At 39.2% G+C, this 72089-nt stretch overlaps 2 protein-coding genes across 2 annotated transcripts; one reads left to right on the forward strand and one right to left on the reverse strand.

Annotated features, from left to right (window-relative positions):
* Positions 1–2915: 2915 nt before the first annotated feature.
* LOC139743908 (beclin-1-like) lies at positions 2916–15738 on the reverse strand. The gene is made up of 11 exons (XM_071654374.1): positions 15579–15738; positions 14929–15055; positions 14229–14316; positions 13363–13425; positions 12510–12659; positions 11246–11370; positions 8371–8517; positions 7590–7739; positions 6420–6530; positions 5152–5298; positions 2916–3067 (listed from the first exon to the last, which is right to left on the reverse strand). The coding sequence occupies exons 1-11, from the start codon at positions 15724–15726 to the stop codon at positions 2965–2967; spliced, it is 1359 nt and encodes a 452-aa protein (XP_071510475.1). The 5' UTR covers positions 15727–15738; the 3' UTR covers positions 2916–2964.
* A 1762-nt stretch (positions 15739–17500) lies between these two features.
* LOC139743909 (uncharacterized) lies at positions 17501–35044 on the forward strand. The gene is made up of 11 exons (XM_071654375.1): positions 17501–17683; positions 18734–19175; positions 19887–20070; positions 20782–20901; positions 21578–21737; positions 22676–22874; positions 26541–26613; positions 28622–28666; positions 30214–30383; positions 32225–32336; positions 34740–35044. The coding sequence occupies exons 2-11, from the start codon at positions 18763–18765 to the stop codon at positions 34995–34997; spliced, it is 1734 nt and encodes a 577-aa protein (XP_071510476.1). The 5' UTR covers positions 17501–17683; positions 18734–18762; the 3' UTR covers positions 34998–35044.
* The last annotated feature ends 37045 nt before the right edge of the window (positions 35045–72089 follow it).

A 72089-nucleotide genomic window follows, 5' to 3' on the forward strand; every position in this document is an offset into this window, starting at 1 on the left:
CTATTGTATACCCGCGTTAGCAGGCCTGAAGCCAGGATTTTAAGGAAGGGGGGATTGCGTTAATTAACAAAACGGTCCTTTGATACTGTCCCGGGAGGGGTAGCGACAATTAAAAGGTGGACACCATGCTCATACATGGACTTTCAAAATGGCCCCTAAACGAGTAATGATCATATGATTTTTTTCGGGCCTTAAAAACAAGTATTCCTTAAATGTTTCCTGCACCCTAAAGAAGTACTTCATCATGATTGAACAATATACCATTTTCCCAAATTTCGGCCTTTTTGATACCCTTTGATTATATACGCTCGTACATCACACTTTCCATCTAATCCGTGAGAAAAAACGACCCCTATTACGCGTTTTCTTTAGCGAGTATGGTCACGGTGTCCACCTTTCAGTTGGAGTTTTCCATCCCATTGGATGCTGTTTGGAAGATAAAACATTCACTTTACTATACGGTATATCAGCCGTTGATATGCGAGTTTGTCAAAAACGAAAATAAATAAGAAAATTTTTAAAACAAAATGAATTGTAAATGTGAACCATTTATATTTTGCCTCCTTGTGGTAGGATATTTCCAGCATTTCCGAACTTTCAAATAATCATTTTAGATTTAATAATATTAAAGGTAGTAGATCCGATTCGCAAACATCTCCAATATCAGTCAAATGTCATATTAACCATCATAAGAAGGTTTTCTTTGTGAAATTTGGAGGTCAGTGAAATTCAAAATTAAACATCCGTTAGCCATTGGAAGAAGTTGAGTGCAAATTCAGACCTCAGGCTTAGTGCTCAGATGTTTTCCTATTTGATTTGATCTGTCTTACTGTGCACACAAGATACATACTGGAATGGTTATTTCTTATTTATTAAATTATAGTAGCATATCATTCCTTTACAACATTATTTCGGTTGATTACCTGTGTACAACACGTGTATATAAGCGCCCGATTGCAGACAGCAGGTGGCAAGGTGACCGTTGCAACTACTTACATTATTACCACCTCCGAAGGAAATGCACCAGTCCGACTACAGCCATCATCGAAAAATGAGATGGAATGTGGAATGTATTTGGTCGTTTTTGCTCCCAAACTTAACAGTTATGTTGTCAATAAGGCTGCTACGTATCTAGATAATGTCTCACATACAACTGTATCTGGATATTGCGTTGAAAATGATATTTGGCGAGAAACAAAAGCTTGAAATCACAGGAATTCACACTGCTGACAACGGCAGACAGTGAAGGTCAACGGCTCAAATTTTCGTTGGTAGTCTCGTCACGTGATAGTTCTGTATGGATTGTACACGTTCCCTATGACAGCAATTGTGAATGGGTAGTCTAGCTTTACTGCAAATTTGCGTCAGGACTGCTCAACCAATGGACAAGATTCTTATGTCACAAAAATGGGCAGAACCTCTACTTTCTGAAACCGTGCGCCCCAAGTTTGTGCGATCTTCCGTTCTCGAGATATCCCGTCTGGAAGAATTGCAAGACGGCAAAATATGCTCAAATTCTTCAAATTTGGACTGTTCGCCATAGACAATTCTACTCATGAGGTACTTTTCTGATCTAATTTGCGTCACTGCTACAAATGTTACAATAAAGATATATACACATAAATAATCCCTAAAGTGTCCACTTTCAGAATCCGGGCGCCCCAAGTTTGCTTCTTATGGCAGATTTTGTGGAAAAATGCGTCCATTTTTGACCCGTTTTACGTGTTGTTATAGCGTTCGCGCGGAAGCGCGGCTTCGCAGATGACCGAAAGTTTTCAATATGTAATAGCTCGCACAAATTGATACATAACATTTGTGTTTGTGTGCATGGGGACGATCCGATGGTTCATACAACAAAAGGGTTTCGTACAATTATTTTTAACATTGTTAAACGTACTCTTCCACATTTACGTAGCATATAATGTGTCTTTATATTTATTTGGATCGTTATCTTGAGAATTGCTAAAAACCGTTATTATGAAAAAGTGGACCTTTCAGAATTTGGGGGGGGGGGTGCGTACGCACCCGACGCACCCCCCCTGGCTACGGGCCTGCTTTGAGAGAGCAGAATTTTCAGTGATGATAATTTTTGCAGTATCACCACCAAGAACATGGCACACACAGTGCAGATTTTGTGGCTGATGTGTGCAGAGCATGCCCACTTCGTTATGTGCTACAAAATGTACTTTCTCAAATAATAATTCAATATGCAACATAAATCTTTGGACTTTCAGTTTGCAGAATTGTAAAAGAGTATAACAATCTTATCCATTAACAGCACCAAAAAAACAACAGCAACCAAACAAACAAGAAACACATATCATTTCCCACGTATACTATTTGTTTACATGAAAATATTTTCCCCTTGAAATAAAAATGAATGTTTTCTCAAAGCAAACCTATGTTGCAGTCTCAGAATGATGTGGCACACAGGGGGTTCACACCATGGCACATAAAGAGTTAATAATGACAGTACACCATATTACAGATACTCATAGCTGACTGGCTGCTACAACTGTGGGTGCAATATCAGGTGACAAAACCTGGTATTGTCGTCTACTTGTGCTGTTGTGAACGTGATTGAACATGTCTCTCAATATGCAAGAGAATTCACCATGCCGAGGATGCTACAACTTGATTTCTACTATCACATCATCAGCACTTTGTTGCTGCGAAGGAACAACAGAGTCTACCACTGCACCACAACACCTGCAACTTTGTGACATCCATCACAGAGTGGATGAGAACAGTCAGAGATTTGCAAGTGAACGTTATCCCGTCGAGCGTGTGAGGCCTGATTTCACTCGACACGAGCAAAATTCTACTTGGCAAATAGGAAGATCTCGTTGTGTAACAGAATCATGGACAGTTGCTGGTCAACAGCATTCCACTTGCAGTTTGGTTTTGTGGGCAGCTTCACTCTTTGGAAGCTTGGAACACCTGCTCTGAAGCTGAAGAGCGCCCTCATTTGTTGAACTGGGAGGAGACCCAGGCCAGCGCCCACTTCAGGTTGGTCAGCATGAATTTGAGCGCCTTCGTCCACTGCTCCTCGGAGTTGAACTGGATTCTGGGGTACAGAAAACATGAGTGATTTTTATATTACATGATCAAAAGATTAACGCGTGTTACAGTGACAGACAGATGAATACAGACAGAGATATATAAACGAGAAGATAAAGACAGTAAAGACAGAGATACAGAAAGTGAACAAAGACAGGAAAGACACTTAGGAATTCACTCTAGGATCTCGGTCAATATTCTATACTCAACTGACAACAACTAAATAAGTAAATTTCTAACATAGGTTTGACAATTTTCTGAATGAAATCTATTTTTCTTGGAGTTAACATATAACAACAAAATGAATATTTCATGACCTCATATGATTTCATGTTTGACATGTGATACACACATCAATTAACATGGCATTGCAGTAAATGATGTCCACCTTCAAACTGGGGGAAAATGTGGTGTTGGAATGGTCCAACAGGTGTCTAATGTTTGAAGATGGCAGGGTAATTTGGCCCCAAAATACAACATCTTATACTGGTTTCATAAACCAAACCTCTGACGACTTCATTACAGCCTATTCATCTGCCTTTCAAAGAATGCTTTGAAATTCAAAAATCTTCTGTCTTTATGAAGCATGTTACGATTGTGTTCTGAAGTACACATAATGTAAAGCAGAAGTGACTACATGTTGCATCTAAAAATTCGCAACATATTTTCTGAAAACAATTTTTGTCTATCTAGTGATGACTGGGTTTCTGTTACCATTGCACTCACTGCTGCCAATTACAATCACACTCAATGACACCACATTGTTACCATCACACTCAATAATACCACACCACTACCATCACTTTCAATAATACCACACTGCCATTGCACCATCACACTCAATGACACCACACTGCCACCATCACATTCAATGATACCACACTGTTGCCATCACTCAATGATACCATACTGTTACCATCACACTCAACAATACCACACTGTTACCATCACACTCAATGACACCACACTGTTACCATCACACTCAATGATACCACACTGTTGCCATCACATTCAATGATACCACACCATTGCTACCACACTCAATTATACCACACAGCTACCATCACTTTCAATGATACCACACTGCCACCATCACACTCAATGATACCACACTGTTGCCATCACACTCAATGACACCACACCATTGCTACCACACTCAATAATACCACACCGCTACCGTCACTTTCAATACCACACTGCCACCATCACGTTCAATTATACCACACCGCTACCATCACACTCAACGATACCATACTGTTACCATCACACTTCACAGTACCACACTGTTACCATCACACTCAATGATACCACAATGTTACCATCATACTCAATGATACCACACTGTTGCCATCACACTCAATGACACCACACCATTGCTACCACACTCAATAATACCACATCGCTACCGTCACTTTCAATGATACCACACTGCCACCATCACGTTCAATTATACCACACTGTTGCCATCACACTCAACGATACCACACTGTTGCCATCACACTCAATGACACCACACCATTGCTATCACACTCAATAATACCACACCGCTACCATCACTTTCAATGATACCACACTGCCACCATCACCCAATGATACCCCACTGTTGCCATCACACTCAATGACACCACACTCAATAATACCACACCGCTACCATCACTTTCAATGATACCACATTGCCACCATCACATTCAATTATACCACACTGTTGCCATCACACTCAACGATACCATACTGTTACCATCACACTCAATGATACAATGTTACCATCACACTCAATGATGCCACACTGTCACCATCACACTCAATGACACCACACCATTGCTATCACACTCAATGATACGACACCGTTAGTATCACTTTCAATGATACCACACTGTCACCATCACACTCGATGATACCACACTGATACCATTACACTCCAACCACTACACTCAACGACACCACATTGTTGCCATCACACTCAATGATGCCACACTGTCCTTACCACACTCAACAATACCCCACTGTCACCACTACACTGAATGATATCACACTGTAACCTACAATCTTTCACCACCAGCATATTGTACATGTACAAAGTGCCGTACGTACTTGATGGAATAGGTCTGGCCTGTGCTGGTGTCTTCAAGCTTGCCGTTGGCCATCTTGTATGGCAGGCAAAAGCTGGAGTCCCCCCTCTCCACCTCCTCTTCTAGCTGCTGAAGGCAATCCAGGAACGCTACCATTGCATGATCAAACCTGTCAGCATTCATCAGAGGGTCAAACGTCAAAAAATGCAGGTAAACTTAGCAGTGCATAAAAATTTTCGGGGATTTCAAGCGAGATCATACTGCTTCTAGGGTTAAGTAATAAATCTTGCTTCTTTTTTTGTTGTTGTCTTATTTGTGTTTGTTTGAATGTATACACTGAAACTAGAGGTTAATCATTTCTTCCCCTCACGAAGCTTTTCTTTTTCCTAAGAGATTACTAAGATTTATAGGACAGATAATTCTGATTGCAGAAAAGAGAGAAATCTTAACACAAGACTGTTATCAGTGAGGTTCCATCACTCTAAACTCACAATGAATAAGTACAAGCACAAAATGAGATAAACAGGGACATCACAATACACACTAATTATACATACTTTAGTAGTGTGTACAGTCAACCATGTATATCTGAATCTGAGAACCAACAGAATTACTCTCCGACTCCAACAACAACCAACAATCAACCAAATATTGCTACACAACGTATATAAAGTCGGGATCTTTCTGATACTTCCTGACTATATATGCTGCAAAGCATTCCATTTTCCGAAGGGCGACTTTTGGGCAGTTTATCTAACAGTATACAAATGACGCACAGGTCTGAGTGCGTCAGTCGAAATTGTGTGCATAAGGTAACTATGGAATGCTTAACCCACGAGGCGAAGCCGAGTGGGTTTAGGCTAAATTCCATAGTTACCGCATGCACACTATATTCCGACTGACGCACGAAAAGACATGTGCGTCATCTGATTTAAAGAATGGGTAATTTTCTTGTCAAAAACCCATTTTTCTATCGTGTTACCCGATAACAAAATGACTGGATGCATTTCCTTTTGGCTTGCCGTAAACGAGCATGCAGCAGTTTTTACTGGACGCACGGCCAGCCGTGCATTAGTTTTTACTGGACGCATGGCCAACCTGAGTGCGCGAACACTTGCTTAGTGCGCGAACCTCTGTTACAAGTACGCATACTCTTGCTACAAGTGCGCGATAACATGTTTACCACTGTGACTCAGCGTGCGGCCAGTAAAAATCAACACATAGCTCTCGACTAATCAGATCGCAGGATTCTCGCTACCCATTCTACGAAAGATTTCGTGGTTGACTCACTTTGTGTCCCAGAAGAATCGGAATCCGCCGGATCCGTGGAGGGGAAGCTGCTTGGATTTGTCTGTCAAAGACTCAAGATGGGAATGATTGCCATACGGGACCAGACGGAACCTGTCCAGAGGAGAAAACAGAAGTATCTTTATTTTGATCACATTATCTATCCAAATCATCCCCCTTCTTTTTTTATTCCCAATGGTAGAAAAATCCTATGAGCTGAGAATACCGTGACCTGGCATACACAAGCAACATATTCGTGTCACATACCAACAACAACAGCAAATTTATGGACGAAACTAGAAATGTCGCTATGGCGACTGGTATGCCTCCGCAATAATGCATGGTTCTCCTGCGGAAATAGTGACATTTTGAGGAGTTGACCTTGACCTTTGACCTATGACCCCTAAATTCCCTTGATAATCCCTGCCAGTCAGCACATGTATATGTACCAAGTTCCATGAAGATACCTTGAACCATTTGCAAGATATGGAGAAAAAAAGTGAAATTTTAAAATTTTCACCTGGCACTGACCTTTTGACCTTTGACCTCAAGACCTGAAACTCTCTCTTGAGAATCTTGATTTGGTAGTACATGTATGAACTAAGTTTCAAGAAAATACCTTCAGGAATTGCATAGCTATGGGGAAAATAGTGAAATGTTGAGCATTTGACCTTGACCTTTTGACCTTGACCTCATGCTAATTTCATTCAAAAACTACTTACTTAATTGCCCCATCAAATGTCATCCTTGGACCAAGTTTGGTGAAATTTGCTTCATCCAGTCTTGAATTATTGCATAAACAGATACATTTTAGGATTTGACCTGACTTTTGACCTTTGAACTCTGGCCGATTTCACTAAAAAACTAATCAAGTAATTGCACCATCACATGTCATCCTTGCATAGAGTTTGGTGAAATTTGCTTCATCTAGTCTTGAGTTATTGCATAAATGGGTACAATTGCATGATTTGACCTTGACCTTTGACCTCAGCTGATTTCACCCAAAATCTATTCAAGTAATTGCCCCATCATACTTTACACCTGGTCCAAGTTTGGTAAGATTCCACTCAATATTACTCAAGTTATCGCGTAAACAAATGCGGACAGACGGACTGACAACCTGAAAACATAATGCCTCCGCCACCCTTCGGGCAGAGGCATAAAAACACTCACCTCTGGAATGTAAAGTTCATCTTTTGGGCAAGAGAATGGAGCAGGAGTACAGTCTGACCCCAGGCGGCATTTATCTCACTCCATTCCACAGGTACACTGGGGAGGCGCCCGAGGCGGAATCCGTTGATGGTTCCAAAGTGGCCATTGTGCCTACATGGGAAATGAGAGATTGTTGATACAGGAAATGTGACGATTAAGAGTGATAAAAATTCGGTCACAAGCACAGTTGGATTTAAGGTTGTTATTCCATTTGCAAGTTTGTTTGTTCGTTTGTTTTTTTGTTTTTTGGCAAAGATTGCAATATACAAGTACACCAGTCTTCTTGCAGAATTATTATCATTATTATCATTATTGATTCTTTGGCAATCTGCAAGTCTGCCAGGGAAGGAAAAGTCAATTTAGTCTTGCCATCTGAGTATGTAAGCTCATTTTCATGTGTTTGATCATTTCACCAATATTTCTCCCGACTCTTTACGAGACATGTGAAGTGAGTTGTTTTACATGCATATGCCACAACGCTCCTGCGCATGGGATCAATGGCTGAAAGTCTCCTCCGAAAGACTTGGCACTGCTGTTAGACTGGAACTCGAACCTCATGCACGCATGGAAGCCCTCGATCATATTTGCGTTTTCTTGATCGCTCAGCCAAGAGAGCTCCAGATGTAAGAGGCTTATGATTATTTCTCTTTAGATAGGGTGCACAGAATCCTTTGTGCGTCTTACGTGGAAGGGACAAAAAAAAATCTGCTTGAGACATGGTGTAAACTAGCCCATCACCTACCATATGTGGAAGGTTGCATTGAAGACGTTGGTTTTCTTCAGCCTCTCCAGTTGAGTCTGCGTGTATCTCAGCTGGTTGTCCACGCTCCTCTGGTCTTCTTGCAGCTCCAGAAGCTGGCGCTTGTACTCGTTGTATTCCTGCCAGTAGCTGATGGACAAATTGTGTGTAAAGTGATACATGAATAACAGAAAGTGTGTCTGGTGTCACCAAAGACCTGGTGAATGGATTTCAACTAGAGGTACATTGTATGTGAATATTGAGATGGCTGTATCTCTATAAAGACCAGATGTATAGATGGAATATCTAATATTTTTAAAGCATTGCATAATAGCCATCATTAAAGATCTGCAAGACAGATGAAAAACAAAACAGAATTGCATCCACATAAGAGCATCTATTTTTAGCACAGGCAGACCTTGAAGATTTGAAATAACGATGAGAATAAAAGAATGGTTACAGATAGTTCAGAATTTTAAAGACCTGAATCAGTGACGCAAAATAAAGATATGTGATTGATAAAATGGAAAATGACAAATACATCACAGATGCTTGCTGGCATCACGCAATGGAAAAGTCTGATGAAAAATTAGGCCAGGGCTTGCTTCATGATCTATTAGTTACCTATAATAATGACTAGGAGAAAAAGAAAGTCAACGAACAGGCAAGACCGCAAGGACATTTAAAACTGACTAGACTCCAATTCTCCCATTTTCGGCAAGAGGTCTCTCGCTTTGAGGTCACTTTTGAAAAATCTCACGCTCTCACGCTTGAGTTTGAATATCTCCTGCTCTAGCTTCGTGTCTCCCACTGAAGATGTAATTCTCCCGCTTAGAATTCAGCATTCTCCCACTGAATTATAATTTGTCATAAATGTTGAAAAAGGGGCTAAGATTGAGAGATCTCATGCCGTCAATCCCTCGTTTGAGGCGAGACCCCACTTTCTACGAAGCTGATGGGGTGCTATACCCCCCTAACGATTTGTCGTTTGAGAAGTGGTAGTAGATGTGTTAGCCCACTGCAAAATAGCTTTCTACTCAGGCGTGGCAAACCTGGAGCCCAAGCCAGGGTTTAATGACTGCAACAGCTGTCATATTACGTAAGAGCATGATAAGGATATCTGCCTGTGGCAGACCATTCAAAGTGCACTCAATTTTCTCTATTCTTTCTAAAGTTTTAGATTTTATATTCTATTGAGAAATTCTTTAGTCATCCGTTTTGAATTTCGAACAAAAAAATTTGACCCATGAATAACGAAAATACAGGAATAAGAAGGAGAGCATTGTAGAAGTTTGTCGACACACACACGAACCATGGAGCTACATAGCCCATGCCAAAACCAAAACAATATCCTCCTCTCGCAGGTGCCCCCCCCCCCCCCCCCTCCCCCCCTCCCCTGTGGCGGTGACTGATGCTTAGATTAGGCCAGGGTCAAGAAACAGGTGTTTTATATCTTTGGTTTTTAAGTCCTTGATTGCCAAGATATACACTGGCATTGTCTACAGGGGTGTAGCTTCTTCAAACAAGAGATTTGCCTCATGTATCTTCCTGGGCCCTATCAGGCACTGGACCCCAGCCCACAAAGGATGCTGTGCTTCATGCTTCTAATGTGTGTTACAAGCACATATTAATATTGTGTGTGCATTCGGTCTCCAGTTTGCTAAGAGTGCAGGCAGTAGAAGCTCCCATTTAAAGCCACAGTTTACCATTTGGAGCAGTGACTTGAAAATGTTCGAGTTATCATGTTTGATACATATTTGTATTAAAGTCAGTTGTATCACAAAACATCCTACCACATAAAAATTTTGCAAAAAAACCCCCTAAAATATAGGGAGATATTACTATTTTTTCAATAAACAACTGTAGATGGTTTATTCTAGAAAAAAAATAATAACACTTTTGTTTGCATTTTGTATATTTTACAGTACTTAACATTGATGCTACTGATTAACAATTTTACATTGGTTGTTTCTATCCCTAACTTACATTTTGGAACTATTTTGAAGCATTAAAGCTGGGTTTTTGCTTCATCTGCAAATGGTAAATAGTGCCTTTAACCCTAAAAAGGCGGGGGGGGGGGGGGGGGGGGGTTGAATTAACCCCCCCTCGACATTTTTCGCGACTATTCCGCCGTGCGAAATTTTTTGACCGCGCCGTTCGCTGACTTTTTACTTTCAAGTCTCGCGCATCTTTTGACACCAATTTTGCGAAAATCGCGCATACCGTTACGACGCTGCACAACCTTTTATACATGCCTGTCAGATCGAAAATGGCTAAAAAACGTGATTTTGTGTGTAAAGTCTATGCAAATGGAGTTTTTTCATGTTATTGAAAAAGGCTGTCATAAATTTTACGAAAAAAAAATTGATAAAACAAAAGGTCAAAAAACACGGAAATACATAAGAAATTCCCAAAACAATAAAATACATAAGAAATTAAGTTTGATACCAGATTTTTTTTTTCGAGTACATTGTTAGGAATGCTACAAAGAATGTTATCACCAAAAATTAGGATTCTAGGAGCTTCACTCTCTGATTTAGAGCAAAATGTATGATTTTATGCATATATTAGCATAATTAATCAATATAATGAAAATTCCCGTTTCTTTTTGTATAATGTGGTAGATTACGCCACAGGTAATGCATGTCACGTGCCAATTTTCATGGCAATTGCGCGATCGATGGCCGAGATCTCGGAAGGGGGGGGGGGGGGGGTTGTATCAACCCCCCTCGGCCACAGAACACCCCAAAAAGCCTGGCCTGGTTAGGGTTAAGAGATGCTTGATGTTGGAGTCTCTGCACTACTACCACCCCAGCCCGCAGAGCCGTGATTAGTCTAGTAATGAGAGGGTTAATGATGGGGATGATGTGTTTCTCACTTCTCCTCCTCCTCTTTGAGCTCCTCCAGCTCCTTAAGCTGCATCCTCTTCTCCTCCTGCGTCTCCTTCCTCTCTCTCTCGATCAGCTCCAGCTGCTGAACCATGGCCGCCTCTTCCTCCTTGAGCTGTGGGTGCAGAGGGACAAATTACTGCATCTTTGTAGTGCCGTAAACATCATAATATATTTTGCAGGGTTTTTATTTTTGTGAATTTTGCGAACCGGGTGCCGTTTGCGAATTGAACAACACATGAAAGATATTTACTCAGACCTCGATATGAGTGCAATATGCACACTTTCATTTTTCCATCTTTTGCTGTACTCCACAATCGGGAATCTAACCACCCGCAAAATTGCTGGGAAAAATTAAACTTGCTAAATATATGGCATAATGTACAGTTGCTTCCATCTACCAAGATCTTCATGATACACACCCAGAAATCTACACCAAAACTTTCTGAAGGAGATGTGTTTGAGAAGTTTAAACCAAAGTCTAGCCATGAGGGTGTGGAAGTACAGTGTAATATACATGTACATTTAAACAAAAATTAATGCCACAGTTGTTTGTCAATGATCTTATATACTGGCACAATGGCATTAATAAAATGACATTACATAATCATAGGACATCGACTTGTGCATTGAATAATCACTCAGCATACAATGGTAAGGAATTGTATATTTGCAGATAGCCAACTGTAATTATACTTGAACCACATCAATCTCCACTGTCTAATCTATAAAAAAAAAAAAAAAACGGTGATTTGAGAGCAGTTGAGATCAAGCTCTACGACCTAACATAACTGCATGAAACTTCAGGGCTTTGATTATGCAAATCTCACATGCAAAGCAGCTTTCCAGTCAATTGCAATAATGCAAACACACACAATTTTGAATGACATAATATCCTTGAGGTGACAAGATCACATATCTTAACCAAAAAAAAAAAAAAAATCATGAATAATCAGGACAGCGAAAAAAAATTATCATTTTTGCATTATCTCTCCAAAAAGAAATCATGGTTGATATCAAATAATGCACAAACATTGTTTTGGCTTATATTAATGAAAATAATGTTTTAACATTAAAATCACTATTTTTTGATACTCAAAACTAAGTTATGAAGTGTTTGAATATATACCAACTGAGGTAGAGAGGTGTTGTCACGTCAGCGATAATTTACAAGTGACGGCATACATGTATGTACACAAACTAAAGGACACAGCGACAGCAAAGAGCACACAAAGAGATGGTGTGAATGCAAACCTTGAGAAGTTCCCTCTCCACGTCCTCGCTGCCCTCCCCGCTTTCCTCGGCCTCCGTCAGTCTCTCCAGAGACTCCCGGTAGTGCTTGCACTCGTCCTCCGTGATCTTCAGCTGCTGGTCTAATTGGTCCAGAAGTGAGTCTGTGCACTCCTACATGGCAAACCAGTATAAAAGATACATTGTAAGTCTTTTTATCTCACAGCATTGCAAACCAGTTCAACAAGGACGCCCTTTATACCCGTTAAGGATGAGTCCCAGTCCCGAGTATACTCAGGCAAGCGTCTATGGGAAATGTGTGTTGGAGCAAAATCAAACTGTCCTCAACGGATTAATCTCACTGCAGGACACCCATTATGACGAGCTCGCTTACGAGTTACCACTTCTAGCAAGGAGAACTCGGCGATCCCCATTTTCTGTTACTGTATTTTGATGATATGTATACAACCAGGTACCTGTTACAAAGAGGTAAAAAATTGGCAGTCCCAGCTATATCCTTATAACAGGGTTTCCCTTATCACCATCACTCATGGATACTTACTAATTTTGCATTTCTTTAGAAAATGTCTCTTCACAATGACAATCAGAACGATGATAAAAAAGGGATACTGTTTTGTATCAAACCTTTCCACTTGGTAATTGCACTCAAGAGTGCTTCACAATCTACAATCACTCCACACATTCAAAGTTACTGTTCACACTTCTACCAACTGAGCAGGAAAAGATCCCTAATGTTGCCTTTGCATCTGCTCTTGTTCACATCATACCATGAAACGTGCACACTCAATTCTGACTTGATATCAAATGTATATATACAGAAAATCTACACTCAAACAATTTATCTCAGGCCACTTACTTCACAGAGGGGGTGATCAATGTCAGACTGGCCCGACATGATGTCAAACAGGTGACTAGAAACCTGCAAAAATGAAACAGAATCGAAATCAAAGGACACAACACTGTAAGTATGTTCACATGAGACACTGGCGCCTTTCTCAATGTGCATACATGGTACGGTTCACAAGGTCACAAATCAATAAATTTATGATGTTCATTCACACACCCAACATTTATGAAATTTCCGCCTGACATAATTTGCCACCACAACAAGAACTGGACATCTTGTACTGTGCTGAAATGACAATGTTGAACCATTAATGGACATAATAATTATTCCCTTGATAGCCCTCTATTTTCAGCAGATTTGCATTAATGTTTCTTTTAATATCTAGTCATATCTCAAATTTGATTAACGTGAAAAGTGCATAAATTCAAAACCATTTTTCACTTTCGGAGAGGGCCAGACTTCTTCCTGTCATCTTATCTCAAAATGCTGAATTACTCTCAAAAAAGAAACTAAATTTTATCATTGAATCACTGTGCTACAATCATCACATGAGCAAAGGGCAAACAAAGCATATAACTCTCCATTCAACTCTCTTTCCTTATCCCCAGAGATATAACAATTCTTCTCAACTTGATGGACACAACCGACACATGATATTCCATTTGCAAGAATGATATGTCATGCCCTTTCCAGCACCACCAGCATTGTCATTGAACCCAACCTCAAGATTTTCCATACAGCCATAACCCAACCTCAAGATTTTCCATACAGCCACTGGCAAAATTTACCAGGAGATTATCACATCAAATCTGGTTGTTTAAAAGATCCAATATTCACTTTAGGACAAAGGCTAGAGCTGAAAGTGAACCCCCTACCTTTAGTCTGTGGCTCAGACTCTCCATTCTACTACTGGCTGTCTCTCCCAGGAGAGTAAAGTCTTGACCGCTGTCATGGGAAGAGAGCCTTTGTAATATGACACACAAAGAGGAAAAAACAATAACAAAAATATATTGTATGTGCTACAAGAAGAAAAAAATATAACAACAACAAAGGGGCGTACATTTGATGTCATCAAGTTAGAATGAGATTATCCTGAATCTTCACTATAATTATGGAATCAAAATTGATTACAAGTTACCAAGTTGATAAGGACATTGTTAATCACTGAGATATGACTGATTTACTGCAACCATACAATTACACTTTTACAGCCACTCATTCATCTCCATGCATTAACCTTGTCTGAATCCACCCCTCATAATCACAGATGACTTCAATTCCTGTAAGGTACAAATGTTCATGTTTGTGCATAATAGCCAGACAGTTCTGGTATCCTTTTTTGAAAAACTTTAAAGAGTGATGTGAGATGATATTGAGTAATTTTCTTTTCTTTTTCTTTTTTTACACAAGGCTTCATGTGTAATTGTAGGGGCAGTAAAAAAAAAGTCAATTGGAATGCTTCTGACAAAATTTTAGGAACTTGATGGCTATTACATGAATTCAACGAATGATTTTGAAGGAAAGAAACTACTACACTCACGACTTATAAATTATATACAAGATTCTTGGTTGTACCTCGCTGGTGCTATAACTTTACGGGACACTCCATCATCTTTGTTGACGTCGAATGGCTCGCTACTGTCTGTGCTCTGTAAAAGAGGCGTCGCTTTACCTGAACTACCTGTTCCAGCAACCAGGGGAGCTAATAAGAAAGAAAGTGAAATGAATACTATGCATTATGAGCACACAAGGAAAAAAACTTGCCGACACTACAGAGGCTGAACAATTTTAGTTTACTCAGATTGCAAAAGAAAATAAAGGATGTGGGGGGGGGGGGGGGGGGGCTAAAAGGGAACTTAGGGAAGGGAATCCTATTAAACAGACTTTGCCTAACATGAGAAATAATCTAACACTGTATATAACTCATAAAGGTAATAAATTTCTTTGTACCTAACATGTGTTTAACCAGACTATCTTTGTTACACCTACTGTATATGAAATACACACAGCTTCATTGATTTAATATTTCATTTTCATCTATCATTTTCTCAAAGATGTCCTAGCTATCAACGTCTTCCTCATTCGGCAGCGCCCCCCTCCCCATAAAGAGGGTAGTGTTTGTTTTTTCAGCTTCTTCTATTTCCATTTGGAAACAAAAAATAAAACAAAATTGATTTTGCTCATGACCAATTATCATGGATGCTATAATTATGGCCACCACATACCTGTGAGGTCAGTGAGTGTCTGGCTGTCCAGTGAGCTGAAGGACTGGTCAAGCTTGAGTGGCTGACAACACCTCTGGCAAACAAAGCTGACCTGGGTTGTGGCCACTCCTGACCGCTGAGAGTCGCTACTGTGACTGCTGCTGGTCATTGTGGTGTCATCTAAGCACTTCACAAATGTGAAGGATAAAAATAAAACAAAACACAGGAAAAGTTATTGACCAAACACAATACAAACATTCAGAACTAAGCTGCATGATATTTATGTGATAAGCATACTGCATGTGTATGCACACATTAATGATACTCCTACCATTTCTGTGTCTAATATTTCTATCAATGAATACCCTGAAATATTATATCATAATAAGATTCTATAGAAGGTCTATTAAACATCTGTAAATTGTAAAATATATTTCATAAAATTTTATGACATATAATTATAATAATAAAACTATTGATACAATTCACAAAGTTTATCAATAACTTTAAGCATGGAAACTGCTCATTTAATCCCCTTTCCTGGAAAATCCCTCAAATGTGTTAGAGTTAAGATACGTAAAGTTAAACTTAGAATAATAGATCAATCTAGTCTCTACAGCTTTACCTAAACCTAGTTGTGATGTCTGTGTTGCATTTGATATGACATAAAAGGCCTAAATTTTATTCATAGGAATTGTAGAGGCGCAGAGAGGTCTATCTGTTCTTCTACTAGATGACTAGAACCTAGCTAAATCTACTAGATCTCGTCCTTCATCGTAGACAGGTGTAGGCAGCTGGTAAGAAAGTTTACAAACATGACAAAATGCACTTGTCTTCGCAAGTAAATTATTGAATAAAGTACTGGAGCTTAATTTGATTAAATTAGCGTCAGTACTAATTCCCCTAGAGATATGGATGACCTAGCTAGGAGTCTATGTCTTTCCACTATGACAAACACGATCAGAATAGCGGGTTTGGCTTGGTGTCTAACAATACGGTCTAACTTCGTTAGTACTTGTTACTGTAAAAGTGGATATTTTCGCGTGACTAATTTTTCGCACTTGGCCGGGTCAGAAGAGTTTCGCGTGTTTTTAATTCCGTGGAATCAAGACATCACACACAAGAACGTGTAAGTATGGTAAGCAAAAATATTCGCTTGCTTTTATTTTCGCGCTAGTTTCTGGTTGCGCGAAATGCGCGAAAATTTCAACACCGCAAAAATTTACATTTTTACAGTACTTAGTACAATGGGGGGTTGTGTTTCCGGACACTAAGTTCGCGCGTGAAAACTTACCTACGCGTAGCTACGTACGTACGTCACTCAATACGTGTATTTTACATGCACCCTTCTTTACCTCAAAGACTTGATATAGACTCCTCATCCCTACTAGACAACATACTCTGAAAACGGCGTGAGAATTAACCTGCTAAATCGTTGGATTTTTCCTCTAGAGACTAGACTCTAACGTTACACAGACTTATCAATCGCATCGCATGCATGTCTACGTAACTGATTATGATGCACAAACACAACAAAATTGTGGTTGTACGGGACTACGCATGGATCAATCCTAGGAGCTATTGCATTGACTTGTTGTTGATGTTGCGTCCTCATAACTGAAGACCGAATCAGTTGCCCTCAGACAGTCCTCTTCAAAACTTCGTATGGCCCCGGATAAACATCACTTACAAAGATATGATTGCATAAATACGGTCTCGAACCAAAATGCGATAACTTACATCATATGTGACTTCGTAGACTTCAGCGCCCACTCATTCATCTGAGAGGCGTCGATAAATAAATTTAATCGAAGCGACCGGGGTAAGACTAACTGTTCAGGGATCGGATGGGGATGTTGATGATGAGGACACGCCTTCTTTGATCTCCGGGTTGGGTTATACACGCTGCATGCTGTGCTGCAAGCTGCACGCGTGTAGTCTCTGGCAAACTACTCCGTCACAACAGGTGGTGATGAACAAATAATAAAGTTATCACTGTACTACTCTTTGCACTACAGGCACAAGGGGAAACGGGAAATAAACGATGTGCGTATTGCTATATTGAAGTGAATCCAGGGTTTATCCAATCGAGGGTACCTGCTGAGCTGAGATTCATATTTTAAAAGGCAATTAAAGTAGCCTAGCCGGTATAGAAAATAGTGTAGCCACTGCACTGTAGGCATGGTAAGGTAGGTAGCACTATTAAACGCATTTGAACGAGTAACATTACCGGTATAGGCGGTAAGGCGGTAGAGACTAGAGTATTTGTATTTATAATAATCATGAACTTTATCGTATGAATAATGTAACCAAAATTTACCATCCATTATAATCTTCCTGTACTGCGCTACCTCTTCAAATTCGCGAGATTGCGCCAAAATCCCAAAATAATATTATTTCCAGTCACTCGTTCTCACTTAGAAGAATCTAGGTTGACTTAAATTTGATTCTTGAACAGTTGAACCCTATCAGTCACCTAGAACCTGGAAGCATTGATTTGATATCGATGACGATGATGACTTTCATGTTATCACTCAGAACAGCTCACTCTTAACTAGACCTAGTCTTGGCAAGCGATTGCAGCAAATATGCTGCCTGCACAATCTGAAACTGAAGTTAGCTGTCTATTAAATTGTAATTTTATGCAACAAATCTTTCAGGTATTCTGACTGACCCCATATACCCAGGGCACTGTAACAAGTAAAGATCTGTCTGTCCGGAGGAGTCTTTTATTTTTTTGATGTTATCGCTCAGCTCTCCTCTGAGGGGATCTGTGAAGCCAGACGCAGTCTCCGCGGAACATATCCCCGACGACCAGATACAGGACGATCTTTCGGTCAATGTAACCAGCTGACATGAACATGTTAGTGCTAAGGTCGCTGTTACCCGGGGGAGCACTTCATGTTTGGGCTGGTTGCAGTTAGGGTCGCTAGTGCAGTTTCTGGGAGCAAAGCATCAATAGTGTACATGTATTTATTATCATCTTCATGATCAATATGGCCAAATGAAATACATTACAACAATGTACATTGTTTGAATGAAGTCCAGATGAGCTTTATAGTATACATTACAATGTACATTGTTTGAATGAAGTCCAGATGAGCTTTTAATGCAATTCGCTATGTCATATGAGATGTTTATTATTTTGAAATTTCTATACCTATGTACACTTTCAGAAACTGGTGATTAGAGTTGACAAAGCAGAATGGTGAAGTTTATTGCGCTATGTGGCAGCCTCTTTGTGTTGGCTGCAGTGCTGGTGATAAAGTCCACTGGCCAAGATGCACCAGCTCAAGCTGTTGAAGCCACCAGTTCTGAGGATGAGGAGGTGGAGGAGGAGGTAGACTTTAGCATTCCTGAGTTGGATCCGAGGAACCCCTTCTACACGGGCCGACCCCGCAATGTTCTGGGGACCTACAGGGAACCGACAGTGCATGTGGAGGAGATCGGCCGGGACGCAGAATTCCCCAGCCCCACAGAGTTTTACGAGAGATTCATTCGGCAGTACAGGCCCGTCGTTCTGCGAGGAACAGCCAAACACTCTCCGGCATACCAGCTGTGGACGGAAGACTACCTCAGGCAAGAGTATGGAGAAGTGACAGTGCGACTGCAAGCAAGGTGTGTGTAAGATCAGCACCCTTTTCCTGGGTGTTCACAGCACTATAGGCCTTACAGGGCCGGCAGCGTATTTTTAAAAGTGGGGATTGGGAGTGAGGAGGGGGCCAGTTTATATTTCTTGTGCCACTTCCGGTGAAGGGAAGGTATCACTCTCAGGCAGATGTGCTACCCACCTGCATCCAACACCTCAGAAATGGACCCTAAACAGTGCATCACTGCACATCAAATTTACACCTGTAAATGCCGTCACACATATTGCCCTATAAGGAGTCACCAGGGATATGTTGATCACTTCACGTATTTCGTTATGGTACTGAGTATAATACCCTAAATGGTGCCTAAGTAAGTAAATAATTCATACACTATTTGGAAAAAAAAATGCTGAATTATAATCTAGCATTTAGTTTTAAAGAGGCTGTGTAGTATTGGTTGAGGTGTGGTTTCAGACTTTTAACTTTTTTGCAAGATACTAGAAAACCTCTTTGTGAAATGTTAAAGAGCATACAATTCTTAAAAAAAAAAAACAGGTGTGCACTCTCTGAGTGCTTTTCTAGTTTAGTGTTAGTTTGGTAGAGTCATTTCAAGTCCTCCCATTTTCATGACTTTAAAAAAAAAAATCCATTGACAAAAATATACCTTGTGAATTTTAAATATCGGTAATGACCATTTCATCATGTTTATTTTTTACCTCTGTTCAACATACCCTGATAGAAGTGAAGATAGCCCAAAGATTCCAAGCGGCATTGGAGGCCTCGGACGAGACACGTTAGGGAACTACCTGGACCGGTACCAGACAATGGATGGCTACATAGTATCCCAGCTGCCCGTCGCCATGGAAAAAGACATCGCATTTCCTCCATTTCTGACATGCGGATCCCTGGCCAGTGCAGTCCAGGTGTGTGTAAATGTACTTAATAATAAAATCAAGAGTTAGTGGTGGGGTTAGTTTCATATTTTTGTTCAAAATTTCAAAATTGATTGTCCTCAAAATGTCTCCTTTTTATTAGCTCTCCTTCGCCAGAGTCAAACTGATACTATTTCTTTTTCAAGTGTCAAGTTTTTCACATCTTCGTCTTGAAGGAGTAGAGGCAAATTTCATCCAGCCTTGCCTGGAAGTATGCATTCTTTAGGATAAAGTAAACTAAATTGCTCAAATCTACTACTGTAGAAGTTGTTGTAATTACAATTACTACTGTATAAGTTGTTGCCATGGTGCATGGAAACATTTTTGCACGTGGTTAGATTTGCAGGTCCGAAGTGATTTACCAAATTTATGAAAATTAACCCCCCGCAATAGTAACAGCTTATAAAGTAGTACATGATGTCCCCCCCCCCCCCCCCCCCCCCCCCCTGTCGCTGGAGAGGGGGAAATAAGTTACACACAACAACACCAAAAATGAATAACATTTTCAGAATTATTCTTCCCCATGCATAGCCAGAAGTAATGTAGCCAACTGCTCCTGTACCTGTTTGAACACATGCTTATTTATACCCGAAATATTTCTTTGATACTTGTTTTACCATTGCACAGAATATCAAAAGTACATTTGTTTGTTTGTTTGTTTGTTTGTTGGTTTCATTCAAACAATGATGATGAAAATTCCAGGAAGTCCGTCTCCTTCTGAGTGCAACGGGAGGAAAGACCCTTCTTCACCATGATGCCTACAGCTCAGTGCACTGTGTCTTCAACGGAACCCAGCAATGGCTAGTGATGGACCCAGGCCAGGTAGGGGTCGTGACCTCATTTGGCTCTCTCTCTGATTTTATACCTCCTCTCCAAAGGGTAAGAAAGGTACAGACAAAACCTGTCTATAGCAGCCACCCTTGGGAGACAAATAAAAAGTGGCTGTTATAGACAGGTGGCTGCTACAGACAGGTTCGTTAATGATTTTTCTCTCAGAGGGAAGTGTTTTTAGTTGTCGTATATTTCAGGCGGCTGCTATAGACAGGTGATCGCTAAGACAGGTTTGACTGTATTATCATTTTTAGGCTGCCTATCCATCCCCTCTGTCCATGATTGTGTTGTCAAATAATTAGTTGAAAATGTCACTTCCAGCCTCTACTGTAGCTGGAAATGTTCAGTGGTGATGTAAGTATGTTCACAAGATAGAAATCGATAGACAATGTAATAGACATGATAGTGCTGAGAGGTCATACAGCATTTAGATTAAAGAGTCCCTTAATTATCTTTTTTTTTTTTCTCAGCCATTGCTTCAGCGTAAATGTCCATGCCATAGGTGATAACATATTGTGAGGAGGTGAAATGTCTGGCATTTTGTGTGTAAAAACGTTAGAAATAATTTTAGAAATATTTCCTTTGTGCAGAGTGTGCATGTGTCTGCTCACATATGAAACAGATTGATTCTCATTCTTCTCCTCTACATGATCAAAATCATCAACAGGAAGAAAAACTTTACATGTCTGAGAGTTCCCACCACAAATTTGGAGGATACTGTGATGTCAACGTTGACAACGTCGACTTCAATCAGCACCCGCTCGTCAAAGAGCTGGAGTTTGCCAAAGTTATCCTCCGGAAGGGGGACTGCATTTACATGCCTAGTGGTGAGAACTATGGCACTTTTTCTTTTTTTGTTTTTCTTTATTAGTAGATTTAGTAGATTTTATTCGACTCTTCCGACCCCATTCCGGGGTATGAGAGTACAACACATAAATACAAGATATGGTTATAACAATATCAAAGAATACATGTTTGTGATATATTACAATGATGTATGATGTATGATGTATTGTCAAACAATGCATGTATGAGCTTGTGATGGAAGGTGAGGTTGGGGGAGGGGGTAGCACTGTTGCACTGCACCATCAATTTGAATGTCCAAGGTTTGAAGCCCTGCACAGTGCTCTTGAACAACATACTTTATTGATGTTGCCTTTCTCCAGTAGGGTGTAAAAATGGGCACTTGATGGTAAGAAGCTCAACATTGCTGTGGTTGGATTTTGGTATTTGTGGAGCAAAAAGTGGCGGTGTGGCAATGCTTGCCACACATTGGATGCAGGTACACTCAAGCTTTTTAAGTTTGCTTCTTAACATCTGGACAAATGTTATGTTGTGAAGGACTTGAAACAATGTGCTGTGAGAGTAAGTCAGTGTACTAAAGCTTTTAAAGATGAAATTGATGTCACTGTAATCTGCAAATCCTCTTTGTGACATAAAAAGGAGTCAACATCTCAAATCTTTTAGGAAGGATGGAACACTGACCAAAATATATGTTGTGTCCTCTCAGGTTGCACCCAGCATTGCATGTATTTCTTTTCAGCCTGATGTGCACTGTTGATTTTTTAATGATAGGTAATGTGGATTCCAGCGCAAGTAGAACCCTTGTCATAAAACTGAAACATATTCATGTTTTAGTAAGATAATTTTAGTAGACTCTTCCTTGGTTTATTGAGTAAATCAGCACAGTGACTTTTAAGTTTACAATTGTCCGAGCTTTTACTGCTCATTAAACCAATAAATATGTATTTTGTATTCCTTGCAGGTTATGCCCACCAAATCAGAATGAGAGGGTACATGAACAGTGCCATCTCCATCCGTTTCTCACACTACCTGGACTTTGACCTGGCCAGCTGTGAAGGGTCAAGCAACCTGTTCACTCCCATGAGTCAGGCGTCGGTGATTTGGCGCTATCCAGGCCATGGGGACATTCCCCAGGGTCATTTGGATGTTCACATCTTGCGGTGAGTCCTTGACATTGTAGGATATATGTCTTAAAGGGATGGTACAGTTTTGGCCTAGATTTCCAACTTTTGGGGGTGTTTGTAGGTGAGATAATGACAAACCTTCTGTGAAATATGAAAGAAATTGTAGTTCTTAGAGGAATTTACAGTTTATTTGATGAAAATTAGTCTTGAAATGACTGAGATATAAAAAAAATATCCTAATAGAATGCGACAGGCCTCAACTTTTATTAGGACCTCTTAGTTTTACCTTGTTTTTGCATATCTCAGTCATTTCAAAACCAATTTTTATCAAATAAACTTCATATTCCCCTTAGAATTGTATGGTCCTTAACATTTCAAAGAGTGGTTTTCTAAATATCTTGCAAAATGTTAAAAGCTGAATCCTCACCTCAACCATTATTATAGAATGGGTAGCGAGAATCCTGCGATCTGATTGGTCGAGAGCTATGTGTTCATTTTTACTGGCCGCACGCTGAGTCACAGTGGTAAACATGTTATCGCGCACTTAGCAAGAGTACGCGTACTTGTAACAAAGGTTCGCGCACTACAGCAAGCGTTCGCGCACTCAGCTTGGCCATGCATCCAGTAAAAACTTATGCATGGCTGGCCATGCATCCAGTAAAAACCGTAAGTACGGGTATGCATGCCCTTTACGGAAAGCCAAAAGGAAATGCATCCAGTAATTTTGTCATCGGGTAACACGATAGAAAACTGGGTTTTTGACAAGAAAATTACCCATTCTATAAATCAAATGACGCACATGTCTTTTCGTGCGTCAGTCGGAATATAGTGTGCATGCGGTAACTATGGAATTTAGCCTAAACCCACTCGGCTTCGCCTCGTGGGTTAAGCATTCCATAGTTACCTTATGCACACAATTCCGACTGACGCACTCAGACCTGTGCGTCATTTGTATACTATACTATCTCTTTAACCCATTGAGGATGGGCTGATTTTGCTACAACACGCATTTCCCATAGACACCTGCCCGAGTATAGGGACTCGTCCTCAACGGGTTAATGGAAGTAGTCCTTATCATCAGTCATTCTATGGTAGAAAACTCAGTGTCACATCAATACATATGGTATCCTAACCCACCCCCCTTTCCCATGTAGGAAAGAGAAAAATCTGCACTGAATAATGAAAAAAAGTGGTTAATTAAAGGACAAGTTCACCTTCATAGACATGTGGGTTGAGTGAATGCAGCAATATTAGTAGAACACATCAGTGAAAGTTTGGGGAAAATCCAACAATCTGTTCAAAAGTTATTAATTTCAAAGTGTCTGCGCAATTACTGCTGGATGAGAAGACTACTACAGCGTATGATGTCAGATGCGTACAACGATATAAGGAAAATAAAAAGAGAATTTCACAAAACTTTACTTTTTGAAGAAAGTGCACATTTCTTCAACTTGTTACTGATGTATATTAAGGGTAATATAATATTACCCCGGCCTTCTAAAAGAGAGAAGTCAAGTGACCTTTTGTTATGCGAGAAAAGTGCAAATATGTTGAATTTTCTTTATACTTTCTTTATATCGTTGTACACATGTGACATCACAAGCTATGGTAGTCTTCTCATCCAGCCGTGACTGAGCAGAAACTTAAAAAAATTGTAACATTTGAACGGATTGTCCGGTTTTCTTCAAACTCTCACTGATGTGTTCTACTAATATTGCTGCATTCACTCAACCCTCATGTCTATGAAGGTGAACTTGTCCTTTAATTACAACTCCTCTGGTGAATATGTTTGCTTGTTTTCATTTTCCATCCATATACAATAGGATGGCTGGATGGACCATAGTCAGCTGCACAAGCTGGTCTTCCATGAGGTCCAGTTTTATGTACTTGGGGCACACCATTTTACCAAGTTATTCACCCTGCTCTTTGCAATGAATGAATGAATGCAGCGGGATCTTTTATACACGTTGGTTGTAACTCACGCACATCGGGCATTCACTCTAGGTCCTATCCAAGGGATAACATGTAACATTCAGTTGATGATAAGCAAGCAGTGGCCATATGACAGCTTATTAACTGACAGACAGAGGTATCAAATGTGTTAATATATCAAATACACTGGTAGATTCAGTTTGTGAAGTCTTACGGAAAATTTGACTTTATTGCCCTTTTCCAGATCAGAAAAAGCTAAAAATGAAAGTGGGAGTCTGATTTTAATCTCATACTACCTATGTATGCCAAATATTTTGTGAGGTATTTATTTTCCTGAATATTGCGAGTCAGGTGCTGTTTGCGAATCTAAAGCAGGCAAAAATTTTAACTCTGATCCAGACATAAATGTGACATGCATGCATACATTTTTTCCTCGCAACTGATTGACAAATTGCCCTACATCAACGTAAATAAGCACTGAATTGAGCAGTGTTTTAGTAGAGTACGTATGCCCATGATTTTTTATCATGGCTACTACTAAAACACTGATCAATTTAGTGCTTATTTACGTCGATGTAGGGCAATTTGTCAGTCAGTTGCAATGAAGAAACATCTCAAAGAAAGAATTTCATGAATTTGAATACATTTTTTTCATTTAAAACTGTACTCTACAATCACAAATTTAAAGGACAAGTTCACCTTCATAGACATGTGGGTTGAATGAATGCAGCAATATTCATAGAACACATCAGCAAGAGTTTGAGAAAAATTGGACAATCCGTTTAAAATTTATGAATTTTTTAAGTTTCTGCTCAGTCACTGCTGGATGAGAAGACTACTACAGCTTGTGATGTCACATGTGTACAACGATATAAAGAAAATTCACCATATTTTCACTTTTCTCGCATAAGAAAGAACACTTGACTTCCTTCCTTCAGAAGGCAAGGGGGAATAATATTACCCTTAACATACATCAGCGATGAGTCGAGGAAATGTGCACTTTTTTCAAAAAGTAACATCTTGTAAAATTCTCTTTATATTTACCTTCTAGCGTTGTACGCATGTGACATCATTCAAGGTAGTAGTCTTCTCACCCAGCAGTGACTGTGCAGATACTTTGAAAATTCATAACTTTTAAACAGATTGTCGGATTCCCCCAAACTTTCACTGATGTGTTCTACTGATATTGCCTCATTCACTCAATCCACATGTATATGAAGGTGGACTTGTCCTTTAAGTACTCGGAAACTTGTTTGGAAGTCCCGATTTGCGAAAAATTAGACTCTATAAATATATGACGTATACAGTGTACCAACATATACGCTCTTCTGTCACTGATATTGCCTCATTCACTCAATCCACATGTATATGAAGGTATCCTTTAAGTACTCGGAAACTTGTTTGGAAGTCCCGATTTGCGAAAAATTAGACTCTATAAATATATGACGTATACAGTGTACCAACATATACGCTCTTCACAAGCCTTTTGCATTATATGCAAATGAAAATGTGTCACTGCTATCACAAGTTTTTTGAAGCAAAGTAGTAGTCAATCAAGAGACATTGTTTGATTTACTTATTTTCATCAGCAACATTGTTGTATCTTCTCTCTATTTAGTTTCTGTGCCTTATCTGTTATGTAGTGTTCACCAGAGAATCTCTATTCATTGCAAAATATGTAGCATTAGATGACATCTTCTTCAGTTGACTTCCAAGATACTTAAACTCTTTAATACACATTTATCTCCACTGGCTATTTGCGTGATACAGGGCTGTCATGAAGACGACAGCTGATGAAGCCGGTGAAATATCGTTGCATGAATTCACAGAAAACTTAATTCAGGTAAGCATGCCCTGAGCCATGGAGCGCATAGAGTAGGACCTGGTAGTGAATGATGGTTTTACCATTTGTAGATATATCTAAGCATTCCGACAGACACCTCTTTAGTTCATTTAAAGTTACTACTGAATAATGTATAAGAATTTATCCATACCTCTAGGACAACATTCCTGACAAGCAGAGAGCTTTAAAAGATAATTGTAGACTGGTTGAAAGTTAGTCTGAAAAGGAAGAGTAAAATCTTACTAGCACAACAATAGTAAAAATTAGGAAAGTTTTGAAATTGTGTAGTTTTGCTAATTTTCACCCAACAGTTCTTTAAGTCAATATAAATACACATTGTATGCAAATTATGAATGAGTTGCTAATGTCATCGCCTCACAACATACCATTTAGTTTGTACTGCAAATTTCCATTAATTTTTCCCAATGCAATTATGCCTTTAGTAGTCTCAAATCCGAATATTTCATACTGATTATTATTCTGGAATTGCTCAGTCAGGAATATAACATTTTATTCTACACTTTTGTGTACATCATCAACGCACTTATTATTTGTCTCAACTCTTCATCAAGTGTTTTGATGAAATTACTGACTACTCAAAATTCCCATTACTCCCATATTTCTTATCCTATTTTTGATCAAACTTTCACTGTTGCTCTGGTAAAATATCACTCTTTCCAGCCTTCACCAAATATTTGCTCAGTGTGGCTCAAATCATCTGCTTGAGAAATGTCACCCTAACATACATTTCAAGTTATTCTCCATGTTCTCTGATATTTTACATCAGACATTCTGTATTGCAGGAGTTTCGCTTGCACCATTTTCTGATCCTAGACATCAATTTGCTTCTCAGTTTCCTATTGACCGAATCGGGTTCGTTGAGGGCAGCAGACAATTTGTGGCACTGGGCGCAGCCATGAGGTGTCTTAGCCGACCCCCCCCCCCCCCTCCTCTCCCCCACCCCCGGGCAACATGTTTATCGCGCACTTGTAACAAAGGTTCGCGCACTAAGCAAGCATTCGCGCACTCAGGATGACACGCCCATTGGCTAAAACAACCATGCATCAGTTTTTCATTCTGTGCACGGAAGGGGGTGGGGGAGAGGGGAGGGGGGTCGGCTAAGACACCGCGTAATGGCGCTGTCCATGCCAAAAATACAAATAGCGCGTCACAGAATCGGTCAATATCTATTCCCCCTTTATTGATACCTTTGATTTGAGCATGTAAGTCATGTATTTTTAGCATGCTGGAACATTTTGTGCAGAGGGACTTATGTGAAAAATTTTCATAAATGGTTGACTTTTCAATGGGTAGCCACAGCAGCGGAATGAGAAATTGGCATACCGTGAGCTCCATTAAAGTATCAAATTTACTGTATATGTCAAAATATGTATTTAGCGATTCTAAATTTTCGTGAATCGGGACTGCCCGACAATTTCTCGTGTGGTAAAATTTGCGATTGTGGAGTACAGTACTGAACAGAGAAATTCAATCGTGCATGTCACATTCATGTTTAAATCAGACTTAATATTTTTGTGTGTTTTTAAATTCATGAATAGCACCTGATTTATGAAATTTGTGATAATAAAAACCTCACGAAATATTCAGTGTATACAGTAGCCATATCCCACTGTGAAGACGGTATATGTTGCATGTGTGTCTGTTATACATAGGGAGAATTTCTGATTTTGTTGTGGCATGTGTTTTTGCAAGGTCGAAGTGTATCCTTTACACTGTTTACTATGTCATTAGCTTTGATATATAATCTGACTTAAGAGCACTGTAACTTCCTGGCGGCCATACCGGGGGGGCTTCCAAAGAAGATCAAAAGTATTTTCAGTGGTTTATGTAATGAGCTAGGTGCATTGCTACATGTATGTCAGTGCATAAATTGTATGCTTGAAGTCCCCAGTTAGAAATTACCATTAAAAATAAAACAGTACCCAAACCGAATTGGTCTGTTGGTACACTCATTTGATTGGACTTTATACTTTATTTCTTTATTCAGGGGGAAGTGACAGATGAAGATGTCCTGATCAATCAAAGACTGCAGGTGAGACTAATCAAAGTGCCATGAAAATTGTTATGTATGAACACGTGTGCTTTTGTGAACAATTTGTTCTCTTATGTTTTGAGACACTGATAACGAATAGTATACAGTATATACTTTGCCTTGAGAGTTTCTTGTTAAAACTATGGGCAGATGTGACTCCAAAAGAACTGTTCAGTGAGGGGCGCATTTTAGAGGCACCGAGGTCTATAGTTCGAACAAGAAACTCGAAATTAGGCAAAGTATTATATAAATAGCGCATGCTCTATGATGCACTATACTGGATTAGAGAACGACAAATACTAAATTATCCGGAGTGCTGTTTTGTTTCACCGAGGCCGCAGGCCGAGGTGAATAGAACTGCACAAGGGATAATTTAGTATTTGGAGTTCTATAGTCCAGTTCTGGTGCATCAATAGAACATGCACTAATTATTATAGTAAATAGGTCCCTCAATCTACATGTATTTCCGTAGGTCTGGGCCCTAATTTAGATCTAACAAGACTCACCGTACCACCGTCACTGCACTTGTTGCACGCAGAGTTAACCGTAACCGCCGCGCCGAACCTACCGTAGTTTACGTACAAACTGAACACAGCATGCGACGCTAGTACGTACAGCCGTGTATGCGTATTGCACATCACAGTGCGCGGCAGACTCGCTTATAAACTCCTACATTCTGCGTCCATGATCCAGAGCTCTACACGCGCATGACGTTGAAATGCTTGGCCTTGTCTTACACTACGTCCATCGGCTGCCCTCCCTAGGACTTGCGCGAATCTCTTCGTACATAAAGCGTAGGCACGCACTGTAAGCGTTAAAGTGGCACGGTCGTGCCACTATGAAAAAATTTTTGCAGGATCACGTGATACTATCCAACCAATCACAATGCAAATTTCACTCTACCTATTTACTATATATGTTTTATATTTTGGGTCAAAAATTCAAACAAAAGAAAGGGAAATGGGGGAAATGCAAAGCAAGAAGTCGTGTGGTGGATGCGATGTAGTAAAGGGATGGAAAAGTTCAGAACTGCTTTGAGATGTTTGTTAAAGATGTTACATTTTGACAAGCGTGAGGCATGGTGCGAAGCAATTTGCGCAATGTAATAATTGTTTTTATGACATCACAATCGTTTTGTTAGAAATTGATACATTTTTACTGGGTGACAGTATGAGCAGTGAGCAATGTCAGAATTGCTTTGTGATGTCACAATTGTTTGTTAAAAAATGTTTCATTACACAGAGTGACGGGTGCAAAGCTTCACACAATTTCAGAATTGCTTTGTGACATCATTTTGCAAATAGTATATTATTTGCAAAATGTCGCCATAGAAGTGACGTCATTGTGCAAATAGTACTTTATGGAGTGTCAACTTTTTGACATAGCTGAAAATACCTATAATCACTTGAAGCTCTTTCAACCAATCACCAGAGGATAAATTTTTGATCCAAAACATAACAGAAACTATTATAGAAAATGCAGCACACCAAACCTCAGAAAATATGTGTTTAGAAGTTGACAGGTCATATTTTCTCTCACCTGTGCAGTTTATGGAGCTGCTTGTGCCGTACGTCTCCCGGCCAGGAGTAATAACGGTGGAGGAGCTGGATGGACTTTCCATCGACACCCTCAAGAAGCTTATTGAACTCTTAGACCCCGTGGATGCTTCCAACACTGCAGACTTTGAGTACAGCCACATTCAGCCTGATGGAATCTGGTAGGTAGCAGTTGATCTGTTATATCAGTGGACAACTCCCAGTCCTCATTTTTTACTTCACTATTATTATTATTATCATTATCATTATTATTATCATTATTATTATATCATCATTATTATTATTATTATTATTATTATTATTATTATCGTTATTATTATTGTTATTAATATTATTATTATTGTTATTATTATTATTGTTATTATTATTGTTATTAATGTTATTATTATTGTTGTTATTATTATTATTATTACTATTATTATTATTATCATTATTATTATCATTATTATTATTGTTATTATTATTATCATTATTATTATTATCATTATTATCATTATTATTATTATCATTATTATCATTATTATTATTATCATTATCATTATTATTATCATTATCATTATCATTATCATTATCATTATCATTATTATTATTATCATTATTATTGTTATCATTATTATTATCATTATCATTATCATTATTATTATCATTATCATTATCATTATCATTATCATTATCATTATTATTATTATTATTATTATTATTATTATTATTATTATTTATATTTATCATTTGTCCTCCAGGGGAGGAAAAGCTGTTATTCTTGGAAGCATTTAATTTTCACAAATTTCGTACATCACTCTTAACAACATGCAAAAATACATTGTAAAGCCACCCGATGCACTCCTTACAGTCGTATACTAAGTACATGCACAGTTGAGTGGAGGAGTGTATGGACAGACATTAGTGTACTTACGATAGCCCGGTGTCAATCATAATGACAACATCTCGCGAAAATGTCTGTGACCTCATTCGTAAAAATATCTGTGTGTGAAAATGAGAGCTTTTACGGTAACTTCTTTGGGTAGGGGCCAAAGCAATGATTGTTCCAATTTTATTGGGCAGCCATAGCAAGTGACTGCTCACCACAAATGCAAGAAGAGAGAAATGAGGGCTGCAGCAGCCACTCGAAGATGCCGAAAGTGAAGAATGCTTTGCAAATTTTGTTTGTGTACTCTTTTTTTGGTTTTGGAAGATTGGTAGTCTGCTTAAAAGAGATGTTGAAAGGGAAAATGGAACATGTTTATCATCTTCAAAATGATACCATAGATCAAATTTTTTTTTGGTCAAAAGATCATTCCAGACAAGGGGTCGATACTCACAGTTGTTACAATACTAACTGATTCCTGTGGTGGCTAAGTAACTGCACAACAGAAGTGACGCTAGTGTGCTATTCAAGTAAACAAGGTCTAGGTACAGTCACCTTGCCCAAGCTGACCTCTGAACAGTCAAAACATTGGCTTAATTGGAGAAAAATTTAGTCCTGAATTGATATAAATGTGTTAATTTTTTCGTGAGAGTTGAAATTAAATTCAAGTTGAAGGATTTCCTGCAGTTTGTCTGGATTCAACTTAGGCGAGGTTGATTGTATCTTTACACTGAAAATGATACAGTTTTACTCTTTCTGTTTTGAAGAGAGAGAGAGAGCTGTAGCCTTTGTGGGAGTCATGTGTAATATTTTCACAAGTTTGGATTTATGACATGCTCTGGAAGCTGAGAGAAGCATCAGACAGCCATGCCTGCTCTGCACCGCCCCCAGTCATAAAATAATAAATGCTTCTTGTATCTTTGTTCTAATTTTCTTTATTTCTTGTATACCTCTGTGCTTCCATCACCCTTTGAGAAGTGATGTAGATAACTCTTTGTACACAAGAACTGGATTTGCCAAATGTTTTAATACCTCTATGGAATTACAATATTTTGCAGTCAAACAGTTTAAGTCTTTCTGGGTTTTGGAGAATCCTTGGGGGTGGAGCTTACCTTGCATTGACTCTTCCTCTTTCAGGAGTGCAATATCAATGCTCAGGGGTGCAAACCCCACCCAGTTTTTTTCGAGAAGGGACTTTATCAAGATCTACACCATCTATCTCGGAGGAACAGAGACGGTTGCTAGCGAGGTAAGTCGGGGGTGTTGCATGTTCTCTTCTGAATATTTCACAAGGTTTTTATTACCTCCGCCAAGGGAGGAGGTTATGTTTTCTTTACCGTTGGTTTGTTTGTTAGTTAGTTGGTTGGTTGGTTGGTTGGTTGGTTGGTTGGTTTGTTGGTACGTTCGTTTGTCCGTGTGCAAAATAACACAAAAAGTAGTTAACGGATTGAGATGAAACTTGGAGGAAAGGTTTAGAATGACACAAGTAACAAATGATTAACTTTTGGCAGTGATCCGAGCTTTTTGGGCGGAATTTATGAAGGAATTTTGATATTTTGGCAGTTAGGGTCAATGAACTTGGGAGTTAAGGCTGCGTGTATTTGAGGTTTGCATGCGCGCACTAAAGTGCGTGCTCTAGTTTCTGCCAGGGCGAGGCGCGCGGTGCAGCTGAGGGTTGATGTAACAAAGGCTGCTATTTTGGGAAATTGGGCGGCTTTCAGCACACAATGCAGTACGTATGGATGGAAATCAAAGACGCTTGCTACTATCTTTGGTGGAAATCACTGATCTCTGTGGAAGAACAAGATCAGTGCGGGTGGAAATGGGCTGCATGCTTGGCGGAGGTCTGCGCTTTCAGAGTGCTTCTCTATAGTTTTTTTTTTTTTTTTTTGCAGATTTAATGAGCCAGGTGCTATTTGCGATTTTTAAAAACACACAAAAAAATATTTACTCTGATCCTGACATGTATGTGATGTGTACATATACATTTCTCTGTTTAGTACGGTACAGGTATGCTGTGGTGGGCAGCAGCCAGAAAGGAAGTTACCCTTATTCGTGACTGACCGAAAAAATGTTCATTTAATTTTGAATACTTCATGAGGTTAAACACACAAAAAAGTTAGAACAGAACATGACAAAGACAATCAAAACACACAATGACAAAAAACAACAACAACAGAATGTAGGATGTCTGATAACATAAGACACATTTAAAGGAATGATACCGTTGATATCAAGGCAGTTATAAGTGCTTGGGTATAATAATTGAAAATTGTTTAATATCAGACTTAAGTCAAAGATGAATTACATATTACATGGGGTGGAGAATATCATAAGTTATGTTATGAACAATATATTGTTGATAAAATGAAGTGCGAGATAGGGGTATGTGAAAATTATCCATGGATTGTGTGCTATATTTGTGAATTTGATTATTAAAGTCTAACAATTCCAAAGGTCTTTGGTAATAATAGATTTTGAAGATACATAGAAATTCCAGTTTGGTATTTATACTGATCATTCAGCCATATCTTTGGAGATGAAAAAAAAGGGGTAGGGTGTGGACAAGAAGAGTCGGAAAGCATTTATACTGCACATTTTTTGAGCAATAAAAGTCTTTGAATATGAAATTCATGAGCATTGTGCCAGATGGTGATTCCATAGTACAAGTGGGGTAAAATTCTTGCATTATGAATTGATTTCATATCAAACTTCTAGAGACAATTCAGTTTGGACATTAAAGGTAGGGGATACCTTTTACAGACCTCCCAAAATGCAGCAAAACATTAAATATGAACCTCAGGGGACTTGTTTAGGCCACTGCTGAGAAATTTGGAAGTCAATAGTTATCTACAATTTGAATAATGCACAAAACTCAACTACTCAGTAGTTCTGTGTGTCAGCCACACTTAAGCCTTTTTGTTGCAGTCTTCTGTATTTTTTATCTATAAACACAAATCTAAAAGTATAAGAGCTGATGTAATAACATATAGAGTGTGTGGCAAGAATGTATATAGAAATGTTTGTAAGTTTTGATGAACTTTCTTCGCAAAATATACATGATGGACACACATGCAGTGCATGGGTCTGCAAAGGTAGCCTAGTAATGTACTGGAATTTACGGTGAGCCCCGAAAAAAATTCAATTCAAAATCTAACGGTCAATAAAAGTGTACTAAATGTTACCCTCCACTTTCAATACTTTGTGGGAGTTTCTAAAATAATACTCTCTTCAACATACCACTGTATTTATACAACTCTTCATTTAAGGCATGCAAATGGGATTCCCTACCTTTAAGCCAATCTTTTTTGATAATTTGATACAAACAAAACTGATATGATTTTGCAAATTTGATTCATTGTGTACATTTACTCCTAGATATTTGAGAGAGGAGACCTCTGTTTGATTTTGGAATTATACATATCAATAGATGCGGCATCAGTGTTGCATTAGTTGTCTAATTTAATTCAATCACATCACAGGATATTGGCTCTGTGTAATTACCCAATGTTATTGCGGTCATAAAGCAGACGATTAGTCGCCTCATGTGTTTTGTTCAATACATCTTCACTGTTGTTTCTGCGCACTAGAGTACATACATCATGTAGAAAAGGGCTTTGTGTATTTCATACCCTCTGCTTTTGTGGACCAGATTCTATCAGTACTCGACCCAGACGGCACGGACCAGATTACGGGACGGATGGTGATGACGAACGGCGACAGGGCCTTTGCCAAGTTCGGCCAGCGTGCCCCGTGTGACTCGACAATCGAACGCCTCTGGTACAAGCAGTTTGCGTCCAACGACCTCTTCAGGAAATACAGTGTCCCCCACTCTGTGGAGGAAGCGATAGAAGAGCCGAGTTTTACGGAGGAAAATACAAGCTTTGAAGACAGACATGACGAATTATGAAGTTGGATAATATTATGCAGTGCCTTGTCGCAGATCTTTGGAGTACTACAGTGTATTGCCAAACTATGATTGTTACTCTGTATTCTAAAAATCATGTTTCTTAGAAGTGAGAGATTATCAAAAAGCAGAGAGGTGAAAATGTGCTGTGACTTTTACCAGTTGTCTCCCTCTGTACAAATGCATTTGGAAGATCACGCATGCTGATCTACATTTTAACAAACATGTCGGAAAAAAAGGAACCAGTGGGAATTGAACTGGTCATCTCCTTCAGAGCCTGGGTATTTGTTCTAAGTTCATCATGTCACCATGTCACTGCCGGCAACCAGGGACAGCCTGGTGATTAGTGTCGCCGCCCAGAAAGCAGCAGATAATGGGTTCATTTCCCACTGGTTCCTGTTTCCGTCATGTTTGTTAAAATGTACATCAGCAGTAGCAATCTTACAAATACATTTGTACAGAGGGAGACAAATTAATAAAGGCCATAGCACATCATATTTCTTGCTAGAATGCCGTAACTATAGAAGCCATTTTGTGTAAATGTAGTATTTCATCAATTCATCACTGCCTGGGTTTACGGGTAGAGTAGTCCTCCTTTTGTCTTTCTATTCTTTCCTGAAGGGTTCAGGGTTGTTTGTAGAGCTGTACTGTTGTTTGTGAAACAACAGTATTGAGATATTTTGTACAGTCGTGGATGCAATTCTGATGTCTATTCTGAGAATTTGACAATGTCACATGCTGCCGAGAGTATTACTCCCTAATGATACGGTCAAAAATTTTTATATCAAAAAAAAAAAAAAAAAATGAGAATCACGAGAAGGCCCCAACTCAAATCTTCCAAGAGTCTTCACCCCAGTGAATGCTGATTCATGATTAAAGTAAGAGCTCTATATTATATATGAAGCATTTTATCGCAAAACAAGGTAACTCCATTCTTGCTAAGGTGAGATTTTTGTGATTTAAAGGCTGCTAAAAGACAGAGAACATAAGAAAATATGGGGTAATATTTTTAATCACTGAGGTATCAATGGGAAGGTTTTATTTTGCTCTGTCTTGTGATGGACTTCAAAATGTTTAAAAATAGCATTTAGCCCAAATTGTGCTGAAATGCGCCATAAATGATATCAATTTTTCTGTCTAGTTACATGGCCCAAATATTCCATATACCTTGTTAACCAATGCACAGTGCATTGTGATTTGCAGCGCATTATGTTCACACTATGCAGATAACTCTAAGTCTTTCACAAATTCATTTTATTAGTAGAAAGATGAGCGAAGAAAATGGGATTCATTGGGATTCCAAACCAAGACCTCCAGATGCTAGCCCGGTGCTCTACCGACTTAGCTATAGAAAGCCCTAGTTCAGTGTTCGTCCCAGAAACCATTAATTCTCAATGCTCGAATGGTCAGAAGCTATAGCAGTGTGTTTAACAGTGTGTGTGACACACACACTCAAACCTGGCATAAACCAGAAGGATAAATGTGAGGGATCACTGAAGTGATGCATCACTTCTGTGATCCCTCGAGGTTTCTGGGACGAACACTGAACTAGGCCTTTCTATAGGTCAGTCGGTAGAGCACCGGGCTAGCATCCGGAGGTCTCGGGTTCAACTCCCGATGGAATCCCATTTTCTTTGCTCATTTTTCCACAAATAAATTGTATTCATTTCTGGTCGGTTTCCAGGTTTACAAATTTAAACTGACGCCGAGACCTCGGCATGAGCTGCAAGATTTTATACACGAGCAAAGCCTTTCACATCTGTCAATGGCAGACATCACTACAGGGCACGGTTTGGACTCATGTGGAGCTAGATATTTTTTTGTTTATTTGTTTGTTTTGTTATTGTTTGATAAAACGGGGATGACTGAAATTGTGTTTGATGCGAGCCATGTTTGATGCGTGCCTGTAAGTGCTATTAAGATTTTGTGCAGAAAGAAAGCATTCCATGGTAATAGTTCCAGGGGCGGATCCAGGGAGGACCGCAACCGGCGCACGGCCCCCCCCCCCCTTTATTTTTTGTTGAAACAAAAGAAATAAAAAGAAAAAAATGGGGGGAGGGGTGCGTGCGCCCCCCCCCCCTTTAATTTTGTAAACGCGCCCCCTCTTTAGGAAATTCCTGGATCTGCCCCTGTAGTTCCTTGTTAACAAATGATATTTGTTTGTCTTCCACGTTTGTCAATAGCAGATATTAACTGTAGGCCATGGTTTTGACTCTTGTGGAGCAAGATGTTTTTATTTTGTTTGTTAGGGATTGATATAATGGGGATTACAGAAATGAAAAGTGATGTGAGGCTATTTCAGGGTCATCGTTTTCAGAGAAGTTTTAATGCATGCCTCGTATGAGGCATTCAGATTCTGTGCAGAAAAAAAAATTCATTCCATGGTAGCTGTTCCTTGTTAACAAATTGCGTATTTCTATGCTTCTTTTACCATATATCAAATTCTGCGATGCTCCTATGATTTATTCTATAGATTTTCGCCTGTGCTGTTTTGGTTAGCCCCCCCCCCCCCCCCCCCCCCCGTGAATTTACTACCAAAGTTTGTTCATTTGCCTTTACTTGATGGTAAACATCTATGGTACCTAGTTATTATTTCATTCTTTATTTTTATTTATTTTCATACCTCCGCCTCGAAGTGTTGCCGGAGGCATTATGTTTTCGGGTTGTCTGTCCGTCCTTCCGTCTTTCCATCCGTAATCAATTTTGTGGACAGCGTAACTAAAAAAAAAGTTTTATCCTAATGAAACTTGGCATGTATATGTATGAGTGGACGAAGTTGTGCCTATCAACTTTAGAGTGTACATACTCGGGGTCAAAGGTCAAGTGTCAAATGCTTAAAATTTCACTATTGCCCTCATATCTACAATGCCTGAAGGTATTTTCTTAAAACTTATTGTAAACATGTATTACCTGTCTAATACAGTGGAAACTCGATATAACGAGATGGTCGGGACCGAGTCATTTTCCTCGTTATAGCCGATATCTCGTTATATCAGTAGGCATAAAAGAAGGCATAAAATAATGACATTAATTTGCACATGTGGGACTACCCATCATATTTCAATCAATACTGAAAACTTGATATTGTGTGTGAGGGAATTACTCACCTTTATGGGTAAGAAGATGTTTTTGCCAAGGAAATCCAATATCAAGAATGTGTTTCTTATTAATTGTAGATGTTTGTAAATTTATATAGCTTGCGATTGTATCAAGATCGTCTGTGGATTGATTGGTATGTGCATGGTTATCGTATGGGTGTGTGTTGTGTGGAAAGCTTGAATATGATCTGCACAATGCTGTGTGTGTATGTGACACATTCTGTATGTACATTATGACTGCGTGTGTGTGAAGACGGGGAATTCCCTAAGTAGAAGGCCAATCACAGCATCAGATTGCCTCACACCTGCCAAACATCATGATGATGTCATGTATACATATGGCCGTCCCACCACATTTTCTGCATGTATCAGTGTGCGTGCACACACACACTTCACACGTACAACATGCAGTGCTAGCTGGAGTGCATTGAAGAAAATGATTATGAGTGTACAAGACAGTTTTTGGCGCATCAAGCTTTACAATCTCGGAAGATGATAGCACAGGCGAAGTAAAGCTTTACCGAAGGCATTTTGCTTTACCTCGCTATAGCAGGTTTGATTTACTATCTTTTTCTTTGTTTGGAAGTCACAAAATTTATCTCGCTATAGCAGTTATTTCGTTATAGCCGATCTCGCTATAAGAGTAGCACTTTACATAGACTTGTGTGGAAGGAAATTTGGGACCGAGAAAATTTCCTCGTTATAACCGATTTCTCGTTATAGCAGTGTTCGTTATACCGAGTTTCCCCTGTATTGTCTAGAGAAAGTTTCGCGCCATAAGGTCAAAGGTCAAGGGTCAAGTGAAAATGCCAACATTTCATTTTTTTTCTCCATATCTCGGAAATGGTTCAATGTATCTTCATGGAAATATGCATGTATTGCCTGACAGTAAATCTTTTTGGGGGGTCATGAGGTCAAAGGTGAGGGGTCAAAGGTCAAGGTCAACTCCTCGAAATGTCACTATGTCGCTCATATCTATGCAATGCCTAAAGATATTTTCTTGAAACTTAATGTATATATGAAATTACCAAGTAGAGATTCTCTCGGAACATTTTTGGCCAGAAGGCCAAAGGTCAAAAGGTAAAAGGTCAAATGAAAATGATAAATTTCATTTCCTCAGACATACCTTTCAGAAGTCGCCAAAGCAACATTTCTAGTTTATTTTTTGGATGGGGGAAATGTTTTTTTTTTTTTTTTTTGTAGTGTTTGGATGTTTATCAAAGGGAACCGTGTGATGTGATGAACTTTCACTTTTTTTCTCCATGTCTCAGAGCTGGCTCAAGGTATCTTCATAAAATTTTGTAAATGATGTATGTACTGTCTGACAATGATTCTCCTGGGAATCCATGGGGTCACAGGGCAAGGGTCAAAGGTTAAGCAAAAATGCTCAAATTCCCAGTTTAAAATACTTGCTCTCCTAACCAGTTCAGCCGTCCATTTAAATGAGACCTATAGCTCAAGGAAAGTAAACACCAACACATATGCGACAAGCATGTCATTTCATATTTTTGCCAATTATGTGAAACTGTTGTCTCACATTGTCAAAACGTACTCATGCTATTAGGAGAACCGTGTTGTATGGCATAGGCATCACCAGTTGCCATAGCGACATTTCCAGTCTACCATTGTCTATGAATCAAAAGGTAATGCTGAAAAATATAAAAACAAGTCCATAAAAAAAAATAGACCAAATAAGTACCTATCAATCACAGAAGTGATGTTAAGCAGCCCTCTAACAATCTATAATTTTATTAACGATTATAGTAATGATGAAATTATAGCATAATTAGAACACAGGGGTCTACTGGTCAGGAAACCAGACTTCTGTGTATGGAACAGTACTATTGCTATTTTGCTAAGATATGTACTCTATATTTTGAAAACTTGATATTGTACTTTCCGCTTTTCTAATAAACACTCGTCGGGGTACTGTGGCCGCCGTCAGTGACAACCTGCGTTCATTTTGTGATATCCAGGACTTCGCATTGTTTAATGTGAAAGAGAAATGTGATGATTATTGAATACATGTATGCATTCTCGAAATTACTAAAGATTTTATGTCGAAAACAGATTCAATCAAAACATCGTAGGCCTATATACATATCCCCCCCCCCCCCACACACACGCACACGGCGCGCGCGAGCGCACACACGCAAACACTTTTAGATAATCTGACTTTTCCACATTCAAACATGAAAATAAAAATTCTCTCCTGTTTCGTGGTGCTGACTACAAACACTTGTAATATAGGCCTGCATATATTTTGATCTTCGTGAAATGAATACAAATTGAAGTTAATGTAGTGCAAAATTGTGAGGAATATGGAGGGAAATTTAAAAAAAAAAAAAAAACCTCAAAGCCGTATAAACCATATTTTCTGTTTGTTTGCTTGTTTTTTTTTTTTTTTTTTTTTTTGATGTGCAACTGCGCGCCATGCTCAAGTCAGCTGTGAAAACAAGGGCTGAAAAAAACTAAACTAAACAAAACAAAAACCTGAGATTCAATAGTTATGAAATTTTAGTACATATTCACGTTTTCTCTAAACGGTTGTATTGATTAAACAACAAATTATACACGCGCGTACCACGCACAAACACACACAAACACACACACACACACACACATAATTATATATATTATGTGTGTACAACTTTATGATGACTTGACGTGAAAAGTCACGTAATCATGTTTGACACGGTGTTGTTCTGACATTTATTATGGTGTTGAATGCCTTTTTCTAAAATGGTAAGTGCGAGACATATGTATTTTGATTGCCTTTCGATAAGAATTACATATTGTACATTTGTTTTTGTGTATTGAATTGGGTATCTATCGTTTATCCTAGTAGGAATAAGTTCCGATATCGGGGATAAAGAGTACCTGATATGATTCGCGTCGAGATCGTTTTAACTCTTTTATGTGCCACGTTCGCACGTCCCACTCAGTCGACGGCGTGCCAACTTCGCATATTCCGCTCAAACGCACTAATCCGCTAAAACGGTTCGATAAATCGCCTAATCCCGCGGTACAATGAAAGCTTTTCTCGCGCTTTTGTTCCTTTTACATACAGCTTGCATTCTATGTGGTGATTGACTATCAGGCGGTGTTCCCAACTAAATTTGCGAGTAAATTCTAAGTTTCTCTCACGGTTTCATGTACAAAAGTCATGCCTTTACAGTAATGTAGCAACTGGTCATTAAAAAATAAATAGAAATAGATTTGTCACACAATTTATATCAAAGCAAAGCTTGGCATTCCTCTTCAACTTTGCTCACCTTTATATCCAGCTTAACATAAATTTGTAGAAGTTATATAGATTGGAAATACAAAATTCTTTCTCAAAGCATGACTACCTTCGTGTCCATGGGCGTCACCAGGGGGGGTGCGTTGGGTGCGAACGCACCCCCCTTCAGATCTCTAAAAAAAAAAAAAAAAAAAAAAAAAAATCAGTCTGCGAGCGACCTCAACGCCGGACGCTAAATAATTACTCTTTTCTAATTTGTTTTTATATTTTGCACCAGGGACACACACACACACACACACACACACACACACACACACACACACACACACAAATAATAATAATAAATCGCACCCCTGGTCACCTGGCAGCACTGATTTTGTACATATCTATTAGTATTCTACAGTGTTTACTATTTATCGACCGTACTGTACATCCGTACGATACGGAGCACTTATACACGTTTGCCCCATCCCACATAATCATAATTCCCGCAATGAAAAGATTTTCTTGCTTTTTTGTTAGAATTCAAGAAATCTGTCCAATTAGTTCACCCAAAAGCAGTGGCGTAACTACGGAGGGGGGTGCGCCCCCCTCCCAATCCGCTGGCAAAAAAAAAAAAAAAAGACTTACCGAAATAGTGATTCAAGTGTTAGTAAACTGCTTTTGAATGAAAGGGTGATCAAGAAATAAGATATTTTTCTATGATTCCTTTTAACCATAATTAGATAGGTATATAGTGTGAAACATTGTTCAAAAAGCCCGGACCCGACAAAAGATTGTGATTCAGCGTGATTCCTGGTTGGCATTCTGCATAATCATAAGCAGGATGTGCGCAGTGTACTCAGTACATCCGAACGAAGAGTCGCTACAATGTTGCGCAATGTGATGTAGAATGTATACTTTTGTACCTTACTCTTCGTTATATCAAAGCTAGATCATTGATTTTGCAGTGTTGCTTTATACATACTAGTCTATGTAAAAATGTCTTGCATTGCCAATAAAAAGACTTGCCCTGGGCTAATTCCTAACTTTTCCTTGTACATATAAGACACACACACAAACAAACACGCACAATTAGTTTATGGGATGCTCTAAAGTGCAGATTTTTGACATCCTTTCCCCGCTTGGTCACTTCGACGCCACCTCGCTGGTCATACCTCCCCCAGTCATGAACATAAACCCACACCCTTGACTACCAGTGGCGGATCCAGGGAGAGGGGCGCACCGGGCTCACCGGGCGTCCCCCCCCCCCCCTTTAATTTCCAAAGCGAAAAAAAAAATGATATAGCTTCAAACGGCAGTTTTTGGACAGTAAAATGTCAAAATTTTCAAGCTCGCTCGTTCCTCTCGCTCGCATTAGTCGTAATGCCATTCTCCTGAAGTTGCTGCCAGTAATTGCCGGCAGTTGCGCCTGGTGCGCCCCCCCCCCCCTCCCCTTAATTTCCAAAGCAAAAAAATATAGCTACAAACGGCAATTTGGGGACTGTAAAATGTCAAAATTTTCAAGATCGCTCGCTCCGTTCGCTCGCATTTAATCTTTATGCCATTCTTCTGATGTTGCTGCCAGTAATTGCCTGCAGGTGCGCCCGGTGCGCCCCCCCCCCCCTAACTTCCAAAATGAAAAAAATATGGCTAAGAACGGCAGTTTTGGGACTGTAAAATGTAAAATTTTCAAGCTCGCTCTCTTTGCACGCTCGCATTTAATTGTTATGCAATTCACCTGGATGTTGCTGCCAGTAATTGCCAGCAGTTGCGCCCGGTGCCCCTCCCCCCTTAATTTCCAAAGCGAAAAAATATGGCTAAGAAAAGACCGGCAGTTTTTGGACTGTAAAATGTAATATTTTCAAGCTCGCTCGTTCCGCTCGCTCGAATGTAATCAATATGCTCTCCTGATATTGATTCCAGTATTTGCCAGCACTTGCGCCCGATGCGCCCCCTTAAATTCTAAAGCGAAGAAATATAGCTACAAACGGCAGTTTGTTTGTTTGTTTGTTTTTTACTGTAAAATATCAAAATCTTCAAGCTCGCTCGCTCGCTCGCATTTTATTGTTATACGCAATTCTCCTGATGTTGCTGCCAGTAATTGCCGGCAGTTGCGCCCGGTGCGCCCCCCCCCCCCACCTCCTTTATTTCCAAAGCGAAAAAATATGGCTCCAAATGGAAGTTTTGGGACTGTAAAATGTCAAAACTTTCAAGCTCGCATTTAATCTTTATGCCATTCTTCTGATGTTGCTGCCAGTAATTGCCTGCAGGTGCGTCCGGTGCGCCCCCCCCCCTTAACTTCCAAAATGAAAAAATATGGCTAAGAACGGCAGTTTTTGGACTGTAAAATGTAAAATTTTCAAGCTCGCTCTCTTCGCTCGCTCGCATTTAATTGTTATGCCATTCACCTGATGTTGCTGCCAGTAATTGCCAGCAGTAAGATGCGCCCGGTGCGCCCCCCCCCCCTTAATTTCCAAAGCAAAAAAAAGATACGGCTACAAAATGCAGTTTTGGGACTGTAAAATGTCAAAATTTTCAAGCTCACTCGCTCGCATTTATTGTTATGCAATTCTCCCGATGTTGCTGCCACTAATTACCGGCAGTTGCGCACGTTGCGCCCCCACCCTTCCTTTATCTCCGAAGCGAAAAAATATGGATCCAAATGGCAGTTTTTGGACTGTAAAATGTCAACATTTCCAAGCTCGCTCTCTTCGCTCGCTCGCATTTAATTGTTATGCCATTCCCCTGATGTTGCTGCCAGTAATTGCCAGCAGTTTCGCCCGGTGCGACCCCCACCCCCTTAATTTCCAAAGCAAAAAAAATATGGCTACAAACGGCAGTTTTTGGACTGTAAAATGTCAAAATTTTCAAGCTCGCTCGCTCGCTCGCATTTAATTGTTATGCAATTCTCCTGATGTTGCTGCCAGTAATTACCGTCAGTTTCGCACGTTGCGCCCCCACCCCTATTTTATTTCCAAAGCGAAAAAAGATGGCTCCAAATGGCAGTTTTTGGACCGTAAAATGTCAAAATTTCCAAGCTCGCTCTCTTTGCTCGCTCGCATCTAATTATTATGCCATTCACCTGATGTTGCTGCCAGTAATTACCGTCAGTTTCGCACGTTGCGCCCCCACCCTTATTTTATTTCCAAAGCGAAAAAAGATGGCTCCAAATGGCAGTTTTTGGACCGTAAAATGTCAAAATTTCCAAGCTCGCTCTCTTTGCTCGCTCGCATCTAATTATTATGCCATTCACCTGATGTTGCTGCCAGTAATTGCCAGCAGTTGCGCCCAGTAATTGCCAGCAGTTGCGCCCGTTGCGCCCCCCCCCCCTTAATTTACAAAGCAAAAAAAAATATGGCTACAAACGGCAGTTTTGGGACTGTAAAATGTCAAAATTTTCAAGCTCGCTCGCATTTAATTGTTATGCAATTCTCCTGATGTTGCTGCCAATAATTACCGGCAGTTGCGCCCGTTGCGCCCCCCACCCCTCCTTTATTTCCAAAGCGAAAAAAATATGGCTCCAAATGGCAGTTTTTGGACTGTAAAATGTCAAAATTTCCAAGCTCGCTCTCTTTGCTCGCTCGCATTTAATTATTATGCCATTCACCTGATGTTGCTGCCAGTAATTGCCAGCAGTTGCGCCCGGTGCGCCCCCCTTAATTTACAAAGCAAAAAATATGGCTACAAACGGCAGTTTTGGAACTGTTTAATGTCAAATTTTTCAAGCTCGCTCGCTCCGCTCGCTCGCATGTAGTCGTGATGCCATTCTCCTGATATCGCTGCCAGTAATTTGTCGTTTCACACCGTCATTCCATAATCCATTTATAAGGGGTACAACCCTCTCCGGCACTTCCACACCCTCCCCCCACCCTTGCTCGCTCCCTCGCATACTAACCCCTCCCCCCCCCCCCCCCCCCCCCCTAAGATGAAATCCTAGCTACCGGCGCGCCGGTGCCCTTTCCCCGCTTGGTTTCCCTCAAAAAACAGTAAAAGTCTAGGGATTGAGAGCTTCCTATATTCCAAATGTCTGTCAAAAAAATCTCGTAAACATTTAGTGTCAAAACGCACCCCCCTTGAAAAAAAGCTGGTGACGCCCCTGGTGTCTCAGAATAACATGGCACACAGGGGGTTTCCATCATGGCAAATAAAGAGTTAATAAAGCTCGCTAGCTCTGAATCATCTGGCATATTTCTTGTTAAGTTAACCAACATCGAAAGTAAGTAGGCCTATACGTCGTCAGAGAATGATGGATGGCGTTTGACAGAGAGAGGGAGAGATGGGGGGGGGGGGGGGGGGAAGAGAGAGCACAAACAAGGCCAGCCTAATGCGCCCGATGTGCTCTGCCTGTAGAGATATATTATTTACAATGTAGGCCTACTAGTATGGATTATCTCTACGGCGCTGGCTCAAAATAATTTCATACGCTTTGACCACTGTAGTTGGAGCCTAGTATAAGTATGTATGTACACTGTATAACGTACGATTAATTAGTCGCTGACGCTTCACCATACAATCTCGGACTTGAGCTGTCGTGAAAGTATTATCGTGTAGCTATTTTAAGCCCCTTAATTGTCTGTTGGACGTTCTGCATGTGTTTCATTATAATCTTTTAAACATGAAATTAACTACCATGATCAAGAGCTGCAGATGAGAACTTAAAAGAAAAAGACACGTAGCGAAGGAGGCAATTCTTTGAGGATGACATGAAAGCGAAAGTGTTCCTGGCGGACTGGAGGTGGATCGTGGTCATTTGTGCCTTCTTCGTCAATCTCGTTTACATCGGCACCCTCAAGGCGTTTGGCGTCCTCCTTCCCGACATCGTCGCGGGCCTCCATTCGACCACGGCGGAGATCGGGCTGGCTGTTGGTCTGTCGCATGGCCTATCCGTCGGTTTTGGTAAGCAAGAAGCGCCATTCTTGACATAATTTTGCATCTCATATAGCTAAGATAGGCCTAGGTTATTTTCTGATTTTTTTTTTCAAGTGTTGCGTTTCCGAGGGGCTTCTTTTAGTTTCTTTCTTTTTTCTTGCGCTCTTTTCTTATTTTTCAGTGGGCTATCACTTCGCCGTCATTATAATCAAATACAAAAGATAGAGAATCTTAAAGGACAAGTTCACCTTCATAAACATAAGGATTGAGAGAATGTAGCAATATTAGGGACACATCATTGAAAGTTTGAGGAAAATCGGACAATCCGTTCAAAAGTTATGAATTTTTGAAGTTTTTGTGCAGTAACCGCTGGATGAGAAGACTACTGCAGAGTGTGAATAACTTAGATGTCACATGCGTACAACAATATAAGGAAAATATAAAGAGAATTTCACAAAATTTCATCTTTTGTAGTACACATTCCCCCGACTCGTTACCGACAAATGTTATGGGTCATTATTTGCCTTTAGAAAGAGGCAATTCAAGTGTTCTATTATTAAGCGAAAAAAGTGAAAATATGTTGAACCTTTAAATGGGCTTTCACACCGCGTATGCGTACAGTTGCGTATTGTTACTTATAACTGACTACGCCGAGGGTACGCTACCCTGCGCTGTGGCTACGCCGGCCTGCGTAACAATACGTCGCAAAGGGGAAGTTGACGCGAAGAAATTTAACATCTCTATTTCTTTTTTTTTTTTTCTTTTTCTTTTTTGGGCGTACTTTTGGCATAGAACCCAGGGCTCAAACATATATAATTCTACGCCAGACCGATGTCAAGTCATTTGATTTCTTCTCATTCTTGCGGTCACTTGCGTGAGTGTGCGGCCAATTTCGGCGTAGTGTACGCTACACTAGGCAACCTACGCAGGTCAGCTTTGAAAGGAAATACAAAAGTTATCAAGAAGGGTTATTTGTATACACTGAATTAAGTGAGGCATGAATGATGATGACGATGATGGTGATGATAATGATATAATGATAGGGCCCAAGGTCTTCTTTACCCAGGTTAGCCTCTTCAGTGTTGCCACTGCTCTACAACCAGAGGGCCCTGACATTATTATATTACCCTTACCTAGCGTTGTCAGGTACCCATACATACCAGGGCTGGCGCACTGTTTTCAAAAGTGTGGGGGCCCACTTCCGGGTTTCATGAGTTAACAAGCAAAAAAAAAAAAAAAAAAAAAAAAAAAAAAGGTCCTCAGCTCACAGCTCATCTCTCCCGTCCCCGTCCACTTCCGGGTTTCTTCAGCTAACAAGCAAAAACAAAACAAAAAAAAAAGGTCCTCAGTTTATCTCTACCCGTCCACTTCCGGGTTTCTTCAGCTGACAAGCAAAAAAAAAAAAAAAAAAAAAAAAGGGTCCTCAGCTCATTCTCTCCCCTCCCATTGCAGTGCCTCTTACGTACTTTCGGGTTGAAAAAAGTGTGGGGGCCTAAAGTGATAAAGTGATGACATCTTATGTATTCCTTTGTATGGTGCACAAAAAGTGTGAGGGCCCGGGCCCCCACGGCTGCGCCCCCCCCCCCCCCCCGGTATACACCTGGGTCTAAAGAAACATTGTGGGTAAAGATATCCTGTCCAAAGACGTAAGCATTGGGAGGAAATCGAACTCGGGTCTTCTGATTGGGAGTCGGGAATCTTATCCACTATCTGCCACAGCGCCACCTCATCAAGTAGGCCTATATAATCAAGACAAGAATTGAAACGTCAAGAAAATCTGAGTATTAAACACTTGAAAAATTTTGAATGGCAAGTGGCATGCAGGTATATATTTCAGGATTAACCAGAGTCTCTTGTCGTACACACAAGCTAATCGTGTAAAGGAGATCATGGTCCTTTCAACCTCACGTTACTCGACATGATTCGTGTCGTATTGTAGCGTGGTTGACCAGAGTCATAGTCCACGGTGTATTTATCACTGCGCGCCATTAGTACATACACTATATTGGTTGACAAGGATATTGGTCAGTGTAGAAAATATAATTTCTTTTCTTGTTTCGGGGGGGGGGGGGAGGGATGTTACAGGGGAAAATGTGTCCTGGTTTTCTTTGAAAATAACCGTGGTGTTTTGTTTGTTATCAACAAAATGTTTTGAATAACCTTCTTTAGAATTATTCAGTCGCCTCCTCAGCCAAATAGGAAAGGGGAGCGACCTTTCTTTATTTCTTGTCCGTCAAAATAATTCGAGCATGTTTCTTACCATTTTAAAACCATATTTGCCCACGTCTTGGTTGCGATGTGAACATGCTAGTTTGCTGAAAACGATTTTGTTCATCAGCTCCGACTAGGTTATATTTCCGTGAGTCCATTATATTCAGCAGGCAAATATGAATCTGCCATTCTGTTGTCGTTTTTTTCTGACTTTTCTGATTTATCAGCATCACTTTAAGTACAAATATTTGTAGAAATACTACTGCGTACACTGTTTGTTTGCGTTGAATGCCTGTGAGTGCGTGCGCTTACTTGGTATTTGTATCAGTGATGCAGGTGTACGTGATAATGTGTGTGTGTGTGTGTGTGTGTGTGTGTGTGTGTGTGTGTGTATGTGTATGTGTGTGTGTGCGTGTGTCTAGCATCACATTCCAGACTTGATCTATCTATATATATATTTTTTTTTATGCGTGTGTATAATATTTCTATGATAACAGTCTTAGATATTCTTCTTTTGTGATGAAGAATGTCGCAGTAAAGTTGATATCTGTCAATATCAGAAGCAATAACCCGCATAAAGCTCTGCTTGATCAGTTGGCCTATTTATGTAGCAATCGATAACTGGAGAGGAATAATTATTGTACCAAAGATAGATATGAACAACAACCTTGAGAGTAACAGAGCAGATGACTAAATATTAATGACTACTTTCATGATGTGGTATACATATCATGAGTCTTTCAAAGTTTTCCAGCTTAAAGGGAAAATCTATCCTAATATTATTTAACTTTGTATGCTGCACGTTGAAACCGAATAGTCAGAGAAGTGTATAGGGCCTACAGATCAATGAAAATTTGAGGGGAAAAAAATCAGACCGGTAAAGTTTTAAGGGTAACAAAATTGGCAACTTTGTGTGACGTATACGTAGTATTGAGCAGCTCTCCATTTGCTTTGTACACGAAATTATTTCACAAAAATTTTCATTTTTCTTAAATATTTTAGCCAAGACAGAACTTGAATATTTTAGCCGAGACAGAAATTAAAAATTTTAGCTTTAGCTAAGACAGAAATTAAATATTTTAGCCAAGACAGAAATTAAATATTTTATACCCAAGACAGAAATTAAATATTTTAGCCAAGACATAAATAGATATTTTTGCCAAGACAGAATTTATCCAATGAAGAGGACATACATAAGTATTACTCTTATAACGTTCCAAGAACAGACTTGAAGAAAATAAAAATTTTCTCGAGGGAAAAATTCAAATATGTGACTTTTTGTTTATAAAGTCAATGGAGAACTGCTCAAAAGCAACTATATCACACAGAGTTGCCAATCTATTTTGCTCTCTAAATGCTCACAGTTCATATACTTTGTGTGTGTGTGTAATCTATTCCCAAATTTTCACCGATCTACTTTTCATATTTTTGTTTATCTTTTGAAGCAACATAATGATGAGACCCATACTTAAGATTTGTATGACCAACTTTTAGCGACTATCCACTATAGATCGCAGATTATAGTTTGTAGAAAATACGAGTATCGCGATAATTCATTGGACACCTTTCTTTTAGTACTTCCTCTTAAAAAGAAAAAAAAATCACTGCGTTAGCTTTCAACGTGATGGAAGCCATGCAACAATCAACCAACCAAAAAAAAAAAAAAAAAAAAAAAACCGGAGGGCAGTGTTGATCGTCGATCAGTTTCTCTATATAGCATAAAGCGTTTTAAAGTGCAAACACGGACATATGTTGATCTCTCTGTCGATCATTTTGTATTTGAACAAAATCATGCTTGGACTGTTGACACGGCAACCCACTGCTGGTCTTTAGCATGCCTCCACCATTACATATAGCTGAGCTCTTCGATTTTGAGAACAAACAGTATAGCTCTTGCTTGTAAAGAGTTTTCTGAAAGTGCGACAGATTATACAATATCCAAAATCATTGTAAATAAGCGTTTTGAGAGCCTCTAGAGAGTCTTTCTCGTCTGATTTTGTAAATAAGAAAAAGAGATAGAAGAAGAAACCAAAGAGAATTTAGTATAAACAAACTAATCACATAGCTATTTACTGAGGACACTTTCGACGAGATCACACAAGTAAGAACGTTTGGTAACATTGTCGGTCGAAATAACTGAATCGTTTAATATACTTATTCAAAGGATCACATCATAATGTAGGTGTGACGAGTGAATATCTAAGTCACACAACTGTCATGCCACTGAGGTACAATTGTTTCATAGATTACTTGCACGTGAAAAGCAAAGCATGAAGGGACCACTTTTACTTTAAAATCAATTCTTTTTGAAGGCTTGCATCAATAATTCTCCAGATGTCGTAAAATCCACAGATCGAAATCTGAATTAAAGCAGCGAGGAGGTCTCATCGGTTGAATTGCTTTTTTTTTCTCGTATTTGAGAATAATTCGCGATGGAATGGTCAAATATAAATAAGAAGTTTTCGGACCGTTTGAATTTCTTTCTATATTGAGTACTGCTTTGTTCAATTCTTAAAGTTCTTTTGTGTAGGTGTTGGGATGTGTCGGAAAGCTTTAATCTCCTTGTTGCTTGACTGCATCTGATCTCCACAGCCCAGTTTTGCTCTAAAGTTCCTTCTTTGTGTTGACCGGCTGTCATAGCACTTCAAGTAACAAGTGTTAGGCGTGCGTTTGCCTTTCCGTTCCTCTTATTTGTTTTGCTCCGCTTCGAGCACTTTAGGTTTTCAACGAGAAACCCACGAAACTTTCGTGACCACCAATGGCTGAAACTGAAGCGCACAGTGTTAACAACAATAAGGACATAATAATTTGTTTGTTTTCATTTGTATTCAAGGACTATTTCGGACCGGATAGGGGGAAACTTTTTGCAAGCACAGCGGTGACATTATGTTCAAAGTCGGAGAACGGTTAGGGAAGCAATGAAATTGTGAAGTTTCACACATCGAAATTTCACAAAACACGTACTTCTTGAGCAGTCAATACCATGAATATGCAAATGAGTGAGCTGATAATGGACATGGCGTCACCACTATCTTGTCGTAGCGTTTTCATAAAATCTTTAAATATTCAGTTTTTCTTTTGCTCAAACACAATTATGCTTCAGTCTCAAATCTCAGCTATGAATGACAATACGTTATACAGTTTATGTAGGGAAAAAAATCATTTTTATTCGTTTTTTTTACATGAAAAGGGAACGTATCGAGGTGGTGATATCATCAGCTCACTCGTTTTGTGCATTCAAATAAACCGTTTAAGAATAAAGTCTTTGAAAATTTTAATGGCGATAAATGTTTAGTATTGTCGAAGGCTTCACAGTACATACGTATTCTTTGTTAGGTATGTGTGTGTGGCCCTGAAAAGGGCTATCCACTGTGGATGCTTCGGTAAGCATGTTCTTACCGTTTTTAAAAAGCATGAAAACGGTAGGAACATGCTTCCCGTTATGACGATAGTGGGTAGACCCTTTTCAGGGCCACACAATATCATAACCAAGAAAGAATACGTGGCGTACCATGAAGCCTTTTACGACTGAAGAAATGTTTGAGAAGAGCTCCGATGAATAAAACAAAACAAAACAAAACAAACACACAAACAAAAAATCCCCCAAAAAAGTGAATCCTGGAAATGTGAAACTTCTTTGAAGCAGGCTTTGTCCAGCTTGGGGTTTTTTCAGCATTATACACCGCGTATCATAATGTTATTCTGTTGGTCAGTCAAATAGGCCGGGCCTACAACTTTATGAACCTTCGGCTGATTTGGCATCTTCTGTGTAACATTTTTCCAGTGACATTTTCCCATTGACCTGCTCGAGGCGAGCAATAAATTTTTCGCGAAGCGTTTACACATTATAAACAGTTACTTTGGAACAATTGAAGCAATATAGATGTTTCTTCTCACAGAAGGGCAAGCTTCACATCGCCTTCCAGGCTGTATTGGTGGGGAGCTGTTATCATCTCTAACGCTACCCTGAAGCACGTGGCATTCAATTGATTTCAGTGAAGTCAGCTAAGACAAATTTCCAGTAGGGCCTATCTGCATCACCAATCAAAATCAAGACATCCCATTGCAATGCTTTTGAACCCAAACATGATATTGTGTATGCATGGATTACCTCTCTGGGTGTTCGCTGCTTGCCCAACCTTGTTCAGAGGTGAGCGTTGCCTCCCCAGTGACCGATTTGATCGCCTCTCTGTTGCTATTCAACTGGGACTATGTCTATTCATAATCCTTCCTTCGCTGACTTCGTTTACCCCATCATCAGCTCGCACTAATGGCGTCACGCACCGCTTGACGAATAGAATCCAAAAATTCTTCTCCCTGTATGCGTTAGTATAATGAATTCCACATCGTCATGGTTATTCGGAATCGGCATAATAGCGCGTCATCAATAATAGTTATAATTGTAATAAAAATTATGATAATGCTACAAATAACAAATGTAGTAATAGAAATGTTGTTGTCGTATTAATTTACCCATTACATTTTGTTTGCTTGTTTGTTTCTTTAATTTCCATCGGAGAAAATGGCTGGATAGCTCATATTCAGCTGCAATAGCTGGTCTTTCATGCGTGGGTCCAGTTGGATGTAAGGCGGTACCACTTCATCGGGTTAAAGGACAAGACCACCTTCATAAAAATGTGAATTGAGTGAATAGAGCAGTATTAGTAGAACTCATCAGTGAAAGTTTGGGGAATATCGGACAAGCAGTTCAAAAGTTAGAATTTAAATTGTATCTACGCAGTCACTGCTGGATGAGAAGACTGCTACAGTGTATGATGTCACATGCGTAGAACTATAATATAGTTATAAGGAAAGGTTATATAATTATAGGAAAATATAAAGAGAGTTTCACAAAATTTTATTTCTGAAAAAAAAAGTGCACGTTTCCTCGACTTGTCACTGACATACGTGAAGGACAGTATTATTCCCCTGCCTTCTGAAAGAGGCAAGTCATGTTATTGTTCTTTTATTATGTGAGAAAAGTTGAAAACATGAACACTGAATTTTCTTTGTATTTTCTTTATATTTTCTTTATATGGTTGTACACATGTGACATCACAAGCTATTGGTAGTCTTCTCATCCAGCAGTAACTGAGCAAAAACTTCAAAAATTCATAACTTTTGAACAGATTGTCCAATTTTCCTCAAACTTTCACTGATGTGTTCGACTAACGTTGCTGCATTTACTCGATCCACATGTATATGAAGGTGAACTTGTTCTTTAAACACCCTGCTCTTTGGGATGAATGAATGAAGCGGGTTCTTTTACGTGCATGAGTTGTGACTCTCTCACACACGGGACCTCAATTTTATGTCCTATCCGAGGGACAGAGTGTTTTACCTCTTACTATAGAAGGGACGGTATGATTACACACAACATTGCTCAGTGAACTCGAGGATCGAACCCGGGTCTTTTGATTCGTGAGGCAGACGCGCTACCGACTGAGCTAACTCACCTCCCCATTACCAATCATTATGTCAAACTGTCGTCTCACATTGTCAAGGCGTACTCTTAAACTGTTGGGAGAAGCATGCGATAGAGAGGAGGCATACTAGTCGCCATTGCGACGTTGTAGTCTTTTTTCAAAACAATATAAAGAGTATTCAACATATTTTCGTTTTCTAGCATAACAAAAGGGCACTTTACTTTTGGGCGGTGAGTTGGCTCAGTCGGTAGCGCGTCTGCCTCACGATCACGCGGCCCGGGTTCGAACCCGAGTCTGGACCACAGAATGTTGTGTGTAAGCATACCGCCCCCTCTAAGAAGAGGCAAAACACTGTCCCTCGGATAGGAAATGGAGGTCCCGTATATGAGAGAGTCACAACTCATGCACGTTAAAGGACAAGTTCACCTTCATAAACATAAGGATTGAGAGAATGTAGGAATATTAGTAGAACACATCATTGAAAGTTTGAGGAAAATCAGACAATCCGTTCAAAAGTTATGAATTTTTGAAGTTTTTGTGCAGTAACCGCCGGATGAGAAGACTACTGCAGTGTATGAATAACCTAGATGTGACATGCGTACAACAATATAAGGAAAATATAAAGAGAATTTCACAAAATGCCATCTTTTGAAAAAAGTACACATTCCCCTGACTCGTTACCGACAAATGTTATGGGTAATATTATTCCCCCTGCCTTTAGAAAGCGGCAAGTCAAGAGCTCTTTTATTATGCGAAAAAAGTGAAAATATGTTGAATTTTCTTTTACATTTTCTTTATACTGTTGTACGCATATGACTCACAAGCTGTAGTAGTCTCCTCATCCAGTGGTTCCAACACAAAAATTTTGAAAATTCATAACTTTTGCATCGATTGTCCAATTTTCCTCAAACTTTCACTGATGTGTTCTACTAATATTGTTGCATTCTCTCAATCCTTATGTTTATGAAGGTGAACTTGTCCTTTAAAGATCCCGCTTCATTCATTCATCGCAAAGAGCAGGGTGTTTAACCCGATGAAGTGGTCCCACCTCACATCCACCTGGACCCTATGGAAGACCAGCTTATTGTAGCTGAATATGGGCTATCCAGTCATCTTCTCATATGGAAAATGAACAAACAAACAAAAACTTACCTCTATCGGAAGGCAGGACATTGGAGGAAAGCTATGTGAGTAAAAATCTAAAGAATAACAGCGTCATTTTCATAGAAGACTTGTGGATTCTTTTTTTTAAACATTTTTATTCAGATCATTGCCCTACACTGTGCCTGTACAGTAGTTACAGTCTTCCTTATACAAAGCGAAGACGGCAGATATGTGTCTCACCAAAACTAAGTTCTACACGGATTGTCCAATTAATTTTTCCTCAAACTTGCCAAGTGTTTACTAGGAGTACGTCTGCATTCAATGAATCCACCTGTATACTTGAGGTAAATTGTCCTTTAAACAAGAAAACGCTTTTTAAAAATCTAATCAATGGCAGACATGTTTCATCAATTCCACCTCCTAAAATTTGCTTAAATGCTAGATAGAGCCGTTACTGACAGTCGACACTGTGATATCGGCAGGCAATCTACAGAAGAAGCACGCCTCGGACGCGTACCTTGCATATAATTATGGCGTGTTCGGCTACTGCGGGCCAATAGGAAACGAGGGGCGTGGAATTTAACCACTCCCACTCTTGATGAGCTCGACAAATAAGGCGCTGGATAAAATCACAATAGAAATAATCTAAAGGCCACCGCACACTACACGATCAGACTGGTCTTAAAGTCTTAAGCCAAGCTGGGTCTTTAAGACCAGTCGTACGACCGGACACCGCACACTATACGACCCGACTGTGAAGCGCGCGCAGTGCGCACTGCGTGCGCTTGCATTTTACTGCATTGTGAATGGCTGAAAGCTCACGACTGGTCGTAGAAATTCAACATGTCAAATCTCTACGACTGGCGCTGAGACCCAGTCGTATGACTAGAAAATGGCAAGACTGTGACGTCACACTTCTAGTCTTAAGGTCTTAAGACCGGTGAATCGGGGCAAAATCGTGTAGTGTGCGGCGGGCTTTAAGAAACGATAGAAGACTCGCCGTCAACCTATGGTGTGTCACATCATATATGATCACATGGACGGTGCTTGGGGCATTGCTGTGAACGACAAAATAAAATAGATTATACAAAAAAATAACCCTTTCTGTGCCAGGTACGTTTGACAGTGTTGACAACGCTATGGGGCTTTCTGAGCCAGTCGGCACTCAAAGCACACGAAGGGTGAAATCATTTTGGCCCGTAAATAAGAACGGAGATTGATTGCCGTATTCCAGGAACCTATGAATCCAAGTCATTGTCATATTTTTCACATTTTCCGTCTTTTCTCTCTAGGTTCACGGTCCTCCACCTCCACCCCCCCCCCCCCCACCCATCCTGCTTCTTTAACATTTTGTCAACTATCAAAGATTTGGAATGATACCTAGGGTTCTCTTAAGACTCTGTCAATGCAGCGGCTCTAAGCCAAATCACAATTTACATCGATTCAGTGTATTGGGAGGACTGTTTTGTTGGAACATGATAAATATTGATGGAGGCAACAGGAGAAGAATTGTAATAAAGGGATTTCGGATTTCTCCCCTCTTCGTGCAATAATCGATAGCAAAAGTAAAAGCAAAAACAAAGACAAAAACCACCCTTTCTCAATTTTGAATGTGCATGCTGATGGAGGCAGGAGAAGAATTATAATAAAGGGATTCCTCCCCTCTTCGTGCAGTAATCAATAGCAAAAGTAAATCCAAAAGCAAAAACAAAAAACACCCTTTCTCAAATTTGAATGTGTATCTATTTTTCTTCCCGGTTTCTTCCCATACTGATTCCCATACTGATTCCTAAACCAGGACGGATGATTCGATTAGGTTTAAATCTTTTTTCAGCATCTCTCCTTCTCTCTCTTTCTTTCTCCAGGGCTTTCCAAACCCTAAAAGGATGGCAAACGGAAACGTCAAATTTGAGGTGTAGTTTGAAAAAAAGGGGAGGGAGGGGGAGAAATAGAGTTTCATGTGCGTGATTTTTGCCGTCTGACAAGACACAAAATTAGTCATCTAATGACTACCAGAGTGACTTAATTGTCTATGGGTGTTACTTTCGTCACCCCAAATAAAAAGTATAAGAGGACACTAAAGTCTTTTTTACACTTGTGTTTCTTAACCCCGGACTTTCTCTGACCCAGGACTATCGTTAGTCCCGTACCAATTTTTTCAGCTTTTTACACTGGCCAATTAGTCCCGTAGGTCCTACTATCTCTTGTACGGGGCTAAGGAGAAAACTGACCTTTTTACACTCGTATTTCTTAGCCCCGGACTTTCCAAACCACATGAATATTCATGATTACGCTGTGTACTGTACACGTACACGCACGCACCGGCAGCACTTGATTACCTCGTTTCTGATTGGTCAGTGAGGGTCGGACTTCGTTCCCTCTGGAACACTTTCTTTCTTTTACAACAACTGTATTTCGTCGGTTGAGAATGATAAGGGCGTTAAGTGACCACAAAACCCATAGGTTTCGAGAAGACTTAAAGCCCTTCTCATTCTCAACAGTATTTTCGTCCTTTAGGTTTTGAAAATATTGTTATCTATGCATGTATTAGATGATGGATATCTAACGAGAGGCATTATTTCTCTGTTGATTTTCATTGAGCACCACTTTTTATGCCTCCGCCACGAAGTGGTGCCGGAGGCATTATGTTTTCGGGTTGTCCGTCAGTCCGTCCGTCCGTCCGTCCGTAATGAATTTTGTGGACAGGGTAACTATCAAAACCTTTTGAGGTATCCTAATGAAACTTGGCATGTATGTGTATTAGGGGGTGAAGTTGTGCCTATCAACTTTTGAGTGCACATGCTCAAGGTCAAAGGTCAAAAGGTCAAGGTCAAATGCTTAAAATTTCACTATTTCCCCCATATCTATGCAATGCCTGAAGATATTTTCTTGAAACTTACATGTAGTGTATAGATGTATTACCCCATTAAGATTCTCTGGTGAAAGTTTGGGGTTATGAGGTCAAAAGGTCAAAGGTCAAAAGGTCAAGTAAAATATTAAAATTTCACTTTTTTTCTGTATCTTGGAAATTGTTCAAGGTATCTTTATGGAACAAAGTATATATGCATGTACTGACTGGCAGTGGTTATCTAGGGAATTTGGGGTTCATGGGGTCAAAGGCTAGGGGTCAAAGGTCAAGGGCAATAGGGCCTACTTCAAAATTTTATTATTTTCCTTATATTTATGCTACACACTAAGAAAAAAAGGTTCAATGAGGGAGCTAGAAGGGTTCGAAGTCGCGGAAATGGGTGCAAATTACACGATTTGCGAAAATGGTGGAACTTTGCTTCTTATATGGTTCATTTGGGGTTCGATCTTGCCACGGTCATTGACGGTGCAATATTGCGCCCCAAACTAGTCTCAAAACAAAGACCTCCTATGGTGTTGCTCGACACTAAAATGCAATATTACATATCCTTGTGCTGATATCATGAACATATATTTTTTGATATCAGGAAACTTAATTTTCTTTCATATTCTATAATCATTCATCGAGAGTATAATTTCGAATTAAGTTGAGTCCATGATGAAAGGGGTCTACTAAAAAAAAACTAATGTAGGATACCTGATTGCTTGTCTGGTATTGACCAATCACATTGTACACATAACCTAGGAGGCTTAACAGATGAAGTTCCAACTGGCTGTAATTATTCAAATAGTCGTCAAATTTCTATTGCAGTACAAAAAATTCTACAGGTGCATTTGTGCCTTCGCTGATCGGGATTCGATGCCGCCGTCTCGCTGAGCAATCTGAAGATTCATTTTGGACGTTAACATAATTCTGGCTATATTTTGCTTGTTTATCTATTAAATGAAATGAAATCCTACACTTTAAGATAAAAACATATGAAGCAAAAGTCAATTCTGTACAGAAATATTATTGTGCAAAAGTGTTAATCTTAATCAGAGCTGTTTCATGTGAAAGTGTTTAAACTGTACCCTGGATAGCCGGCTTATTTTATCACTTTTCCTCATGATTCTGACAAAGCAAACTGATATGAATCTTCAAATAGAATTCTTTATCAATAGATACATCAGATTACTGCCCAGGCATACTTATTAGAATAATCTTCGTTTTATTTCATTTTTTTTTTTTTTGCGCAATTTCTATTCGTGTATCCCCGTGTCTTTAACATTCACCTAACCTATCTCTTCTTGGTTGGGATGTCGAAAAGTAATTACCATTACAAAGACATATCTTCCTGTTTGTGGTTTATTCTTGCTAAGGTGCAATATTGAGCCCATAACTAGTCTCAAAGAAAGACCTATATGGTGTTGATCGACACTTGAATACAATATTGCATATACCGTCGTGGTGCTACTATGTACATGTTTTTTTTTTAAGACATCATGAAACTTGATGTTCTCCCATAATTCATAATCATTCATCGGAGCATTTTTAAATGAAGTTAAGTCTTTGATGAAAGGGTCTGCGACCAAGCTAATGAAGAATACCTGACTGCTCGTCTGGTATTGACCAATCAAAATGGAATATGTCACAACATTCCCTGCATGCTTACTGTGCGATGATGGAGTCAAACCCTACTACACGCTGAAGATTTTCGTTGCGACTCGATCTCGGGACAGCAAAAAAAAAAAGTCAATATTTTTTCAAGGCCCTCAAATCTGGAATTCCATCCACTCTGATGTGAAATGTAAGAAAACGGTACAAAGTTTTATGAAAGCTTTCAAGCGTATTTTACTTGAAAGGTTTTCTGGAAGTTACCAATATCATTTTACGAATTTATAAGAGACGCAAGATAGGGTGTGTTTGTGAAAATCACATCTTGCGTATTGTTAATGTGCGCTGGTCCATGTTTTTGTCTGTGTATGCATGTGTGTGTATGTGTGAGTGTGTGTGTGTGTGTGCCAATGTTTTTCTCTGTATATACAATGTATTCTTTTTTCCGGGATTAGTTTTGAATAAGGCCAATTGCCTTCTCACTCACCCCTTCACTTGATATCTTTTGCTGTTTGGTTTGCTTTGTTTGTTTGTTTGTTTGTCACATTGTCATTTTACACTTGTCATACCATTGTCACATTTTATGTATGCATGTTTTATTAAGTGAAAATAAATGAAATGAGAGAATAAAATCATATAGAGAGTAAAATCGCGGATATATAAGGATGCAAACTACACGATTAATATTTAAGGGTTGATTTTTCCCTTTTTTTTCACGGATGCATGCATGGTAAAGCCTAAGGGCAAAATGCATGCACATGAAAAATGTAAGCACATGTTTCCATGTGCTTGCAAACACTACATTTTAGAATGAATAAAGACTGGCTGTGATAGTGGAATTTCTCATGAATAGATAATAAAGCATTCAAACCCTGGCCATTGTTCAACACCATTGTCAGGGTGTTTAATAACCACATACTCCCATACACACCCATTGACCACTGTGCAAAGTGAAAGTTTTGTACAGAGGGTTGGAAATAGAGCAAAATTTGTAACCTAACTGTGAAATTGATCATGGATTTCATGAAGCTGATTTATGTTTTAAACCACCTCCAACAAAATTGTACACTATACAACTATCACCCATATCAATGACAGTGTTATCTGATATATAGTTACTGAATTATTAAGAATCAAAACTGGAAAATGTTTTTTTTTTTTTTAACGCCTATTAATCTATAGAATACATTCGATGGATGACATGGATGTTTCCTTAAGTGTCAATTCACGGACCCAGTCGTTTGGTCACCTGGTGTGGGCATGTTCATTCTTTTCTTGAACATGATTTATGAATTCAATGAATTCTTGAGTCGTGCGAACTTATGTGCACATAAGTTGACTCCCAGATGGCTCATTGTACAGCTCGTGCATGCGTGTTTGAGCTGAGCATCCAGCGCAAAGTCCATTTCCACAGCCAGATCAGCTCTTCTGAGGCTTTTCGTAGCGGCTTACTGCAACTCTGACTTCCACTTCATAATATCAAGACCCCGCAGATTCTTACTACGTGGAAAATGGTGAGTTAAAACGGCATCGTAAAGCATGATTTGCAATATCCACAATGTTCTCGACCAAGGCCTTACTCTCGATATTACCCTTCATCAAATTTCTTGTATCTGTTATGCTTTTGGTTGTATAGCATTGTCTTATAATGCAATAGGCTTGTAGGCAGTAATATTGAAATGTTCATTTAGAGTTCTGTTAAAATTGGCTAGTTTTATGCGTGCTTTTTCTGTTTTATTTTGTTTTGTTTCGTAACCATTCTGTGGAATTAGATCAGCTTTAACGATAAAATGTCTTGCTAAAGACGTCATGGCATTCCGATTTCAGATTTCAGATTCATTTATTGTTCATTTAGGAAATTCTTTTTGTTGGTATATGGGCGTGCACATAGGAATATCTACATACATGCATAAACTTACATATATTCATGTAGGCCTACATGTACACATTATAAATGATACAATTTTCACTACATACACAATTATACAAGCATAATTTATACTCACAATACAGTGAACACATACATCATCATAAATTTCAAATAATTCTTTATATTTACTGATCAACAACAAAACAAAATAGTTAAGAAAAGGTGGAATCGGATTTTCCTATAGGAAGTGTATCCTTTACATAACCTTTACGCCCCCTCCCCCCCCCCCACACACACACATCCCCAAGGATAATACATCGCGTCGTGCCATACCACACTTGATTAATAACGAATAAAAGGAATTAAAGTTGATGAATAATTGTTGATAAACTTACGGATAAATAGACCAGTGTAATAACTAAACTTATAATGGCAAAACATTTTTATGCTGGGATAATTCTCTGTAGTCAGGTAGTGTTAGTGGTGGACTTAAGTACACCCTGTATGCAGCAAGGCAGTGCATAAGAATTGAACTATACATTAAGCTGCCATGGAGAGAGTTATGTAGTCACATTTACATAAGTCAGCTCTTCTGCAAAATTATTACATACGCATGAGCAGTGGCCTTGAACTCATGACGCTTGATTTTCCTTTTCAGGTATTCAAGAAAGATACAATATGAAGTTGCGCGCATTCTCCTGATCACGTAAACTTATATGCAATTCTGAAGGACAGAGTGATTCCTCAACAGAATATGTAAGTTTCATTAATGGATTAATCCGTAATATATGTATTTTCAGGTTATTGATTCATCTTGATTTTCAGGATGTGATATCCGTGAAGTATATTATATTAAAGCTTATCATTACACATGAACGCAGTTTTATCAGTTACTATAACGTAGCCACCGTTTAGTGGGTTGCGGAAAATTTGATAAGACTATAGTGCAATTTTGATACCATCTATAATCGCGAGATATGTTACTCAAGTGGACCATTGCGATCATTCATTCTTGCCTTTTGCGTTCTACGTCTTCTCAGTTGTTTGGATTTTTTCTTGAAAACTCCATGATGGATTGTCACTCATATACAGGCAGCATATCTACCCCGCAAGAATCTTCAAATGCCCTGAATAGCCATTTTTTTTTTTTTTTTTTTTTGGGGGGGGGGGGGGGGGGTAATCTCCTTTTCTGTAACCAGTATTATTAAAGTAAATCAAATCAATGTTATGAATAAGTAGAGGGGGCTATATTTTCACTTTTTGTGTGTGTGGTAACAGGATTAGAGGTGTCAACCATAACGGGCATCATTACACCCATTGCCATGGCCAGCACCCGGACCATCATCTGAGGCAAGCTCAGCAACGGCTGAATGGCTGAGGTCTATACGTCTTACTCCTTTCCTAACTGTGCAAAATATACAGCAAACTGATGTTAAATTGGCATGTAATATGATGTTGTCTTACTTTGTTATTTTATGTTTAATATGAAAACTTTGAGTTGGTTAGGAAAAATGTGGGAATATTTGAATATGCCCATGTCATAAATGTATGCAGGCCTACATAAAAGGTGTGTATTTTCATCTCAGTCCAAATTCGCCACATTTTTTTTTTTCAACATGACTTTACTCAGGCTATTCCACATCTATTCTTTTTTTCAGCTCTAACTTTAATAGTGATGTCTGCATGCTGTCTCCTAATTCCCCGTCTGCTTGGAGAGGACATGCTGTATGTCTGTGACAAAGTAAGTGCTGCATTTTTTTTTTTAATGGGAGACGGGAATTCCATCTGCTTTGTGACTAGAAATATAAGGGGAATATTTCTTTGCAACATTATTATGTTTTACTTATTATGACAAAGAGCTGAAATAAATCTATCCGACCGGATTTGTTTAGAAACCAATATCAAAGCTTAAAGGGATGGTATAGTATAGTGGTGGAGGTGAGGATTTGGGCCTTTAACTTTTTGTGATATACCAAGAACCTACTTATGAAATAATAGAGGGTATGCCATTCTAAGAGGAATTCTAAAGATTATTTGATGAAAACTGGTTTTGAAATGGATGAGGCATCCAAAAACGAAGTAAAACGCAGCGATCGTGATAAAAAGTGGGTCCTTCATTATATTATTATTGCTCTGTTTGTATATCGCAGCTATTTCAAAACCATTTCTCATTATCTCAGCAAAAGATGTTACAAACCTGAAGTAGATCTCAACAAAAACTATACAATCAATTTAATTTTCCATTTTCTGGTCAATGGTCATAGTTGCAACCTGTTAGTTTATGTAAGCAACAAAATTGCGTAGTGTAAACGACCTATTTCCTTCGAAATTTTATTCAGTCATTATTATATTTCATGCCAAAATCTCTTTCAGAACCTGGCAGGACTAAATCCCACAATCTTCACTGTGAATGCTGCGCACTAGTGACATCACCATTTGGCTGGATGGTTGTGAAATCTGCCCGAATTCCTGTATACAATCGTGTCTTCCTTCGCTACAATGTTTGCGGCCTTCTGTGCTCTGTGGCTTTGAGTATCCCAAACAAGGCAGAAACACTCGATGCATTCTTCAGCAGTACATTGCAAGCCTTGATCTGAACAGGCAACTATCACGAAAAAAAAAAAAACCTACGGCATTTCATTAACAATATTGTTCAATAATTGTCTTGATATAGTTTACCAGTCTAAAGTTTTCATGGTGTATACTTTTACAAGGAGTTGTCACCAGAGAAATGATGTTGTTCAGGTTGTCCCTCCGTTTGTACATCTGTCTGTAATCGATTATGGCAACGTTGAATCACGAAGGGAAATGAAACGAAAAGTACAAGTGGACAAGTTAATGCAGGAAGATTACTTTAGCAGTTGAACACATCGTGACAAATTGAGGAATATCGGAAAATCCGTTGAAGAGCTATATATACACATATATATCTAGAGTTTCAGTGCCGCCATTACGAGATGAGAAAGCTACATCTTTGACGTCAACCATGGAAAATTATATAAAGACATGTAAAGAAAATAGGCATAGTTTCACCTTTCTAGCATTACAAAAGGAGCACTTGATTTACTTCTTCCAGAAGGGGGGGGGGGGGTAATATTACCCTTAACATTATGGCAACGACAAATAAGTGGAGGTAATTTGTACTTTTCATTTAGAATCAGATTTTATGGAATTCCCTTGATATTTTCTTCATATACGTTTCCATACATGAAAGTGACGCTGAAACGTTAAAAAATGCATAACTTCCACTGGATCATATATACGATTTTCCATGTTCACTTATGTGTTCTTACGATATTGCTCCAATCCACGGGTACATTTGGGTTTCATTCCCCTTTTATACTGTTTGAGGTATCCAAATGAAACTTATATGCATATGTATGTACGATTGGACGAAGTTACTTCTACCACCTTGTGCACTCTCTAAAAAATTTCGAGTGAATAATTCACTCCTCGGAAGGAGTGAATAAAATTTCACTCAATTAAGAGTGACTTTCACTAGTTGTCGAGTGAATTTCACTCTTGTAACGAGTGAAATTTGTGTGAAACCCATTCGCCGAGTGAATTCCGAGTGAAAATTAAGCCGAGTGAATTCCGAGTGAATACATAATTAAACGCATTTGGCTAGGCCAATAGAAATTGAGAATTCCCCTGTCATGTGTTTACTCTAAGCCAATCACCAGCCGCAATTTCCCCTGGCTTGGACGCGGGCAGGTTTACCTGAAGAGCGACGCGTCGCCTGTGCGTGGACTGTGTGCAATTGCGTGCTGTGTGCTAACTCTGCGTGTATTATGCATAGGATCACAGATTTACGTTCGTGTAAGTGTAATCGTGAGAATCTGAGCCTGGATGTCGTGATGGACGGGAGAAAATGTCTGTCTTCAAATTGAGTGGGGCGGAGATATTATTCACATTTTTGAAGGTAAGCAAACCATAGATCGATCTAATTATACCTCTCCGTAAACGACCATAAGTAAGTTACCTTTAGGCCAGGGTTCTATACGAATAACCCCGGGCCCGTACTGGCGCTCCTTCGAACAATTAATGTACAATGGTTTGTACACAGTTACTGTAGATGCTATATGGGGCTAGTCATACCATAGAACACCTTACGAACAGCTAGAATCCGAGGCCGAAACTCAGCTGATGGTACACGCTAGGTGTTGGGATCTATACGTTGAGTCTTTAGACAACACTTTAATTGTACACGTTGGGATCTAGGGCTTGAACTATTTAAAAAAAAAAATGAGTGATGAATGAAACGTTGGTCGTTAGTCACTGAATTGACATTCGTAAGCATATCATCACACAGAGATTACTGTGGTCGAGTGTAGAGATCGAACTTATACTATAGGGTCCTAACTGTCTGTGCTAATTAAAGCAATACATTAGAAGCGCCTAGCGCCAGACACGTACTCTACATTGCTATTGTTGAGTTGACAACCGAATCACTGACACTGGTCTGTGTTGCCAGAAGAGATGGTGATCTCGATCAGTACGGTAATAAAGAATGGTGAAATTTGGTGATTTATGATTATTGTTCATTATATACACTGTATGTAGTAAAAAGGACTTTTATTTGCCGCTACATTTGATTTTGAGCATCCAAACAGCTGGGAGAATACCACGTACACTAGCTCCCACGTCATGTGTCGTGATCATCTACTACTGTACTAGGTAAGAAGTATGATGCGTGTACTGTTCGCGTTAAGTGTTGGTCCACTGTGACGATCACACTTTTAAAAACGTTAGCTGAAGATCAGCATGCTCACACATCATGGAGATCGATCCCCCTTGTAGCAGACGATGACTGGTACTATTTTTGGCATTGTTTTTTTATGAAAGTTACAGGTGACCTTAGGTACCAGTGGTATTGAAATTTGGCAGAGATCATCTTTGGGTCTTTAATTCTAACGTTAAATATGCTGATGTAGCTAAAAAAGTAATTAGGCCTACTAGCTTTTGTATTGGTGCTCACTTAGTATTTGTGTGGACAAAACAACTGCATATTGTCTTGTGGAAATGAGTTCTAAATCCATTTCTGAACCTTGTGTTTTCATACACGTGTACTTTCCTCCAGCTAAGGACGTAGACATGACAGCTCTTCGGGAGTGATGGTGATTTAAAGGAACTCGGTGTAGGGGTCATCATTTGGAGAACAAAGACAGATATTGATAGCTGTACAGTCTCTGTCACACGAAGAGGGTGCAGATCACCAGATTGCAAAGTACCAGATGTGGTCATACAACGACTAGCCATTGAATTCAGGGTTGACGAATGCTGTAAACACCGGGCCAACATCAGCGAAGGAGCCTCTGAGATATGGACTTCCACTGCATTAACCCTGCTGTAAGCTATTCTGTTGTTTTCCACAATCAGTGTAGGATCCAGAGGGGGGTGCAACCGGCGCACGCCCCCCCTTAATTTTCGTTAAAAACAAAGAAAATAAAAAGAAACAAAAATGAAATGAAACCCGGAAGTGGCACCAGAAATATTAGTCACGCCCCCCCCCCCCCTTTACAGAATTCCTGGATCCACCCCTGCACAATGATTAATGAAGGGAAACTAGTTTGAAATTGATTTATATTTATTTTACATTCTAGAGTCTTAGTAATTACATAAGAGGCTACATCAAGAGACTGAATGCTTGGTTGGTTTTATTTTGTTTGAAGAAATGATTTTCAAGATACTTCATGGAGCAGTTTTAGAGCTGTCCTTCCCTCTGACAATGAATGTCTTGACAGGTTAGTACTTGTATTTAAGAAAAATGTGTACCGTGTACTTGCCGTATATCGACAGAAGTGAAAACCATGTTATGGTCAGTCTTGAGTTGTGTAAGTAGAGCTGTTGCTTACCAGTATGTCAAATATATATGTTAAATGATTTTGCTCTTCAAGTTTATAATGTAAACTGGAGGAACCTACTATCCTCATGCCATTTGTATTATTCATAAAACCATTAAATTTTACTTATTTGCCCAGGAATTCAACACACACATCACTTCAAGGGGGAAGAGATACTTCAAAAGCAGAAGGAAGGAGTTCTGACTGTTCCGAGGAGACATCTGCACATCCAGATCATTGCAGCATATTTGTTGTTGAAAATGGAAGCAGAAAACTGTACAGCGTAAGTTCAATTATTTAAAACATTATTATTTTCCATACATTATTATTATAATTTGAAAATTGGTCTGGAATACCAGTTTCCCATTGTCATGTCTTGTACTGCAATGTACATTTCCATCCAATATATAACCATGTAATTTGCCTGTTCATTTGTTGTTGTTGTTTTTTTTGGTCTTCTCAAGTATAGAGAAAAGCAGAGTAAAATTTGCCCCCCCCCCCCAAAAAAAAAAAAAAAAAAAGGGAAAGAAAGTAGAAGGGACCGGTAAGTATAACATTGTTAATGAAGTGATGGTTATAGATTTAAAAATAAAGACTGGTATACTTGTATGAAACATGTAAACAGAGTGTACGTACAAGACTCCACGCTGACTTATTTTCGTGGTAGATCCATCAGGCCACATGTATATTGATTTGATAATAGTCCTAATACTTATGATTTAATCATCACAATGATTACTGATGTGCCATGAAGTTCAATGGATAATCACATCTTGTATAAATTTTTCTACTAACTGTGCACATTCACACTTAACCTATCTGCATGAAATTTTCATATGTATTAAAGGGACTGTACAGTACTGGTTGAGGCAGGGATTCATGTTTTGAACATTCCTAAGTGAGATAATGAAAAGCCTCTTATGAAATATGAGAGAGCATGTAATTTTAAGAAGGATTCAACGTTTATTTGATGACAATTGGTTTTCAAATAGCTGAGATATCCAAAAAAAGTGCTAATAATAAAAGGCGACATGCCCCAACTTTATTAGGATCTCTTTGTTTCACCTTGTTTTTGGATATCTCAGCCATTTCAAAACGGATTTTCATCGAATAAACTTTTGATACCCCTTAGAACTGCATGCTCTTTGACATCTTATAGAGTGGTTTCTGAATATCTCGCAAAATGTTAAAAGCTAAATATACACCTCGACCAGAACTGTACACACCCTTTAACTGATATCTGGCTCAAGCAGCAATAAATGTACTTGAAACAGTGGTACTGAATAGCAATAGAAATTAATGCCAAGAAAAAAAAGACCATAAAAATAGTTCAGCCCCTTAAAAGATTATAATGAGGGCCAAATTTTTGATGTTTGCGTCGTAGAATATGATTAACATTTTTCTTGCTTTCTTTTTAAATTGTAGCCAAGGCGGTTGCGATGCAGTACCCCACATTGTGAGACACCACACAAGGTGCAAAAGGACATGTAAGTTTATACTCGTAAGTTTATGTGTCTACAACTTTTTTTAGCCCTCTTTAGCAGAAAGATTAAGTGACATACATGGTATCTTATTCATCTAGCTTGCAAAAACTTCAACATTTTCACATTTTCTCAAGAGCTAGTGGACAGAATTAAGCAACCAAACGAGGAGTTGATCATCCTTGTTTAGTTAGGGGGCAAGGACCCAAAGTTTTTCAGATTATGGGCATGACCCCCCCCCCCCCCCCCCCCCCCAAAAAAAAAAAAAAAAAAATGGCCTTTACAGGGAAATTGCATCTATTTCTTAATTAACTCATTGTGCAAATATACAGGCAATGTGGGGATTGTGATGTACCTTCTCATAGATGTCTAATAAAGTTGTGTGTAGATTGGCCTGATTCCATGACTTAGGTTCGATGAACGTTAACTTCAACGTAACGTAATGTAACTTAAGTTCCAACATGCCAGTTGCGCTGTTCATTTATAATAAACCTATTCTCGTTTTCTTCCATAAGAATGCCACTACATGTATTTCTACTGCTATCAGATCTTCATCAGTTATAGTCAACTCTGTGCCAAAGTCAAATTTGTTGAGACTCAAGAAAAAGCTTTGACTTACAATGTATTCTTATATTTCAGGAGTATACCTGTATGGCAAGGATCATGGATTCATTGAGTATCGTTTGAAGACCTTGAGGAGCTATGACACCACACATCACCTCAGGCAGAGAGAGAGAGAGAGAGAGTAGTTGCATCTCCCACCAAGCCCCTGACCGAGCACCATTCCAACGTTAGATTAGAAGCCCAATGAGGAGAGACAGCTACCATCGGTGTATAGGTCTAAATACCCTTGCTTTTTCCTCTTTTGAGATACAGCATATGCTCCTCTGACGTTGGAACTTACATTCTTGTTGAAGAGTCAGCCTCATCAGGCTCAGCGGTAGTTTAGCATGAAGCTGTTACCAGGATGTACTGCAGCACTTCAACATTAAAAGTAGAACAGGGCTCGCCGATGAAAAGAGTTTGTTGCATAGAATGTGTGATTGTTAATGCTTTAAATTGTTGATTGTTGTATATACTAGTAACTGAAAATAGTTTTGACTTATAATTATAGTAAAAAAATCCCCTCTTCATGGCCACAAGTTAATCAATACATTCATCTGTGAGGTGTTCCAAGCATATCAAAGAATGTTTGGCCACACACAGCTTGGCATTCCGCATGATACGAATCTGGTTGCGCTCATGATTAAGCACCCCTTCTCTCCAGGCAATTCTGACTTGCTTTAATAAAACCTTTTCATGGTCTAATATTCAAGAGAGAAAACTGTTGACAGACACTCGTATGCAATTTTTTTTTCTTTCCCTCATTTTTTTTTTTTTTTTTTTGGGGGGGGGAATGCTACAAATAGCAGCTAAATAGTAGAATCTTCCAATGGTCATCCATGCTCTTGGGATGAAGATCATGTCTCCATGTTGTGATTAAGTTACCACATACATTTGTCACCCCTTTGATTAGCATTGATGCAGTACAATATGCATGTGCTCAAATTTATTGCATCCATCTTCTTTGGAGTAGGGGGAAAAATCTTTTAAAAAAATAAAACAAAATTGATGGGAATCATTGATCCCTAGGGTTACGGGACCCAGAGTTATTTTGTACATTTTCACCTTTATGTAATTGATGTACTGTACTTTGAAAAACTTGTGGGTAGAAGCTCAATTGGTTCAGCTTCTTTTTCCACGAAACATCTGCAGCCCATCATTGATAAATCCACGGCATTAGAGTAGATGGAGTTAAATAGATTAGTTCACTAATGTGCCAAAGTCAAACTTATGGATAATTCTTCCCTTGATCTCGTAACAAATTATTAAGATAACCTGCAACTGACAATCATATTTTGATATAGAGTGTTAGCAGTGATGTCACAATTGCCCACCATAAGGCTGCGTTCACATAGAAGTATACTATTTGGGTATTTGGGACTCGTTTTCGAGGGCACGCGAATAGCTTGAATCGAACGATAGGATTTCCTAACACCGGTTCACATAAGAGGACACTATTTGAATGTACCGAATAGCATAGAATAGTGTAGCAAAGTGGGAATCGAGCTTGTTCGATTTTCTTGCAGCGTATACCGTCTCTCGTTTATGAAATAATGACAATTTTGGTCTGGATTTGCCCTTTAGCAAAAATAAGCATGTAGACTGACATTCTGATGCAGTTTAGAAATTGTTAATAAGAATACCGTATACTTCTATGTGAACGCAGCCTAATGAAGTCAATTGCCTAAACCGGCTAGAAATCAAGACTGCATACAAAAGCTGCAGCAATGCTTACTTCAGGGAAACCTAAGGCAAAAGAACACCTTTGTTAGAGAGGCATGCATGAATGAATATTGATCGTCTTTGCTATGGAAGCCACCATTATGGTGGCCAACATGACGTCACATGAAATCACTCTATAAGAAATTTAGTTTGCATGCATTAGTTGTTGCTACATCTGGCAAAACTCGGAAGGATTACAAGTGTTCAATATTGTACAATGATGCCTTATTTAGGTGAAGAAGATCAATGATATGATACATGTTGTGTCAACTGTATTGATTGCAATTCTTTTTCCATAAATAGGCCCGGTTGAGGGGGGGGGGGGGGCTATGAGCCCTCCTCCCCTTTGACATTCCATGCCAAATTTCATGAAGGCATAATTATTTTGGGGGGTTATTGATTGTAATCAATAACATAAATATTTTCATGCTGGACGTGTCGCTGACAAATTTCATTGAAAAGGCAATGAAAAACAAAAAGTAAGAAACAAAGAAATACATGAGTAAATAGAAAAAAAATAGATACTTCAGAATTTTTTGATGGCACAGTTTTTTCTCTTTCATTTGCTATGGACACTAGAAAGAATATTTACTTTTTTACCTTTTTGGAACTTTATTTATGGCAAATGGTCTGATTTCATGCTCAAATTAGCATAATTTAGCCAAGTGACTGTTTTTGTTGTTGAAAATCAACATTACCGTTTTATAGATTACTAGTATGTCACAGGCAAATTGTGTGTGGATTTTGTAATGATCGCACGGTTGATGGTCGAGGTCTGGGGGTTCCAGGGAGGCCCCCCTCTGGCTCTATCATCTACATAAATACCCCACCTAAAGCCTACTTAAAGTCAAGACCATGCTTCTCTGATCGAGTATGTTTAGGTATTTGTACAATGTACTTGTAGAGCATCACTGTGTTACATGACAGAGGATCCAAACTTGATTAACCATGCAGTATTGAAAATTTCTGTATTTTTGTCAATTTTTCGAAGCAATCACAATTCCTACTACATGTGTAATTGTTTTTGTATTATAATATAGATAATGGTGACTATACTTTGCAAGTCTTTTGTAGCTTATCATTGAACATGCAATAATCATATTCACTTGTAGTCGAAAATTAAACATGTTCAGGAAGGGTACTTGTAAAATTTTTCACTTTTGCACAAGCTTTATGAATT

This window comes from Diadema antillarum, unplaced genomic scaffold (genome assembly GCF_040938485.1).
Source record: "Diadema antillarum isolate AM-2024a unplaced genomic scaffold, OU_Dant_1.0 seq00001121_RagTag, whole genome shotgun sequence".
Taxonomy (NCBI): Eukaryota; Metazoa; Echinodermata; class Echinoidea; order Diadematoida; family Diadematidae; genus Diadema; species Diadema antillarum.

Excerpts from the sequence above, each read along its gene's own strand:
- LOC139743909 (XM_071654375.1), top strand. The coding sequence starts at position 18,763 with ATGGTGAAGTTTATTGCGCTATGTGGCAGCCTCTTTGTGTTGGCTGCA. Across the intron at positions 20,902-21,577 it reads TAGTGATGGACCCAGGCCAG|GAAGAAAAACTTTACATGTC; the intron begins GTAGGGGTCGTG and ends AATCATCAACAG. Across the intron at positions 26,614-28,621 it reads TCACAGAAAACTTAATTCAG|GGGGAAGTGACAGATGAAGA; the intron begins GTAAGCATGCCC and ends TTCTTTATTCAG.
- LOC139743908 (XM_071654374.1), bottom strand. The coding sequence starts at position 15,726 with ATGACCAGCAGCAGTCACAGTAGCGACTCTCAGCGGTCAGGAGTGGCC. Across the intron at positions 13,426-14,228 it reads GTCTGAGCCACAGACTAAAG|GTTTCTAGTCACCTGTTTGA; the intron begins GTAGGGGGTTCA and ends TCATTTTTGCAG. Across the intron at positions 5,299-6,419 it reads CGATTCTTCTGGGACACAAA|GTTTGATCATGCAATGGTAG; the intron begins GTGAGTCAACCA and ends GAATGCTGACAG.